The sequence below is a fragment of the Copadichromis virginalis genome, linkage group LG4 (assembly GCF_057382275.1).
Source record: "Copadichromis virginalis isolate Kocher_CV1m ecotype Utaka linkage group LG4, C_Virginalis_male_GT1.1, whole genome shotgun sequence".
Taxonomy (NCBI): Eukaryota; Metazoa; Chordata; class Actinopteri; order Cichliformes; family Cichlidae; genus Copadichromis; species Copadichromis virginalis.
In genome coordinates, this window is record NC_140621.1 from 866,656 (window position 1) to 938,744 (window position 72,089).

Sequence of the window (72,089 nt, forward strand, 5' to 3'; positions counted from 1 at the left end):
ATTCCGGAATGTACCAAGGTTCCGGAATGTTCGGAATTCCGGAATGTACCAAGGTTCCGGAATGTTCAGAGTTCCGGAATGCACCAAGGTTCCGGAATGTTCGGAATTCCGGAATGTTCAGAGTTCCGGAATGCACCAAGGTTCCGGAATGCACAAAGGTTCCGGAATGTTCGGAATTCCGGATTGTTCGGAATTCCGGAATGTTCGGAATTCCGGAATGTACCAAGGTTCCGGAATGTTCAGAGTTCCGGAATGCACCAAGGTTCCGGAATGTTCGGAATTCCGGAATTTTCAGAGTTCTGGAATGTTCAGAGTTCCGGAATGCACAAATGTTCCGGAATGTTCAGAGTTCCGGAATGTTGAGAGTTCCGGAATGCACCAAGGTTCCGGAATGTTCGGAATTCCGGAATGTACCAAGGTTCCGGAATGTTCAGAGTTCCGGAATGCACCAAGGTTCCGGAATGTTCGGAATTCCGGAATTTTCCAAGGTTCCGGAATGTTCAGAGTTTCGGAATGCACCAAGGTTCCGGAATGTTCGGAATTCCGGAATGTTCAGAGTTCCGGAATGCACCAAGGTTCCGGAATGCACAAAGGTTCCGGAATGTTCGGAATTCCGGATTGTTCGGAATTCCGGAATGTTCGGAATTCCGAAATGTACCAAGGTTCCGGAATGCTCGGAATTCCGGAATGTTCATAGTTCCGGAATGCACCAAGGTTCCGGAATGCACAAAGGTTCTTGAATGTTCAGAGTTCCGGAATGTTCAGAGTTCCGGAATGTTCGGAATTCCGGAATGTTCAGAGTTCCGGAATGTTCAGAGTTCCGGAATGTTGAGAGTTCCGGAATGCACCAAGGTTCCGGAATGTTCGGAATTCCGGAATGTACCAAGGTTCTGGAATGTTCAGAGTTCCGGAATGCACCAAGGTTCCGGAATGTTCGGAATTCCGGAATTTTCAGAGTTCCGGAATGTTCAGAGTTTCGGAATACACAAAGGTTCCGGAATGTTCAGAGTTCCGGAATGTTCAGAGTTCCGGAATCTTCAGAGTTCCGGAATGCACCAAGGTTCCGGAATGTTCGGAATTCCGGAATGTTCAGAGTTCCGGAATGTTCAGAGTTCCGGAATGCACAAATGTTCCGGAATGTTCAGAGTTCCGGAATGTTCAGAGTTCCGGAATGCACCAAGGTTCCGGAATGCACAAAGGTTCCGGAATGTTTAGAGTTCCGGAATGTTCAGTTCCGGAATGCACCAAGGTTCCGGAATGTTCGGAATTCCGGAATGTTCAGAGTTCCGGAATGCACCAAGGTTCCGGAATGTTCGGAATTCCGGAATGTTCAGAGTTCCGGAATGCACCAAGGTTCCGGAATGTTCGGAATTCCGGAATGCACCAAGGTTCCGGAATGCACCAAGGTTCCGGAATGTTCGGATTTCCGGAATGTTCAGAGTTCTGGAATGCACCAAGGTTCCGGAATGTTCGGAATTCCGGAATGTTCAGAGTTCCGGAATGTTCAGAAATCCGGAATGTTCGGAATTCCGGAATGTTCAGAGTTCCGGACTGCACCAAGGTTCCGGAATGCACAAAGGTTCCGGAATGTTCAGAGTTCCGGAATGTTCAGTTCCGGAATGCACCAAGGTTCCGGAATGTTCGGAATTCCGGAATGTTCAGAGTTCCGGAATGCACCAAGGTTCCGGAATGTTCGGAATTCCGGAATGTTCGGAATTCCGGAATGCACCAAGGTTCCGGAATGTTCGGAATTCCGGAATGTTCAGAGTTCCGGAATGCACCAAGGTTCCGGAATGCACAAAGGTTCCGGACTGTTCAGAGTTCCGGAATGTTCAGTTCCGGAATGCACCAAGGTTCCGGAATGTTCGGAATTCCGGAATGTTCAGAGTTCCGGAATGCACCAAGGTTCCGGAATGTTCGGAATTCCGGAATGTTCAGAGTTCCGGAATGCACCAAGGTTCCGGAATGCACAAAGGTTCCGGAATGTTCGGAATTCCGGATTGTTCGGAATTCCGGAATGTTCGGAATTCCGGAATGTACCAAGGTTCCGGAATGTTCAGAGTTCCGGAATGCACCAAGGTTCCGGAATGTTCGGAATTCCGGAATTTTCAGAGTTCCGGAATGTTCAGAGTTCCGGAATGCACAAATGTTCCGGAATGTTCAGAGTTCCGGAATGTTGAGAGTTCCGGAATGCACCAAGGTTCCGGAATGTTCGGAATTCCGGAATGTACCAAGGTTCCGGAATGTTCAGAGTTCCGGAATGCACCAAGGTTCCGGAATGTTCGGAATTCCGGAATTTTCCAAGGTTCCGGAATGTTCAGAGTTTCGGAATGCACAAAGGTTCCGGAATGTTCAGAGTTCCGGAATCTTCAGAGTTCCGGAATCTTCAGAGTTCCGGAATGCACCAAGGTTCCGGAATGTTCGGAATTCCGGAATGTTCAGAGTTCCGGAATGCACCAAGGTTCCGGAATGTTCGGAATTCCGGAATGCACCAAGGTTCCGGAATGCACAAAGGTTCCGGAATGTTCAGAGTTCCGGAATGTTCAGTTCCGGAATGCACCAAGGTTCCGGAATGTTCGGAATTCCGGAATGTTCAGAGTTCCGGAATGCACCAAGGTTCCGGAATGCACAAAGGTTCCGGAATGTTCAGAGTTCCGGAATGTTCAGTTCCGGAATGCACCAAGGTTCCGGAATGTTCGGAATTCCGGAATGTTCAGAGTTCCGGAATGCACCAAGGTTCCGGAATGTTCGGAATTCCGGAATGTTCAGAGTTCCGGAATGCACCAAGGTTCCGGAATGTTCGGAATTCCGGAATGTTCAGAGTTCCGGAATGCACCAAGGTTCCGGAATGTTCGGAATTCCGGAATGTTCAGAGTTCCGGAATGCACCAAGGTTCCGGAATGTTCGGAATTCCGGAATGTACCAAGGTTCCGGAATGTTCAGAGTTCCGGAATGCACCAAGGTTCCGGAATGTTCGGAATTCCGGAATGTTCAGAGTTCCGGAATGCACCAAGGTTCCGGAATGCACAAAGGTTCCGGAATGTTCAGAGTTCCGGAATGTTCAGAGTTCCGGAATGTTCGGAATTCCGGAATGTTCAGAGTTCCGGAATGTTCAGAGTTCTGGAATGCACCAAGGTTCCGGAATGTTCGGAATTCCGGAATGTTCAGAGTTCCGGAATGTTCAGAAATCCGGAATGTTCGGAATTCCGGAATGTACCAAGGTTCCGGAATGTTCGGAATTCCGGAATGCACAAAGGTTCCGGAATGTTCGGAATTCCGGAATGTTCAGAGTTCCGGAATGCACCAAGGTTCCGGAATGTTCGGAATTCCGGAATGTACCAAGGTTCCGGAATGTTCAGAGTTCCGGAATGCACCAAGGTTCCGGAATGTTCGGAATTCCGGAATTTTCAGAGTTCCGGAATGTTCAGAGTTCCGGAATGCACAAATGTTCCGGAATGTTCAGAGTTCCGGAATGTTCAGAGTTCCGGAATGCACCAAGGTTCCGGAATGCACAAAGGTTCCGGAATGTTTAGAGTTCCGGAATGTTCAGTTCCGGAATGCACCAAGGTTCCGGAATGTTCGGAATTCCGGAATGTTCAGAGTTCCGGAATGCACCAAGGTTCCGGAATGTTCGGAATTCCGGAATGTTCAGAGTTCCGGAATGCACCAAGGTTCCGGAATGTTCGGAATTCCGGAATGCACCAAGGTTCCGGAATGCACCAAGGTTCCGGAATGTTCGGATTTCCGGAATGTTCAGAGTTCTGGAATGCACCAAGGTTCCGGAATGTTCGGAATTCCGGAATGTTCAGAGTTCCGGAATGTTCAGAAATCCGGAATGTTCGGAATTCCGGAATGTACCAAGGTTCCGGAATGTTCGGAATTCCGGAATGCACAAAGGTTCCGGAATGTTCGGAATTCCGGAATGTTCAGAGTTCCGGAATGCACCAAGGTTCCGGAATGTTCGGAATTCCGGAATGTACCAAGGTTCCGGAATGTTCAGAGTTCCGGAATGCACCAAGGTTCCGGAATGTTCGGAATTCCGGAATTTTCAGAGTTCCGGAATGTTCAGAGTTCCGGAATGCACAAATGTTCCGGAATGTTCAGAGTTCCGGAATGTTCAGAGTTCCGGAATGCACCAAGGTTCCGGAATGTTCGGAATTCCGGAATGTTCAGAGTTCCGGAATGCACCAAGGTTCCGGAATGTTCGGAATTCCGGAATGCACCAAGGTTCCGGAATGCACCAAGGTTCCGGAATGTTCGGATTTCCGGAATGTTCGGAATTCCGGAATGTTCAGAGTTCCGGAATGCACCAAGGTTCCGGAATGCACAAAGGTTCCGGAATGTTCAGAGTTCCGGAATGTTCAGAGTTCCGGAATGCACCAAGGTTCCGGAATGTTCGGAATTCCGGAATGCACCAAGGTTCCGGAATGCACCAAGGTTCCGGAATGTTCGGATTTCCGGAATGTTCAGAGTTCCGGAATGCACCAAGGTTCCGGAATGCACAAAGGTTCCGGAATGTTCAGAGTTCCGGAATGTTCAGTTCCGGAATGCACCAAGGTTCCGGAATGTTCGGAATTCCGGAATGTTCAGAGTTCCGGAATGCACCAAGGTTCCGGAATGCACAAAGGTTCCGGAATGTTCAGAGTTCCGGAATGTTCAGTTCCGGAATGCACCAAGGTTCCGGAATGTTCGGAATTCCGGAATGTTCAGAGTTCCGGAATGCACCAAGGTTCCGGAATGTTCGGAATTCCGGAATGTTCAGAGTTCCGGAATGCACCAAGGTTCCGGAATGTTCGGAATTCCGGAATGTTCAGAGTTCCGGAATGCACCAAGGTTCCGGAATGTTCGGAATTCCGGAATGTTCAGAGTTCCGGACTGCACCAAGGTTCCGGAATGCACAAAGGTTCCGGAATGTTCAGAGTTCCGGAATGTTCAGTTCCGGAATGCACCAAGGTTCCGGAATGTTCGGAATTCCGGAATGTTCAGAGTTCCGGAATGCACCAAGGTTCCGGAATGTTCGGAATTCCGGAATGTTCGGAATTCCGGAATGCACCAAGGTTCCGGAATGTTCGGAATTCCGGAATGTTCAGAGTTCCGGAATGCACCAAGGTTCCGGAATGCACAAAGGTTCCGGAATGTTCAGAGTTCCGGAATGTTCAGTTCCGGAATGCACCAAGGTTCCGGAATGTTCGGAATTCCGGAATGTTCAGAGTTCCGGAATGCACCAAGGTTCCGGAATGTTCGGAATTCCGGAATGTTCAGAGTTCCGGAATGCACCAAGGTTCTGGAATGCACAAAGGTTCCGGAATGTTCGGAATTCCGGATTGTTCGGAATTCCGGAATGTTCGGAATTCCGGAATGTACCAAGGTTCAGAGTTCAGAGTTCCGGAATGTTGAGAGTTCCGGAATGCACCAAGGTTCCGGAATGTTCGGAATTCCGGAATGTACCAAGGTTCCGGAATGTTCAGAGTTCCGGAATGCACCAAGGTTCCGGAATGTTCGGAATTCCGGAATGTACCAAGGTTCCGGAATGTTCGGAATTCCGGAATGCACCAAGGTTCCGGAATGCACAAAGGTTCCGGAATGTTCAGAGTTCCGGAATGTTCAGTTCCGGAATGCACCAAGGTTCCGGAATGCACCAAGGTTCCGGAATGTTCGGAATTCCGGAATGTTCAGAGTTCCGGAATGCACCAAGGTTCCGGAATGCACAAAGGTTCCGGAATGTTCAGAGTTCCGGAATGTTCAGTTCCGGAATGCACCAAGGTTCCGGAATGTTCGGAATTCCGGAATGTTCAGAGTTCCGGAATGCACCAAGGTTCCGGAATGCACAAAGGTTCCGGAATGTTCAGAGTTCCGGAATGTTCAGTTCCGGAATGCACCAAGGTTCCGGAATGTTCGGAATTCCGGAATGTTCAGAGTTCCGGAATGCACCAAGGTTCCGGAATGTTCGGAATTCCGGAATGTTCAGAGTTCCGGAATGCACCAAGGTTCCGGAATGTTCGGAGTTCCGGAATGCACCAAGGTTCCGGAATGTTCGGAATTCCGGAATTTTCAGAGTTCCGGAATGTTCAGAGTTCCGGAATGCACCAAGGTTCCGGAATGTTCGGAATTCCGGAATGCACCAAGGTTCCGGAATGTTCAGAGTTCCGGAATGTTCAGTTCCGGAATGCACCAAGGTTCCGGAATGCACAAAGGTTCCGGAATGTTCGGAATTCCGGAATGTTCAGAGTTCCGGAATGTTCAGAAATCCGGAATGTTCGGAATTCCGGAATGTACCAAGGTTCCGGAATGTTCGGAATTCCGGAATGCACAAAGGTTCCGGAATGTTCGGAATTCCGGAATGTTCAGAGTTCCGGAATGCACCAAGGTTCCGGAATGTTCGGAATTCCGGAATGTACCAAGGTTCCGGAATGTTCAGAGTTCCGGAATGCACCAAGGTTCCGGAATGTTCGGAATTCCGGAATTTTCAGAGTTCCGGAATGTTCAGAGTTCCGGAATGTTCAGTTCCGGAATGCACCAAGGTTCCGGAATGCACAAAGGTTCCGGAATGTTCGGAATTCCGGAATGTTCAGAGTTCCGGAATGTTCAGAGTTCTGGAATGCACCAAGGTTCCGGAATGTTCGGAATTCCGGAATGTTCAGAGTTCCGGAATGTTCAGAAATCCGGAATGTTCGGAATTCCGGAATGTACCAAGGTTCCGGAATGTTCGGAATTCCGGAATGCACAAAGGTTCCGGAATGTTCGGAATTCCGGAATGTTCAGAGTTCCGGAATGCACCAAGGTTCCGGAATGTTCGGAATTCCGGAATGTACCAAGGTTCCGGAATGTTCAGAGTTCCGGAATGCACCAAGGTTCCGGAATGTTCGGAATTCCGGAATTTTCAGAGTTCCGGAATGTTCGGAATTCCGGAATGTACCAAGGTTCCGGAATGTTCGGAATTCCGGAATGTTCAGAGTTCCGGAATGCACCAAGGTTCCGGAATGTTCGGAATTCCGGAATGTACCAAGGTTCCGGAATGTTCAGAGTTCCGGAATGCACCAAGGTTCCGGAATGTTCGGAATTCCGGAATGTACCAAGGTTCCGGAATGTTCGGAATTCCGGAATGTACCAAGGTTCCGGAATGTTCAGAGTTCCGGAATGCACCAAGGTTCCGGAATGTTCGGAATTCCGGAATGTACCAAGGTTCCGGAATGTTCGGAATTCCGGAATGTACCAAGGTTCCGGAATGTTCAGAGTTCCGGAATGCACCAAGGTTCCGGAATGTTCGGAATTCCGGAATGCACCAAGGTTCCGGAATGTTCGGAATTCCGGAATGTTCAGAGTTCCGGAATGCACCAAGGTTCCGGAATGCACAAAGGTTCCGGAATGTTCAGAGTTCCGGAATGTTCAGTTCCGGAATGCACCAAGGTTCCGGAATGTTCGGAATTCCGGAATGTTCAGAGTTCCGGAATGCACCAAGGTTCCGGAATGTTCGGAATTCCGGAATGTTCAGAGTTCCGGAATGCACCAAGGTTCCGGAATGCACAAAGGTTCCGGAATGTTCGGAATTCCGGATTGTTCGGAATTCCGGAATGTTCGGAATTCCGGAATGTACCAAGGTTCCGGAATGTTCGGAATTCCGGAATGTACCAAGGTTCCGGAATGTTCAGAGTTCCGGAATGCACCAAGGTTCCGGAATGTTCGGAATTCCGGAATGTTCAGAGTTCCGGAATGCACCAAGGTTCCGGAATGCACAAAGGTTCCGGAATGTTCAGAGTTCCGGAATGTTCAGAGTTCCGGAATGTTCGGAATTCCGGAATGTTCAGAGTTCCGGAATGTTCAGAGTTCTGGAATGCACCAAGGTTCCGGAATGTTCGGAATTCCGGAATGTTCAGAGTTCCGGAATGTTCAGAAATCCGGAATGTTCGGAATTCCGGAATGTACCAAGGTTCCGGAATGTTCGGAATTCCGGAATGCACAAAGGTTCCGGAATGTTCGGAATTCCGGAATGTTCAGAGTTCCGGAATGCACCAAGGTTCCGGAATGTTCGGAATTCCGGAATGTACCAAGGTTCCGGAATGTTCAGAGTTTCGGAATGCACCAAGGTTCCGGAATGTTCGGAATTCCGGAATTTTCAGAGTTCCGGAATGTTCAGAGTTCCGGAATGCACAAATGTTCCGGAATGTTCAGAGTTCCGGAATGTTCAGAGTTCCGGAATGCACCAAGGTTCCGGAATGCACAAAGGTTCCGGAATGTTCAGAGTTCCGGAATGTTCAGTTCCGGAATGCACCAAGGTTCCGGAATGTTCGGAATTCCGGAATGTTCAGAGTTCCGGAATGCACCAAGGTTCCGGAATGTTCGGAATTCCGGAATGTTCAGAGTTCCGGAATGCACCAAGGTTCCGGAATGTTCGGAATTCCGGAATGTACCAAGGTTCCGGAATGTTCGGAATTCCGGAATTTTCAGAGTTCCGGAATGTTCAGAGTTCCGGAATGCACAAAGGTTCTTGAATGTTCAGAGTTCCGGAATGTTCAGAGTTCCGGAATGTTCAGAGTTCCGGAATGTTCAGAGTTCCGGAATGCACCAAGGTTCCGGAATGTTCGGAATTCCGGAATGTTCAGAGTTCCGGAATGCACCAAGGTTCCGGAATGTTCAGAGTTCCGGAATGTTCAGTTCCGGAATGCACCAAGGTTCCGGAATGTTCGGAATTCCGGAATGTTCAGAGTTCCGGAATGCACCAAGGTTCCGGAATGTTCGGAATTCCGGAATGTTCGGAATTCCGGAATGTACCAAGGTTCCGGAATGTTCGGAATTCCGGAATGTACCAAGGTTCCGGAATGTTCGGAATTCCGGAATGTACCAAGGTTCCGGAATGTTCAGAGTTCCGGAATGCACCAAGGTTCCGGAATGTTCGGAATTCCGGAATGTTCAGAGTTCCGGAATGTTCAGATTTGACAGAGAAACACTCATTTTTAACACTCGATTTTAACTACTATCATTTTACACCTCAGAGTTACATTAAAAGAATGTGACTCTGCTTAGAGTAAAATTAACTCTACTTTTGCAAGGAGACTATTAACACCAAAAGATTTAACACTTTTGAATTTGCTGTGTAGGATAAGATAAGATGACCTTTATTAGTCCCACAACTGGGAAATTTTTTTTGTCACAGCAGGAAGTGGACAGTGCAAAAGTTCTGATGCAAAAATTAGAATACAATAAGAATAAATATAGTACACAACTGTACAGAATAGAATAACATAAAATACTATATACAGTAGAATAAAATGGAATAAAATATACAATAGGATAAAAATAGAATACAAATGCTGTATACAACTGAGTTAAAATACAACTATGCCAGAAAGGACTATTGTTGTTATTGCACATGTGTGGGTGTGTGTTTTTGATCAGTTAAAGTCTTTGTTGTGGAGTCTGACAGCAGTGGGGAGGAAAGACCTGCGAAATCTCTCCGTCCCACACCGTGGGTGCTGCAGCCACTGAAGGAGCTGCTCAGTGCTGTAACAGTCTCCTGCATGGGGTGGGAGATGTTGTCCATCAGTGATGACAGCTTAGCCACCCTTCTCCTGTCACTCACCACCTCCACTGGGTCCAGAGGGCATCCTAGAACAGAGCTGGCCTTGCGGATCAGCCTGTTCAGTCTCTTCCTGTCCCCGGCAGAGATGTTGCCGCCCAGCAGACCACACCATAAAAGATGGCTGAGGCCACCACAGAGTCATAGAAGGTCTTCAGGAGTGGGCCCTCCACTCCAAACGACCTGAGTCTCCGCAGCAGGCACAGCCTGCTCTGCCCTTTCCTGTAGAGGGCGTCTGAGTTATGAGTCCAGTCCAGTTTATTGTTCAGATGAACACCAAGGTACCTGTAGCTGCCCACAGCCTCAATGTCCATGAATTGGATGTTCAGTGGTTGCAGTGGAGGATGTTTGTGCCTGCGGAAGTCTACCACCAGCTCCTTGGTTTTACTGGTGTTGATCTGGAGGTAATTCAGTGTCACGATCTGAGGAGACAGACCGTGTGGTGGTGTGTGTGGTGGACCCAGGTGCGAACACAAGAGAGTAGACCGGAGTAAACTTAACTGAAAGCGAGCCTTTATTATGGCTGATGACAGGTCTCAAACAAAGCAGAAACACCGTGACTAAACTGAACTTAAACTAAACTGGGAAACAGATACTGATAAACTAAGAAGACTCAGAGGACAATGACGATGACTGTAAAGACTGGCCGTGAGGACATGGAGCGTGGGAACACAGACGACGCGACACAGACTGAATGAAACACAGAGACTAAATACACATAAGGGATGATCAAGGGAAGTGGAAACACATGAGGGGGAACAGCTGATACACATGAACCTAATGACAGGACAGGGAGAGTGAAACTACATATACTGACATTAGACACAGACTTTCAAAGTAAAACAGGAAACATGGAGACTAGACATGACATGAACTAAACATAACCACACAGACATGACATGACAGGTAGACGCACGAACCAGGGAGACTGCGTACAGGAGGAGATAACATAAACACTAAGAAACAAAGGACTAAACAGTGATCTCAAAATAAAATAGATGAACTAAATTAGGGCACAAATGAATACAAAAGAGACATAAAACTCCCACACTGGGTCACTCGACGCAGGACCATGACAACCAGTCCACAAAGTCTTGGGTCAGTCCTCTGTACTCCCTGTCATCCCCATCAGTGATGAGGCCGACTATTGCAGAGTCATTAGAGAACTTCTTCTTTTTTCTTTTTTTTCTTCTTCTTTTGCCTGTCCCGTTTGGTTCTTTTGCCATCAGAATTATTGTCTAAAGGCGAAGAAAGATGCCCAACGGATTTACTTTACCAAACGGACCATCCCAGCCTTGCCGTTATGGTCTATTTGATTCACCTTTTATTGTTTATTTTATTTTAATTTTTTTAATTTTCACTTGCTAGATACGGGACAGACTTGAATGAGGAGAAGAAAGGGGAGAAAGAAGGGGGCGGGGGGGACAGCCGAGAAGAGGGACGGGGATAAAGGGCAAAAAACAAAAACCAACAAAATAAGCAGAAAAAAAATACATATATCAATCACCTGGATCACCTGTTGAGATAGAAAAAAGAAAACAAGCAGAAGAAAAAGAGAGCAATAGAATAAACAACATCACGATGATCTATGTGAATATAACAGTAAATACTAAATATTAAACATTATTGTGCAGCACGTAAGATCGACAGCGCACAGTGAGCTTTGAGGTAGGAGCCAAAAAGGGTGTAGTTTGTGTGTGTGAGCACCCGTGTGTACATCTGTGAGCATGGACGCGCTTGTTTTTTTAAAAGGTTCCTTCATGTAATGATCTGCTAGAGGGTGTGGGGGGGCCACAGCCCCGTCCTCCAGGAGATGAAGCTGGTATGGAGGAGATCAAAACTTCAGACATCCAGAGGCCCCCAGAACACAAGAGACCAAGGAAGACCAATAGAGGGGCAGAGAACTTCTGCAGGAAGCACTGGGTGGAGTTGTGGGAGAAGTCTGCAGTGTAGATGGTGAAGAGGAACGGAGCCAGAACGTTCCCTTTGGGGCCCCCGTACTGCAGACGACTCTGTCCGACACACAGCCCTGAGTTCTCACATACTGTGGTTGGTCGGTGAGGTAGTCCAGAATCCAGGTAGTGAGGTAATGGTCCACTCCTGAGTTCTCCAGCTTGTCCTTCAGGGCCGTGGGAAGAATGGTGTTGAAGGCACTGGAGAAATCAAAGAACATGATTCTCACAGTGCTTCCAGTGGTCTCCAGGTGAGCGAGGGAACGATGTAGGAGGTGAATGACGGCATCATCCGCTCCAATGCCAGGCTGGTAGCCAAACCGAAGTGGGTCCAATGATGAGCTCACCAGCTGCCGAAGCTGAGTCAGGACCAGCCGCTCCAGGGTCTTCATCAGGTGGGATGTCAGAGCCACCGGCCTGTAGCTGTTGAGGTCCTTGGGGCGTGAAGTCTTTGGCACTGGTACGACACAGGAGGTTTTCCAGAGCTGTGGGACTCTCCCCAGCCTCAGGCTCAGGTTGAAGAGGTGCTACATCACCCCACACAGTTGGTCTGCGCAGGACCTGAAGACCCTCGAGCTGATGCCATCTGGGCCCGCTGCCTTCTTGCCATTAATCCTCCTCCGTTCCCTCCTAACCTGGGTGGTTGAGAGAGACAGGCTGGAGCCTTGCCAGACTTCACCAACGTTGTTTTGCTGAAGCTGGTTCTCCATCTTCTGCCTGTAGCTCTCCTTCCCATTCCTTATCAGTCCCCTCAGCTCTCTCTGCACCCTTTTCTTTTCACCTCTTTGTCTTTGGATTTGAAGGCCCTCCTCTTCTTCTTGAGAACAGCTTTAATTTCTAGGGTAATCCAAGGTTTGTTGTTGGAGAAACACCGTACAGTTCTGGTAGGTACGGTGTTATCCACACAGAAATTAATATAGTCAGTAATGCATGTAGTAAGGCTGTCGATGTCCTCACCGTGGTCATCACAAATCACCTCCCACACAGTCGACTCAAAACAATCCTTAAGAGCCTCCTCGCTCTCCTCTGACCATCTCTGTACTGTGCGGGTGGCTGGTGGCTCCCTGCGCACTAAGGGCTCATACACAGGGACAAGGTGCACCAGGTTGTGGTCAGATCTGCCCAGGGGAGGGAGAGGTGATGAACTGTATGCCTCTTCTGCATTGGCATACAGTAAGTCCAGTGTTTTATTGTCTCTGGTTGGGCAGGTCACATACTGGGTGAAGCTGGGCAGTGTGGAGTCCAATGAGGCATGATTAAAGTCCCCTGATATTACGAGAAGGGCTCTCGGAGATTGTGTTTGCAGTCTGCTGACCACAGAGTGGAGAGTGTCACAGGCTGCATCCGCGTTGGCTGAGGGGGGGGGGGGACATACGCTGTTATCGCGATAACATGCAAGGATTCCCAGGGCAGGTAGTACGGACGCATGCTAACGGCTAACAGCTCAATGTCTCTGCAGAGTTGTTCTTTCACAGTGATGTGCCCGGGGTTACACCATCTGTCATTCACAAACACTGCCAGTCCCCCTCCTTTCGTCTTACCGCTGTCTCTCGTCCTGTCCGCTCGCAACATCTGGAATCCCGGTAGTGTCACGCTTGTGTCCGGAGTTAGGGGTGTTAGCCACGACTCCATTAGCATTAGCAACATGATGCTACATTGCCAGTACTCCCTCTGTGACCAGGTTAGCGACGTGAGCTCATCCATCTTATTGGGCAAAGATCTTACGTTTCCAATAATTACAGAAGGAAGAGATGGTCGATAACGTCTCCTTCTCGGGCGACAGCGCTCCTTCCCAGCACGACACCCCCGTCTTTTCTTCCTCAGCTCGCTGGGAATGTCGAGTCTGTCTGCCGGCAGCACCGCTGCGGGACGCAGCGCTGGCAGCTGATCCCTACTGTAAACAAAGGATCCCTGCTCTGGTTCACCAGACACGGGTGAATAAAGTAGAAAAAAACTAAGAAAAATGACCAGAACTAGCACAAAACGGTAGAACATGGTTGCAGAGTCTAATTACTAATACGTTAGTTATGAAAATTACGGGAAGGAAAAAGATGAGAAAGAAAGAAACTCAGAATGAGCAGAGCTGCTGTAACAGGCTGCTGCACACGGGGGCGCCGGAAGTAGTTCAATCAGCCTCCGCTCAGCGTAGTTTAAATCTCATCTGTCGTTTTTCCCTTCCAGACGTCTTCATGCAATCCACAGAGTCTAAACTCGGAGGAGGTCCTGCCCTAACTCTAACTTAGACACTGCTGTGTGCAGGTGGAGCTAAAAGCTAACTAAGCTAACCTAGCTCAGGCTCACCGCTGTATTTCCCTCTATAGAAGGTCACTGGGAATCCAGAAGCAAAGTCGGTCATCATCACGTCCGTATTTTATGGTAGGTGCCTCCGTTTGGTCTGGTGCAGTCCACAGTGTTGAGGATCATGTGATCTGCAATCAAAACAACATTTTATATTATAATCAGACTTATTTTCACAGCATCAGTAATGATATGATTCAAAATGACATCTTTGTAATCAACAATGATGCAGTGAGACAGTAAGACTTTGACTTCATTATGGTAATCATATGTTTTTAATATGTTTGAATATGTTTGTTGTAATTCCTCTTAAACAAATGACAGAGGCGCTGACTTACATTTTGCCAAACACCAAAGGGAAGGACTTTAATGTTTGCTTTCCTTCAGATACCCGTCACAGCAGAGATAACCAGATGTGAATGACATTGGATCTCATTTATTTCCTCTGTAATTTAAGGGGAACATTCAGCTCCACTTCATTACTAACCAAAACACTGGTGTCAGCCACATATATGGAGACTTTGAGTGTGGGATAGCTATAAAGGAAACAGAACAAGGCAGTGCCCTGCACCAGGGACGTGCAGAGAGGTTTAAAGGGGCGGGTGCTCAAAGTTAAAAAGGGGCACATTGAACCATGCTGAATAACAACAACACACATTCATCAAGAATCTAATATGGGAAGGGCAGGGCTGTGTTGATCTGAGACTGTAGACATTAAAAAGTCCACAGGAGAGATGGTAGCTGATTAAACAAGTGTCATGAGATAATAACAAAATGCAAAGATTGGTGACAGCGCTTGGAACCATAAGGCAACGAAAAACTGTGAGAAATAATTTAGGCTCTGCCTGTGAATCACTCTTTGCTTCTCTTCTTCCTTCCTTCCCATCATTTCATATAGCACTCTCCACTTGCTGTCTATCTGAGAACAAGGCACAACTTGCTATTGCAATAAACTATATAATTATCCACACCTAACAACTCTTGCACTTAATCTATAATAAAATGATGACAGCAAAATGTTATAGCACTGCCTTTAGTAGCCTCATACAGCTCCTACTGTTTCCTCCTCATGTCCTTACCAGCCATGTCTGCACAATGTTATATCATGAGTAATATTTTTTTAAATCCAGCTAAATAAAACACACACATGCACACACAGTGACATTTTAGACCTTCTTCAGAATACTGTATATACTATGGGCATCCTTACATTATTATTTATTACTAGAGCTACAATAATAAAGCAATGAGGAGGGGGAAGTAATAAATATGAAATAATGTATTTATGATGATTCCATTTGTTTCACTATCCACTCTGTGCAGGGGCAAAGCTTATTACATTTTTAAACTGTAGAGATACAATCATTTTACTGCTGTAAAATCCAAATTTTGTCTTATTTAAAATATAAATCTAATATAATCTGCTTCTTAATGTATGTTCTTTAAAATACAGCGTGTGTTTTTTAATATATTATAATTATAATTATTATTATGTGGACATGCATATTAGATCGTTTTTTAGTGAAATATAATCCCTCCAGAAAGGCAGGAAATGCCCAGAAACTTACTTTAAAACTAAATATGTTCCCTAAAACGGTGACAGAGCTACAGACCCATGACAGCCTTACACAGGTAGCCAGCAGCTATGACCAGCACTACTTGTGCAGTTAATAAAAGGACAGGTAATGTGTGTCACGCTGTTGCACACACAGCACGCTTGTTTGTTTCAGTTCGTCAGTTGCAACAAGACAGCTTACCAACGTGTACGTAATAAGCTAATACTCCTGTGTGCTACACACTACAGTGTGCGCTGTACACCTACTTACTGGGTTTGTCGCATCAGTCTGTGTCTCTGAGTTAATGTGTGTTTCTCCTACAGCTCCGGACTGCAAAAAATGCGCGTGCTCTTTGTGAGCTCGTTCCCGGCTCGTAACCAGCGCGTTCTGCCGTCAAGGGCGATCATTGGTTAAATGTGATCATGTGACTGATGCAAGCCAAATCCTTTTATTTAGCAAAACTATGATTAATAGTTAAATATTATTGTTGAGGGGCACAGACAGGACTCCGCACGCACACACACATAAAAAATAAATAAATAAATAAAAAAATTTTAAAAGTTGCCTCAACAAAAGGGCACTTTGGGCACTCATCAGGAAAGGGGCGGGTGCTCAAGCCCCTCTAGCCCCCCCCCCCCCCCCTCTGCACGTCCCTGCCCTGCACTGTAAATAGAAACAGCCTTCATTACTGGAAACTGTTCTTTTCGTAGATTTTGGATTTGTAGTTTCAAACCAGTGAGAATAAAACGATTTAAAGTTCCAAAACATGTTTTTGTTTCTCCCAAGAGCCAATTAGCTAATAATATTCTTTGACATGTACAGTCATCAAGCCAAAGTATACACTATGAATTCTAAGATTTTACATATGAGGACATCATATAGAAAGTAACCTGGACTTATGACATCTTGAACTCAAACATATGGCACTGTGTTATTATTTATTTAACAACAAAGAAACAAAAATACAGTGTAGAAAAAAACTAAATACACACCATTAGTCAATAGCTTCTAGAAACACTTTATAATATGGTTTGTGGTTAAATTTGGCTCCAATAGAATAAGGGAATACCAAGTTAAATATTTATATGAAACTAAAAATAATTATTCTTTAAGTCAATTTCACTCGTGTGTAAATAGTTTGAAGTACAGTGTCAGTAATTTTTGGTGGAAAAACTTTTTGTCCATCTTATATGGTAAGTAGACTGTAAGTATTGACTGGGGCACAAATGCAGAGTGCTCTACATGACTTTGTAGTGATTTATAATTAATTACAATCGATTCATAATGAAAGGATGTAAAAGTTGTTTTCCAGCCTTTAATTTAAGAATGTTATAGCTTGTCTTTACTGTGACTGTGTGCAGCATGGGCTATTTTCCTTTGTTGATGTTGATTGCAGCTGGTCATGGTTTAAATATTGGAATGTATGTGAGCCATAAGAAATCAATCAAATGCTGTGTGATCCAGATGAACAGCTGAAGCAAGAACAGTCTGTAGATACTGTGCTGTGTTTGCTCTCAGTCACTGAGCTGCTTCAAATAAAATCAGCAGTAATATGTAATGTATATTTTTATGTATACAGTGGTCCCTCACTTTAACGCACTTACCTTTCGTGGATTTCTTTTCTCCTGTCCAGTACAGAATGTGTTCAGCTTGTCAAATGTACATAAATCTTCGATCCCCAGCAGGGTGACTCTGAGGTTGGTTTTATTCTATAATATTGGACTTATTTTTCTACCAAGGTTTGAACTTTGTGTTTAAACAAGAGAGAAAAGTGTGAAAACGTTCATGTCTGTCTGAGAAAAGTGTATAAAGTGTGTAGTGAGGGATTTTACAGCCTTCAAACATCTATAATAATTGTAAAAAATAAAGCTGGCTACTTCGCAGATTTCACCTATCGCGGGTTATTTTTAGAACGTAACTCCTGCGATTAACGAGGAACTGCTGTATTTAACAACATCAGCAGAGCTTGCCTGAGGTGGTTTGAGTGCATATGGCTGATGTAGATGAGATCTGCAGCACAAAGTGTGTCTGCTGGAGGCTCATGGAGAAGCCACCAGCCCCTGGCAAACGCGGGACCCTTCAACCAGGGGTCGAACATGAACCTTCTCTCACCAAGTTGTAGCTCCATGCAGGCGTGGCTGAAGCATGTCACCTGACAGGAAGCTCAAAGAACATTTACATTTGGGGGACCACTGATGGACTCTTAGTTCATTCAGTATGGAGAAAATGTGAGATTATTATTATTATTAGTTAGATAATTGAAGTTTGAGATCATTGTGATAAACAGTTCTTTAAGAGTAACACAATCCACAGTATTGTCTGAAAACTGTGCTTAAATATTTGTTATTTAAAGTGTAAAATCAAAACAGGTCCTTTCACTTCTCCTTCCTGGAGCTCCAGAGGCTCTCGAGGATCAGCCATCCAGGGGTCAACAGGGCTCAGCTCCACCAACTGAAGCCCCCCATCATCCAACATTTCTACCTCTGCAAGTGCCATAAGAAGCTTGGGTGTAGGATTTAAGTGGCATTAATATTATTCTCATGATCGTATCCTCCACACATTAAATATGCTCATTCACACTGCTTGACATAGTTTTATACTGTAGTGGGTTTTTGGCACAGGGAGAACACACAACATAGACTGGACTACAGCACCTTGTCATGTTCCATGTTTCTTATAACCTTGTTATATCCATCCATCCAGTCACTTCTGCTTATCCTTATCAGGGTCGTGGGGGGTGGAGCCTATCCAGGCTGTGTTAGGGCGAGAGGCGGGGTCCACCCTGGACAGGTGGCCAGTCTGTGGCAGGGCTGACACGTAGACACAGACAACCATTCACACTCACTCCCACATTCACAGCTGTGTGCAAGTTTCCAATGAAGCTAACAACACTAAAGTATTATATTATTGATCTAAATCACTGTTTAATATGACTTATTCAATCAAACAACACATTTAAAGGGATTCAAATAATGACTGCTGCTGATGTGCTTGTGACCCATACAAATGTAGGATTTTTAGATTGAACAGTTCCAGTCATGGAAATTGTCTGTTGGAAGGATCTGTTTGACATTGCTTTCTTGTTTTGGTTTGCTCTCTTGGTTAGAGTTCTTCACACATGTCCAAATTATTCTTCTAATTGTGTGGACATAAACGGATGTGACATCACTTTCTCTTTGTTTTTGATGCAGTGTTTTATCAAATTAGAGCTGCATGAAAAACAATGAATCTGTCACGGACCTGGTTCCGGGGACTCGGGGTCCGTGAACAGTGTGGACCATTATTATTATTGTTATTGTTATTATTATTGTTATTATTGTATTGGATGTATGTTTGCTGCACTGTGCTCTTGTGTTCCATGCTGGTGTGTGTGTAGGTGTGGGTGTCTGCGGGTGTGGCTGAAGGACGAAGGACAGCCACCTGCAGGCCTGATGGGCGTGGCCCTGCCGGCTGCCGGTCACACCTAGGTTCTCACACACCTGCTTCTGATCAGGCTCGTCGAGGGAGCTACTTAACAGAGCGATGGAGCTTCCTCCGGCGCAGGATCGTTGAGTTAGACTCAGGAGGACAGCGGAACACAGGACTGCAAGACACACGGGGTGTGCGAAGGCACAGGGGCAGAGAGCACGAAATACCAGCACTTAGGAGAAGACACGTCACGGGAGTCGAGGGAGCACTTTGGAGATTTATTGTGTGGTGTACATTTACCTCACTGTAAATAAACCCACTGCTCATTCCACTAAGTCCAGCGTTTGGGTCCTTTTCTCCAACATCCCCCACGGTCTGCCACCCAGACCGTGACAGAATCAGCTTGGTCTAAGGAGCTTGTGTAGCGCTGGAACCCAGTCACGGTGTGTTTCATCCATTCCATAGGCTGGTTTGCTGCAATAATGCCAAATAATTAGCAACTCTATAAATAGAAGGTAGTTCTGCAAAATCACTCATTAGGATGTTTGTTCTAATTTGCTATGACCTCAGAGCGCATCGAAAATAAAACTATTAGGCTATAAAGAGTGATATGAACATATTTAGAACTTACCGGAATGAAAATGTCTGGAGCACCAACAGATATCTGGAGATGGAAGAGAACTGGATATCAGCTCATTTCACAGCTGATATCCAGGCTAGACGCCTTCGTTTGGTAACATTGATACACGAGCTGCCTCATGTTGCTTCCAGGTTAGGAAAGAATGAAAAGATAAACCATTTTCAACCTTGTCTAAGGAGCTTGGAAAGAAAAGCGTCTGGACCTCTCTAAGTTGCTTGAAGACGTTTCACCTCTTCTTCAGTTCTAAGGTCAAATGGTGGAGTATACCCCCAAAGAGGGACAAAACGACCCCCTGATGACCCCCTACCTAATCATGTTACACCCTGAAAAGGGGATAAGTCAATGATGACACTCAGACATGATACTTCTCTTTCAGCAGCTTCATTGCGAATGACTCAGAAATATAAACATACATACAAAAGTATTAAAATCTTAACAACGATGTACAGTCTCTGTTAGTTGTAAGACAATATATCTCAAGACCGTCTTCTTTCCTTTCCTTTAAGTTACAGAATAAATTGAATGTAAGAATTTACAAAAACAGCTTATGAATCAATAAGCAAACTTAGATCATTAAACTTAAATGTATAGAAAATAAACCAAGTATTCATATAAAAATACTAATATGCATTTTATACTACCCCTGTGTATTAGTGGCAATGACCTCTGAGTATATTTGATACTTTGCTGAGGCCTTATAATACTCATATTACTTTTCTGTCTTTTATGTTAAGCACTTTGGTATACCGCTGGTTTTTAAATGTGCTCTATAAATAAAGTTTGATGTTGTGTTGAGTTTGATGTTGATTTGTCCCTTCACACAAAATAAACATGTTCTTTGTCCAGATCAAATGCAAAATGCACACAATGCTGTATGTTTCATACACAGTCTGGCACAATAGTGCTCCATACTAGCCACCAACAGAGGGCTTAGCTTAGCTTGCTGCTTATAGCTTATCCTGACAACACAGTTAACACAAATCATCTAAATATTCCTAGTACCCTCTTGGTACATTTGGAAACACGGTCAGTACAGCTCAACATACATATTTGTAAAGTTCAAAAGCAGAATTGCTCAATTCTGACCTGAAAAGGGGATAAGTCAATGATGACGCTCAGACATGATGCTTCTCTTTCAGCAGCTTCATTGCAAATGAGGCATCGTGGCCAGAGCTCCCCCTCCCGCAACGTCAGGCATAACGAATCAATCATGATCACTGAATCACAAGGATTATTCCCCAGGCTCGACAAGTAGATCACAGATTGAATTTTACACAGGTTGTAGTCACATTAAGGATTGTTATCCGGTTGAACATAGTCATGAACTCTTTTAACTGTTTTAGCCTGTGTTACATTACATCTCTTAATGCAGGGGTGTCAAACTCAAATACACAGTGAGCCAAAATTCACAACTGGAACAAAGTCGCGGTCTAACATTAATATTTATTGGAAAAAAAATCTTACTCCAAATATAAGAATGAATCTTTTCTTATGGACTCAAACAAGTTTTGCTAAAAAACTGAATATGGAACAAGCAAAGCTTAATACTAAACGATATATATATTTGCTGTATAATACCAGTAGGCCAGCTCTAATAGTAATTTGGTATGGCTTCGCGGGCCAAATGTAATTAAGCTGCGGGCCAAATTTGGCCCGTGGGCCAGAGTTTGACACCTGTGTCTTAATGGGACTTCTTTTACCCTTGTTTATACATTTACATATTTGAAAGAAATTAAATAATACATTGAGTAACTTTTAACTGCAACTTTTTACTCCATTATGAACTTCAACTAATAATCAATCAATCACAATCACACGAGCCAAGGCGTGAAAATGGGTGTGGGTCACAATCAGCCAAGGTTTCGGGTGAGCTCATTGTGAAACCTGGCCCCACCCTATCATGTGATTTGCTGAGGTCAGATCGCCCAGGGTGTGAGTGGGCGTTAAGGCATCTAGGAAGGGATCACAGAACTGGATTATAGATGGCAGACAGTTGTTGTCGTAACCCACCACCTCTGTTCAAAGATGGTGGCTCACAGTGGACATATCCACTGTGAGCAACCTGTTTTCACACCTTGGCTCATGTGATTAGTGTGATTAATGTCTATTGTCCCTCTTGGGGGGGACACTCCCACAGGGTTTAAATCTGGGACTCTCCACCATTTAACCTCGAACTGAAGAAGCTTCTCGGATGAGAGGTGAAACGCCTTCAAGCAACTTAAATAGTCCAGACTCTTTTCTTTCCACGCATCCTAGACTACGATGACCTGGATGACTGAGAACCTTCACAGAGACAATGAATCAGCTTCTAATAGTTTCATACAAACTAAAGTGATACCCAACATATGCAGTGCTATACACACATATTTACATGTTTCTAAGAGATTGAGAACCAAGCTCTTACCAACATCCTGCACCATGTTCTTGATCAACATGGGAAAAACACAAGACTACTTTCAAATGAGGATTGAAGCCTTTGCTGTTTATTAGATAAGCTACATGCATTCCCTCAATACAATCAGATTCTGCTTAGAACTGCATTCAAAACTATTGAGCCAATATTTTCAGAAAAACAACATGTGGATCCTGGAATAATGGGAGCTTCCATCTTTAAAGGACTGAAGAGGAAGAAGTTTACAAGGAATCATTTAGAACAGTTTCAAACATCAACTGATTGAATCCATGAATCTGAAAATGTGTTTGTGAGTGAAAGAGACAGACATGTACAGACTGAACTATCTGTTCAACAGTCAGTGTTTCTCTAACAGGAGGACACTCTTTACACTCCACTCAGCACAGAGTCACTGAGGAACCAGGATAGAACCAAAACCCAGGATAAAGAGTTTGAGTGAATGTGGTGTTGAAGGTGTGGAGGTGGATCAGAGTGTCAGAGGAGACTCTGTAGAAGGACAGAGTGCCAGCAGGACAGTCCACATACACTGCTGCTCTGTTAGAGACAGAGGAGGAGGAGATGGAGGAGATGCGTCCTTTCATACTATTATGCCTGGCAAATTGTGGACCATCCCCAGAGCAGTTTAGACACCAGGACTGATTATTGTATCCAAACACACAGTCATAACTGCCTCCTTTCCTTCTGATTGTTCTGTAACTCACTGATATATCAACCCTTCCTCTCCACTCGACCTCCCAGTAACAGCGACCAGTCAGACCATTTCTACACAGTAGCTGTTCCCAACTATCAAATCTGTCTGGATGATCAGGATATGACTGAACCTCCTCCACACATGTCACATTCCTGTTGTTGTCAGACAGTTGGAGCTTTGTGTTCACTGTGTTTGTGTCGATTGTGAGTTGACAGGAATCTGATGGAGAGAGCAAACACAATCCAGCTGCAGTTATTGATCCATCATCTGTTCATTGATTGACACTTTGATGATGGCTCCTGACATCAGAATGATGAAGATGGTTGAATGTGTGCTGCTTTGTTTTCATGAATCACGTTAAAAGCACACTTACACTTCCTCAGACCTGGTCTCAACCATCGGACTCCAGCAGGCTCCACCCTGAAAGGAGGAGCAGTTTAGACACCAGGACTGATCATTGTATCCAAGCCAACAGTCATAACTGCCTCCTTTCTTTCTGATTCTTCTGTAACTCAGTGATATATAACATATCAGGATTTTTTTATCTGAGTTTTTTTTTTTTTTTTTGGACTTTCTTGCTCACTGTGCATCACGGTATGACCATCTCCTTTTACTTTGTGATTTTAATATTCACGTCGTTTGCCCAGAGAAGCCCCTGGTAAGGACTTCATGGACTTAGTGAACTCTTTTAATCTTGTTCAGTCTGTTAAGGGCACCACTCAAGAACAAGGTCACACATTGGACTTGGTGATATCATATGGATTCTCTTTCTGTAACTTGCATGTCGAGGATGCTGTTTACTGTCATTTTATTCGATTGGACTCCTGCTTGATTGTCTGATGTTAAATCATGGATTTATTCAGTCCCAATTTACACTGCTCTATGATTTGATGGCCACGGGGTGGTGATATCTTCATTCTATCACCTCAGACATCTGTCGAAGGTTGAGTCTTTTCTTTACAGGCGTGACTTCGAAACTGTCAACAATGCTTTGATAACCTTACGCTTGGATTACTGCAACTCCTTTTAATGGGGGTTGGCCAGGGCACTCGGTCACACCTGCAACTGTTGCGGCACGGTTTTTAAAAGAAAATTGGTAAAAGTGGTAAACTGGTAAAGAAAATTTGAGCTTAATACTCCACTTCTGGCCTCCTTACACTGGCTTCCAATTGAATTTAGGATCTATTTTAAAATTCTTTTCCTGTTTTTTAAATCCGTAAATTGTCTGGCACCTGTATATTTGTGCGATCTGCTGACGCCCTATATCCCACCTCGCTCACTCCGGTCAGCTTAGAACAGGGGTGTCAAACTCAAATACACAGTGGGCCAAAATTCAAAACTGGAACAAAGTCGCGGGCTAACGTTAATATTTATTGAAATATATTCCTCTAGATATAAGAATGAATCTCTTCTTATGGACTCTGATGCTGAAAAACTGAATATGGAACAAGCAAAGCTTAATACTAAACAATATATATATTAGCTGTAAAATACCAGTAGGCCAGCTCTAATAGTAATTAGGTATGGCTTCGCGGGCCAAATGTAATTAGGCTGCGGGCCAAACTTGGCCCGCGGGCCAGAGTTTGACACCTATGGCTTAGAAGCTGTTGCTCTCATGGCTAAACCTTAGAGGAGACCAAGCTTTCTCTATTGTGGACCCCGAATCTTTGGAACGATCCTCCTCTTCACATTAGGCAGTCTACATCAGTGGTGGTTTTTAAATCCAGATTAAAAACTCAACTTTATTGCCTGGCCTTTGATTTAGTGGGTCACTGACACTGTTATTTTATTGTTATTTATTTATTGTATTTATTATTCTTATTGTATTTATTATATTTCTGCTGTACCCCTGCCTGGTGGTTTGGATCTCCGACTACCTCACCGACAGACCACAGTACGTCAGGCTGAAGGACATCACGTCTGACACAGTGGTCAGCAGCACAGGAGCACCACAGGGAACTGTGCTGTCCCCTCTTCTCTTCACCCTGTACACCTCTGACTTCTGCTACAACTCTGAATTATGCCATATTCAGAAGTTTGCAGACGACACAGCCATCATGGGGTGTATCTGGGATGATCAGGAAGAGGAGTACAGAAGTCTGGTGAGGAACTTTGTCGCATGGAGTCATACAAACCACCTGCAACTCAACACCTCAAAGACTAAGGAACTGGTTGTGGACTTCGGGAGGTCCAGAGAAGGTCCACTGCCAGTTCAGATAGAGGGGGAGGAGGTGGAGGTGGTCAACAAGTACAAGTACCTCGGGCTGTGGGTGGACAATAAACTGGACTGGTCATGCAACACAGAGCACCTGTATAAAAAAGCCCAAAGCCGACTGTACTTCCTCAGGAGGCTGAGGTCTTTTAACATCTGCAGGAAGCTCCTGAGGATGTTTTACCAGTCAGTGGTTGCTGGAGTACTTTTCTATGCTGTGGTGTGCTGGGGGAGCAGCACAGCAAAGAGGGACTCATCCAGGCTGGAGAAACTGATCAGGAGGGCTAGCTCTGTGGTCGGCATGAAGCTGGACACTCTGGTGACAGTGGCAGAGAAAAGGACATTAAAGAAACTGATGGACATTATGGACAATGCTGGGCATCCTCTGCACACGGCCATAAACAACCAGAAGAGTCTGTTCAGTGACAGGTTGCTTCTCCCCAAGACAAGAACTAACAGACTTAAAAACTCCTTTGTCCCACACGCCATCAGACTGTTTAACTCCTCTCTGGAGGGGAGAGGGAGAGGAAACAGGAGGACAAAGGAGGGGGGAACAACTAAGCTGTAGTGCCTCTGCACCTCACTGTACAATACCTTGTGCAATACTTTTTGTAAATAGTCAACAGTGCAATAGACTCAATACTTGAAATGTGCAATTCACTTGTATTTTTATTTTTTATTCCTATTTATTCTATTTATCCCCTTTGTATATTTTATTTATATTTGTCTCTGTATTTATATATGTGTGTGTGTGTGTGTGTATATATATATATATATATATATATATATATATATATATATATATATATATATATATATATACAGTTCTGTAACTGTAACTTCGGTCGTTGCTGTGCTTTTTTTGGAAGTCGAATTTCCCAGAGGAACCCACCCGAGGGATTAATAAAGTTCTATCTTATCTTATCTTATCTTATCTTACAGCACTTTGGTCAGCCATGTGCTATATAAATAAATTATGGTATGGTATGGTTTAAGTGCAGAGAAGCATCTCCCTCTATTTGTCAGCTTCTTCCACAGCTCTGATTGTAAAATAATGATTTTTTCTTTATTTTTATTTTGATTAAGCTAAGCTGACAGTTTTCACTGTTTATTTTTATTCAGTGCTTATTTTAATACCCTTTCTATAGAAAGATGAATACTAAATGTACTGAGATATCTACAAGTTGTTCCCGGAGAAGTGCTCCCTGGACATCTCCTACAGGAATATCTCTTATTGATCAGTTCATGTGTTATGAACAAACAAGAAGTGAGTGAAGGACACAGGAAATGTTTCCAGCTTTTCCTCCTCTATCAGACACTCTCTCCATACCTGAGAGTGTCCAGTCTCCAGCCTGGTTCCTTCAGTCCAGCCGACAGCAGCTTCAATCCTGAGTCTCCTGGATGATTGTAGCGTAGGTCCAGCTCTCTCAGATGGGAGGGGTTGGAGCTCAGAGCTGAGGCCAGAGAAGTACAGCCTTCCTCTGTGATCAGACAGCCTGACAGACTGCAGACACACAAAACAACAATCCATCTGTCAACAATCATTTTCTCTTTGTCATATACAATAACACCTATCCATTTACATCAATTCAGTTTAATCTAACTTTACAACTGACAATACTGTACACACAACTAAAGTCATCTCATGTTGTTTAACAATGTATGGTAACAGCCAACAATATTAGAGAGAAAGCCCCAAGCCTGGGTTAACAGATCATTTATCTGTTAACTCAGGCTTTCTGCTTCATGATCTGTGCACGCTCACATAACAAGGAGACCTTTCAATTCAATTCAATTCAATTTTATTTATATAGCGCCAAATCACAACAAAAGTCACCTCAAGGCGCTTCATAGATACAGAGAAAAACCCAACAATTATATGACCCCCTATGAGCAAGCACTTTGGTGACAGTGGGAAGGAAAAACTCCCTTTTAACAGGAAGAAACCTCCAGCAGAACCAGGCTCAGGGAGGGGCGGCCATCTGCTGCGACCGGTTGGGGTGAGAGAAGGAAGACAGGATAAAAGACATGCTGTGGAAGAGAGACAGAGGTTAATAACAGATATGATTCAATGCAGAGAGGTCTATTAATAGATATTGAGTGAGAAAGGTGACTGGAAAGGAAAAACTCAATGCATCATGGGAATCCCCCGGCAGCCTACGTCTATTGCAACATAAGCAAGGGAGGATTCAGGATCACCTGGTCCAGCCCTAACTATATGCTTTAGCAAAAAGGAAAGTTTTAAGCCTAATCTTGAAAGTAGAGATAGTGTCTGTCTCCCGAATCCAAACTGGAAGCTGGTTCCACAGAAGAGGGGCCTGAAAACTGAAGGCTCTGCCTCCCATTCTACTTTTAAATACTCTAGGAACAACAAGAAGGCCTGCAGAGCGAGAGCGAAGTGCTCTAATAGGGTGATATGGTACTACAAGGTCATTAAGATAAGATGGGGCCTGATTATTTAAGACCTTGTATGTGAGGAGCAGGATTTTGAATTCAATTCTGGATTTAACAGGAAGCCAATGAAGGGAATACAAAACAGGAGAAATATGCTCTCTTTCTAGTCCCTGTCAGGACTCTTGCTGCAGCATTTTGGATTAGCTGAAGGCTTTTCAGGGAGTTTTTTGGACATCCTGATAATAATGAATTACAGTCGTCCAGCCTGGAAGTAATAAATGCATGAACTAGTTTTTTAGCGTCACTCTGAGACAGGATATTTCTAATTTTAGAGATGTTGCGCAAATGGAAGAAAGCAGTCTTACATATTTGTTTAATATGTGCATTGAAGGACATGTCCTGGTCAAAAATGACTCCAAGGTTCCTCACAGCGTTACTGGAGGCCAAGGTAATGCCATCCAGAGTAAGAATCTGCTTAGATACCATATTTCTAAGATTTTCAGGGCCGAGTACAATAACCTCAGTTTTATCTGAATTAAGAAGCAGAAAGTTAGCGGCCATCCAGGTCTTTATGTCTTTAAGACATTCCTGCAGTTTAACTCATTGGTGTGTGTTATCTGGCTTCATGGACAGATAGAGCTGGGTGTCATCGGCATAGCAGTGAAAATTTATGCTATGTCTTCTAATGATGCTGCCTAAGGGAAGCATGTATAATGTAAACAGAATTGGTCCTAGCACTGAACCCTGTGGAACTCCATAATTAACCTCAGTGTGTGAAGAGGACTCTCCATTTACATGCACAAATTGGAGTCTATTAGATAGATATGACACAAACCACTGCAGTGCAGTACCTGTAATACCTACAGCATGTTCTAATCGCTCTAATAGGATATTATGGTCAACAGTATCGAATGCTGCACTAAGGTCTAGCAGGACAAGCACAGAGATGAGTCCACTGTCAGAGGCCATAAGAAGATCATTTGTAACCTTCACTAAAGCTGTTTCTGTGCTGTGATGAGCTCTGAAACCTGAAACCTTTAAACATCATTCACTCATTTCACTAAATGGATGGACTGAGCATGGCCTACAGATGAACTGGTGCTAGAGATCATAAAGAACATCAAATAAAACAGTCAAATTCAACACATTAGATGGAAATATGAGATTAATGCTGCAGACAGTCATTAACCTGCTGAATTCATGAATATCAAGAATGCAGCGAGTGGTAAAAAATAAAGATTTGAACTGCGTGCTCAGTGTTACTGTCAATTCCTAACATGTTCCTAACATGATAGCTGCACTTTAGAGCTCTAAAACTTGAACCTACACATATGTTAAGATTCAGGATTTAAGAATTTTATTGTTATATACACCGCAAAACACAAGTGGTTATGCAGAGCAATAAAATTCTTACTAATCAAGTTCCCTTCACGACTAGATATTCAACTAACTAATATACAGAATAAACTTAACTCTGAGCATAGAAAATAATAAACAAACTTATGTAGCATTTGCAGTGCAAGTAGTTAGGCAACACTGTCCCATTAGTAGATATTCAGGATATGTGATATTAAATTTTTTTTTATTGTATGAAGTTGTATTATATTGTATATAAATGTTCAAAATCGCAAATTTAAAGGTCTAAGATCTTCACAGTTCAGCAATGAGTCAGTGATTCACTACCCTGATGGCCTTTGGATGGAAATTGTTTTTTCATCTGGTTGTCCTTGCTTTCACATTCCTCTAGGAGTGTGAACAGTATGTGCTGTGAGTGGGTGCGGTCTTTGATGATGTTGTGTCCACATTTTCTGACTGAGGTGCTGTAATCGTCTTGACTTCTTTAAGTTGCTCGAAGACGTTTCACCTCTCATCCGAGAAGCTTCTTCAGTTCTAGGGTCCAATGGAGGAGAGTCCCAGATTTAAACCCTGTGGGAGTGTCCCCCCAAGAGGGACAATAGACCCCCTAATGATCCTCTACCTAATCACGAGAGCCAATGTGTGAAAACGGGTTGCTCACAGTGGATATGTCCACTGTGAGCAACCATCTTTGAACAGAGGTGGTGGGTTACGACAACAACTGTCTGCCATCTATAATCCAGTTCTGTGATCCCTTCCCAGACGCCTTAACGCCCAATCACACGCTGGGCGATCTGACCTCAGCAAATCACATGATAGGGTGGGGCTAGGTTTCACAATGAGCTCATCCGAAACCTTGGCTGATTGTGACCCACACCCATTTTCACACCTTTGCTCATGTGATTAGGTAGAGGATCATCAGGGGGTCCTTTGTCCCTCCTTGTGGGGATACTTCCACGAGGTTTAAATCTGGGACTCTCCACTATTTTACCCTGGAACTGAAGAAGCTTCTCGGATGAGAGGTGAAACGTCTTTAAGCAACCTAAAGAAGTCCAGACACTTTTCTTTTCAAGCTCCTTGGACTACGATGACCTGGATGACTGAGAACCTTCACAGACATAATCCACTCAGATGTAAATTAAAGTTCACTTCAAAAAGATAACCTGTTAATGCAGTAATATAATTAATATTTTAAATGATAATCTGTGGAAAAGTTTGAATCCTAACCTGAGAGTTTCCACTATACACTGTGAACGCTTTAGTCCAGTAGACAGAAGCTTCACTCCTGAATCCAGCAGGTCAGAGTTACTCAGGTCCAACTCTCTCAGACTAGAGGACTGGGAGCTGAGAACTGAGGACAGAACTTCAAAGCTTCTATCTGAGAGGTTACAGCCACTCAGTCTGAGAAATAAAAGACAATCAATGAAACAATACTGTAAGGTGTGTTAATAGATTGTGTAATATTAAATCCCGTCTTGATAATTTTTCTTAAGGGAAAACTTAAGATACTAATCAACAACATTTTATGGATGAACTTGTATAAAATGCATTTAATTGGTTAATTCTGAAAAAACAAATTATCTTTTGATCTGACCTCAAAGTATTGAGTTCACAGTTTAAACTTTGTAGTCCAGTAAACAGAATCTTCAATCCTGAAACCTGTAGGTTTTTTATACTCAGGTCCAGCTCTCTCATACTAGAGGACTGAGAGCTGAGAACTAAGGACAGAGCTTCACAGTTTTCCTCTGAGAGTTGACAGACATTGAGTCTGAAAATAAAAACATGAACAAAGACTGTTGTTAAAGTGTAATCAGCGTGCAATAACTAATCCTGTATTTTAAAGAATCCTTATTGTCTTCTTCTGATCAGGTTAGTAAAACTCCACTTTAACACAGAAATGACTAAAAATGCTAAGAAAGAACAATGAATAAAAGTTGTTTAATTTTGTCAGTTGATAAAAACAAACAAACCAAATACAGAATACAAATTGATCTGACCTCAGAACATTCAGTTTGGCGTGTGGACTCTTCACTGAAGCAGACAGAAACTTTACTGCTGAATCATTCAGGCTGTTGGTACTCAGGTCCAGCTCTCTCAGATTACAGGACTGGGAGCTGACGACTGACAACAAATCTTTACAGCCGCTCTCTGACAGGTTACAGCTGCTCAGCCTAAAAAAAACAAAACAAAAAACAAACAAAGTGTGCTACAGTTAGTAAAGTGCTGTTGGTCTCTTTCTTAAATCTAACTTACTGTAAATTCTTTAACCAGTCTCTTCCCCTTAGTTCACAGAGACACAGACAACCATTCAAACTCACACCTGCATAAAGTTTAGATCACCAGGAAACCTAATGCAATATATACACAGGCTGGTGATGGCAGCCTTACAGTTAGATATGGTTACTGACAAGAAACAGGACCTTAGAGGCAATTTCATTTATGAAGTCCACGTTTTTCCATCCATACTGGATACAATCAGGACAGTTGTATCAGAGATTTGTGTTAAAAAGAAAAACAATAGAGAGAGAGAGAGGGATTGCACTGAAGGTGAGACACAAACCAAAACTTTAATGAAATCTCTTTCTATAACCAGATTTTAAAAATTTTAAAATATTTTTAAATCTGTGGTAGCCTATTCTTCTATTCAAAACAATATTTAAAAACTAAAGGGATCACCACATATTTCCTTACAGAGCTTTGTTGGAGGCTTTGACCACTGGCAGCAGCCTCAGAAGGGCCTCCTCTGAAGAAGAGTATTTCTTCAGGTCAAACTCATCCAGATCTTCTTCTGATGACAGTAAGATGAAGACCAGAGCTGACCACTGAGCAGGAGACAGTTTATCTGTGGAGAGACTTCCTGATCTCAAGGACTGTTGGATCTCCTCCACTAGAGAACGATCATTCAGTTCATTTAGACAGTGGAACAGATTGATGCTTTTCTCTGCAGACAGATTCACACTGAGCCTCTCCTTGATATAGTGAACAGTTTTCTGATAGGTCTGTGAGCTAATTCCTGTCTGTGTCAGCAGACCTCGTAGGAGAGTCTGATTGGTCTCCAGTGAAAGACCCAGGAGGAAGCGGAGGAACAAGTCCAGGTGTCCATTTGGACTCTGTAAGGCCATTTTCACAGCACTTTGGTGGAGAGATTGTAGTTTTGGTGTGTTAAATAATTTCAACAACCAGACGGTTGGTTGTTTCACTTCCAGCAGATTGAGTCCAGAGTTGATGAAGGTCAGATGGACATGAAGAGCAGCCAGAAACTCCTGAACACTCAGATGGATGAAGCAGAACACCTTGTCCTGGTACAGTCCTCTCTCCTCTTTAAAGATCTGTGTGAACACTCCTGAGTACACTGAGGCTGCTCTGATATCGATGCCACATTCTGTCAGGTCTGATTCATAGAAGATCAGGTTTCCTTTGTGCAGCTGATCAAAAGCCAGTTTTCCCAGAGACTCAATCATCTTCCTGCTCTCTGGACTCCAATGTTGAGCTGTCTCAGCTCCTCCATCATACTTGACCTTCTTCACTTTGGCCTGAACCACCAGGAAGTGGATGTACATCTCAGTCAGGGTCTTGGGCAGCTCTCCTCCCTCTCTGGTTTTCAGCACATCCTCCAGAACTGTAGCAGTGATCCAGCAGAAGACTGGGATGTGGCACATGATGTGGAGGCTTCGTGATGTCTTGATGTGGGAGATGATCCTGCTGGCCTGCTCCTCATCTCTGAATCTCTTCCTGAAGTACTTCTCCTTCTGTGGGTCAGTGAATCCTCTGACCTCTGTCACCATGGAAACACAGTCAGGAGGGATCTGATTGGCTGCTGCAGGTCGTGTGGTTATCCAGAGGCGAGCAGAGGGAAGCAGTTTCCCCCTGATGAGGTTTATCAGCAGCACATCCACTGAGGTGGACTTTCTAGGGTCAGTTAGGATTGTAGTTTTGTGGAAGTCCAGAGGAAGTCGACATTCATCCAGACCATCAAAGATGAACACAACCTGGAAGTCTTCAAAGCTGCAGATTCCTGCTTCTTTGGTTTCAGTAAAGAAGTGATGAACAAGTTCCACCAAGCTGAACTTTTCCTCTTTCAGCACATTCAGCTCTCTGAAAGTGAATGGAAATATGAACTGGATGTCCTGGTTGGCTTTGTCTTCAGCCCAGTCCAGGGTATATTTCTGTGTTAAGACAGTTTTCCCAATGCCAGCCACTCCCTTTGTCAGCACTGTTCTGATTGGTTCATCTCTTCCAGGTGAGACTTTAAAGATCTCTTCTTGTCTGATTGTTGTTTCTCGTCTGTCTGGTTTTCTGGATGCTGTTTCAATCTGTCTGACCTCATGTTCATCAGTGACCTCTGAAGTCCCTCTCTCTGTGATGTAGAGCTCTGTGTACATTTGATTCAGAAGGGTTGGGTTTCCTGCTTTAGTGATCCCCTCAAAAACACACTGGAACTTCTTTTTCAAGACAGATTTATGTTTGCAGTAACAATCTCCAGCTGGATGTTCTAAAGAACAATCGCAAAAACACAACATTAACAATCACTTCATGTTTTCATGACAGTTTCTGCCCCACTGAGAAATGACTATAACCATGTTGTCCCATCTCTTGAAAGCAACATTTATTTCTTATATAAACATTTTATTCAGCCAGCAGCTCATCTTTAGCAAAATCTTCTTACTGCTCTGCAGACAGTCAGCCAGCTCCTCCTGCTTCATTCTCCTCATGAAGTCAAGTGTGATCTTCACAAATGCCTCTCTGCTGCTCCTCTGCTCATCATCCTCCCTCTGACTCTCTAAGCATTCTGGGTAATCTGGACTCAGAGTCTTCTGGATCTTCTTCAGCTCGTTCTTCACAAAAGTGATGATGTTGTCCTCCAGCAGCTGGAACGGAATACTTTATGAATGAGCCAATCAGACTGAAATCAAGGAGCCAAACATCAGATCCATGTTGGACACACTGACGATCCACTGGTCTACAAAGAGCAGCATGGAGATGTCTTTGAACAGAATAGATGTAAAAGTAGCTGTTGTACATGTACAGACCATAAATACGGAGTCGAGGTGTGTTTGATGCTGCTGGGCAGACTGACCACTGGGAACCTCTGAGCTCTCCTGGTCATCCAATCTGATCCCGCTGACTTTTCTGTAAAAAAAAATGAGCATATTTAGTGAACGTCTGAAAATATATTTTGTGACAAATTAGCATTTTTTTCCAGCAACATAAATTCATAAGTTCAGTAAATTATTTTTTCCCCAAACATCACAGCACAAAGGCTCTATTGAGCAAACCATCCCTTTAACGTTAACTAGTAATGACTTCGTGAACTTCTCCACAAATAAAATTTTTATCATTATATAAAAAATTACCAATAATCATCCCACAGATGTAATATTATCTACAGCTACTTTTAGTACCATTGACGTTAAGTTAGACTCTTTTTCTCCAATTGATCTTTCTGAGTTAACTTCCATAATTACTTCCTCCAAACCATCAACATGTCTTTTAGACAGTGTTGGGGAGTAACGGAATACATCTACCGCCGTTACGTATTTAAAATACAAAATATGAGTAACTGTATTCCGTTACAGTTACCGTTTAAAAAGGTGGAATTTAGAATACTGTTACTTTGCTGAAATAAATGGATTACACGGTGGTCTTTTCCTGTTTCATATTGTGGCAGGTCAGGTCTGGTTTTGTTTGACTGCTATGTTCTGTTGTTCCAGGCGGCAGTGTTACGGTTGCCATGGTTACAAGGCGACGCGCTCTGTCTGCGACTGTGTATTTCCTGGGTGAGAGAGCGCCTTTTTGTTGTTGTTGTTGTTGTGCTAAGCTATGCCGAGCAGTTGGGTTAGCGGCGGTGTGTTTCTGTTGGAAAATAAATGGCTGTGCTCCCTGGAAACTCGGGGAAGCAAGACCAAACGACACCTCTGTCTCATCCTTGTCTGAGCTCACCACAATATGTTTGGCTATACCCTCTATTTTTGGTAATTCCACGCCGGTGGAAACCCAAAGAAAACACGCATTAAGAAACCCTAATACCCGTGTCTCAATCTCACGTCTCATAATGACATGAAGAAATATTTTTTAAAATGATTTAATATGAAGGCAATAGGCAGAGTGTTACAGGCACAGCCCTAAAGAATGTAGCCTTATGGGCAGTGTAGTCCGTGCTGCAGGGAGAATGGACTGTCATACCCTTTATGTGTCTGCACGAGGAGAGAGAAAAAGGAGAGTGGAAAAGTACGAGTTGTCATCGGGCAGAAACGGGAGATGGAAGCATGTAAATATAATAATAACCACTGCAGCCAAGAAGAGTGCCTGACGAGCCCAGCTGTAAGTAAGCTATTAAGACTCGACTGTACCCTGTGTTCGTGTTTTCCTCCGAAACAATAAGTTCCGTTGGAGCAGCCTTTCAACGCCTCTCTCTGTCTCTTGAAAGCAAAGTTGACCCAGACAACAAAGTAAAGCTAGTTTTCGGCTATGAGCCCGACACGAACCCGACGTATTAGCCAGAGGTCCCTTTACTACGGTTCGGAGCCGCGGACCTTCAGTAATAGTAATAAATATCAAAGCAATAGTACATTCATGTGGTTGTAAAAAGCATGATAATATATTAAGTAATTCAAAGTATTCAGAATACTTTACTCTCATTGAGTAACGTAATGAAATACATTACAAAATACATTTTGGGGCATGTATTCTGTAATCTGTAGTGGAATACATTTTAAAAGTAACCCTAACCCTAACCCTAACCTTCCCAACACTGCTTTTAGACCCCATTCCTACAAAACTGCTCAAAGAAGTCCTGCCATTAATTAATTCTTCAATCTTCAATCCTTTCAACATGTAAATTAAATTAATCAGAACGGGTTTTTTTGTATGTAATTTGTATAGTATGTAAATGTACTTGTATATTGTATATTTTTAACATGTTGAAATAAATTACCAATCAATCAATCAATCTTAAATATGATCAACCTATCTCTAATAATCAGCTATGTACCACAGGCCTTCAAGCTGGCTGTACTTAAGCCTTTACTCAAAAAGCATCTCTAGACCCAGCAGTCTTAGCTAATTATAGGCCAATCTCCAACCTTCCTTTCATATCAAACATCCTTGAAAGAGTAGTTGTCAAACAGCTAACAGATCATCTGCAGAGGAATGGCTTATTTGAAGAGCTTCAGTCAGGTTTCAGAGCTCATCACAGCACAGAAACAGCTTTAGTGAAGGTTACAAATGATCTTCTTATGGCCTCTGACAGTGGACTCATCTCTGTGCTTGTCCTGCTAGACCTCAGTGCAGCGTTCGATACTGTCGACCATAATATCCTATTAGAGCGATTAGAACATGCTGTAGGTATTACAGGTACTGCACTGCAGTGGTTTGTATCATATCTATCTAATAGACTCCAGTTTGTTCATGTAAATGGAGAGTCCTCTTCACACACTGAGGTTAATTATGGAGTTCCACAGGGTTCAGTGCTAGGACCAATTCTGTTTACATTATACATGCTTCCCTTAGGCAGCATCATTAGAAGACATAGCATAAATTTTCACTGCTATGCCGATGACACCCAGCTCTATCTGTCCATGAAGCCAGATAACACACACCAATGAGTTAAACTGCAGGAATGTCTTAAAGACATAAAGACCTGGATGGCCGCTAACTTTCTGCTTCTTAATTCAGATAAAACTGAGGTTATTGTACTCGGCCCTGAAAATCTTAGAAATATGGTATCTAACCAGATTCTTACTTTGGATGGCATTACCTTGGCCTCCAGTAACACTGTGAGGAACCTTGGAGTCATTTTTGACCAGGACATGTCCTTCAACGCACATATTAAACAAATATGTAAGACTGCTTTCTTCCATTTGCGCAACATCTCTAAAGTTAGAAATATCCTGTCTCAGAGTGACGCTGAAAAACTAGTTCATGCATTTATTACTTCCAGGCTGGACGACTGTAATTCATTATTATCAGGAAGTCCAAAAAACTCGCAGATGACCGCCCATCCCTGAGCCTGGTTTTGCCAGAGGTTTCTTCCTGTTAAAAGGGAGTTTTTCCTTCCCACTGTTGCCAAAGTGCTTGCTCATAGGAGGTCATATGACTGTTGGGATTTTCTCTGTATCTACTGTACAATATAAAGCACCTTGAGGCAACTTTTGTTGTGATTTGGCGCTATATAAATAAAATTGAATCGAATTGAAAGGCAATATCTCTTTCTTTTCAGTTTTCTCTGTGATCAAATCTTAGCATCACTATCATGAAACATACATTCATTCAAAATGTATGTTTCAAAATGCATGAATATTGTATGACCAGAAAAACTAATCATTGTAATGAATGGCACTCTTGTTGAGCTTACATGATAATCATTTATTCTAGGGTATGAATTGTATGGGCTCAAAATGTGGTCATAAATATTTTGTAAATCAGATTGCGTAGTTTTGAGTTTTTTGACCATGTAAACCAAAATATCTGAAAGTGTTATGTTTTTGCATAGATGAGAAATTGTGCGTGTAAAAAAAATTATACAAGTTACACATTTTTTTTGTTAAGGTCTAGTTACGGATACAAAGCAAAAAACTACGTAAACTCTCAGCTCAACTTCCCTGGCTGTGTGTGAGTTTCAACTTATCAACTTTATAATGCCGATTGCCAGTCTTGGTAGCCGGGGATCAGTCTGCCAGGGCCTCCGCTCCTGGCCGCTGCCCGGCACACAATGCACCCGACCCCTATGGTACCTCCTGCGGGTGGTGGGCCTGCGGGAGGATGGGCCCATGTCCCCTTTTCAGGCTGTGCCCGGCAGGGCCCCATGGACTAAGGCCTGGCCACCACACGCTCGCCCTTGGGCACCCTCCCTGGGCCTGGCTCCAGGGTGGGGTCCCAGTAACCCTACCCCGGGCAGGGTAAACTGTTCCCTCGATGTTTTCTTCATAAGGGTCTTCTGAATCGCTCTTTATCTGGTTCCTCACCCAGGACCAATTTGCCATGGGAGACCCTACCAGGGGGCAAAAGCCCCTGGACAACATAGCCTCTGGGATCCCAGGGACACACAAACCCCTCCACCACGATAAGGTAGCGATTCGCGGACGTTTCAACTTTCCAGTACGAATTTTGACCAAATTTTTCTTCCTTTCATCCGATTGGTCAATGTCATGTCAATCACATATTTAACAATCCAATCAGAGAACATATGGGTTTGGCTGTCAGAGTGGCGCTGTACTGAGCTTCAGGTCCTAAAAGGGTAATACAGTTTGAAGCTGGAGGATCTCTATGTGAATATCCCATAAGACTCTTACAAGCTAGGTCCCCTAACTTTCAGTAGCTGTTGAAAGGATAAAGTTGTGGTGTATCAGTGTAAGTAAGTAAGTAAGTAAAATTTATTTATTAAGCACTTTTCACAGACAGTCACAAAGCGCTGTGCACAAATATTAAAATAAACAATACAATCAATAGACATTATACACAATGTAAAAGATCAAATGTAAATAATGTAAAAAATATAAAATATGTAGATCAACAAAAGGCTTGTTTGAACAGAAAAGTTTTTAACTGCTTTGAAAAAGAATCCACAGAGTCAAGCAAACGTAATTGTAGTGGTAAACTGTTCCACAGCCTTGGTGCCACAGACTACAAGGCTCTGTCCCCTTTTGTCTTCAGTCGTGTACAGGGCTTTATTTTTATGTTACGTACGTACAACAGTATTACAACAGACTCTGAGTCTGTGAGCGGAGATGACGAGCAGCAGTGTATTTTATAAGAAGCTTGGATAAATAATCTGGAGCCTGGCCATTTAGTGCTCTGTATGTTAAAACAAGAATTTTAAAGCGAATTCTAAACTCTATTGGGAGCCAATGTAAAGAATATAAGATGGGAGTAATGTGAACACATTTGGTAGAACAAGTTAGTAGTCTGGCTGCTGCGTTTTGTATTGCCAAGATTTCAAATATTTGACTTGACAGATGGACAGAAAGAGGCAAGAACCTGACTAATTTTAGAATGTAGCTCAGGAGGAGCTATGATCATGGTGAGATGATGAGATGAGATAGTCTTTATTTGTCACTTGCAGGTCTTTTGCCCACAACCGAGATGACAGACCTTGCCGACCATACATACAATACACAAACATCACATTGTGGAGACAGGTCAGGCTAGGTAGCGAGGAAAAAAACATCGAAATGTGTAACACAGAAGTAATTAAGGAAAGTATTACAATCTTCATCAGAAAGCAACAGAGCATGCTGGGTTGGAGGAGAAACAATACTGTTGATGGTATCAAATAGAACTCTGGAATTATTTTTATGACGATTTATAATATTATTGAAGTAAGAGGATCTGGCCTCTTTGACTGACTCATTATATAGGTAAAGTAGTTCTTTAAAGTCCTCACGATGGACAATCAGACCAGTGGACTTCCACAGACGCTCTGCTTATCGATAGGAGCGTCGAAGACCACGAGTCTGATTATTTAACCGTGGTTTGCGGGAACTAACAGAGCAATAACTGGTTTTAAAAGGAGTAACCTGATTTAGAATGGCAAGACAGTGTTCATTAAAAGAATTAGTTAAAAGCTCAACCTCGTTAGAAGAACTTTTAAAATTAAAAAGAGGAAAACTCAGAAATTATAGAGTCGTCAATAAAGCACCTGCGCCTAATAGAACCTTGAGGATGGTACTCTGAATTAACAGATACAGTAAAAGAGACAACTTCATTTAAATTCAAGTGGTCAAGGAAAACACCATAGGTGAAGACCAGAGTGTGCCCAGTCGTATGAGTAGCCCCTGCTACATGCTGAACAAAGTTGAAAGAGTCCATAATGCTCAGGAACCCCTTAGTGGTACTGTTTGTTGAGTCATCCACATGAATGTTGAAATCTCCAACAATGATAACCATGCCCATTTTAATAGTGGAAGTTAAAAATTCTTGTAGGTCTGACAAAAAAGACGCAGCAGACCCAGGTGGACGATAAATTAAAGTGCCGTATATGGGCTTTTCTCTTCCAATTTTTATTTTTATTTTATTTATTTTATTTTTATTATTTAAGCATCTCAAAAGAGTTGTAGCAGCTTGAAGAAACCATCTGGCATAAAAATGTCTTTTTAAAAATTACAGCTGTTCCACCTCCTCGTCCAGATAGCCGAGGTGCACAGATAAATGAACAGTCAGCAGGACAAAGCTCACAGATGTGAGACTTCATTCTTAAAATATAAGACTTATTGGCGATTGAGCAGGCATTAATTAACATCCATTTAAGGCTGCGACTCACTGGGACAAGGGTAGACAGAGTCCGCGCTATGCGGTAAGCCGCGCAGCAAAACAGGGTTCCTGCCGCGATCAGGCTTGGCTTTCCATGCTTTCAGATGGCAGCCTGGGTGGTAAACATAGTGGGTTGTGGGGATTAATCAAGTTCCGACAAGTCTCAGGCGAATCTCACCGGTAGCAACCCAGGAATAGAGTCCCCGAAGGTCCATCTCTTTCCGAAGACGACGGAGTAGGACATGAAGGCCAGCTCGCTTACTCTGCTTTCTCCAACAAGGCCTCTAAAGCAAAAATGAGCTAACCGGCAAGAGTGGAGGTAAACCGGGTGCTGCGTTGCACTCTAACGGCGGTAGGAAAACAGCCTCATTTCGTTGACTCTGAAAGCTATCCATTGCAGATTTGATCGCTAGCAACGCATGACGATCATAAATCCGAAGGGAGGTGACACCAGAAAAAACTGCAACAAAAACACTTGCATAGCATATAAAATAAACAAACACACGGACGAAGGCAGCAGCACAGCCAAACACAGGCGCCATCTTGACCCTGTGGTCAGAAATACCATTACTTTAGTATTACCTTCACACAAAGTCAGGGCTGACCCAGGACCATTACTGTGAGTCACACTTTGCAGTATATAGGTCTTTTCACAATGGAGGTGGCATCCACTGTGCTGACCGCTAACTAAGAGCAAAGGATCCAAAAATTTGTGGTGTTAGTCGCTGAGCTCTCTCGTTTTTTGCACCAGCTCTACGTTTACTAGATGCACCTGCTCCTTGTCATTATAAAGCATGTATCTCTCTGACTTTATATCCTCTACAAAAGTTTGTGTTGTATTATATTCAAATCTTCAATAAAAACATGTATCACTCATTCACAACGAAGAAAGCTTTATAACTATCCCGACTAGTAAAGCGCTTGTCATTTCCACAACACTGCTTTCCCCCCGAGATCCACAGAGTTGTTGAAAAGGCTCTGGAGGTCCATGTATAAGCACGTAAACCTGTGACAAAAAAAATTCACCAAACTTGGACACGAACAGGTTTTCCTTTGTGGTGATGAAGAAAAACAGTGGCACGTGAAATGGCATTTACCCAACCAGGATCTGAAGCTCAGTAAAGCACCCCTCCGACAGCCAAACCCATCTGTTCTCTGGTTGGATTGTTAAATTTGTGTTTTCATAACATAATCAGGTTACGACCCGGCTCGAAATGACCATAACAAGAGCAGGGTGTCCCGTGACTTCCCACGCCCAAACAGACACAGCCACAGCATCGGACTTTTAACAATGGTTTATTCACAACAATGGCACTTAAGGTAGTGGGAGTGTATAATTTCGGGGTGAGCTAAGTTCAAGGTTCAAGGTTCAAGGTTCTTTATTTGTCACATGCATAGTTATACAAGTATAACACACAGTGAAATGTAGCCTGACACGCTACATTATATATATATATATAGTATATGCATTGGGTGAATGTGCAGTAGTAGCAGCAAGCAGGTGAATTCTGTACATTAATATGAATAGACATCTGACTATTTTACAGGATAGACAATATAAACATATTTAAAATTAAAGGAATTTGGAATGTACATTGTGCCTTGGTTTAGAGTGTCTGGAAGAGTCCTGTCTCAGTCAATTATAGATGATGTGAGAGGGCGGGTGTGTGTGTTTAGGGCACGGATGGCTTGGGGATAGAAGCTCCTCTTGAGTCTCTCTGTCCTTGCCCGGATGATGCGGAACCTTCTACCAGATTGCAGAAGTTGGAACAGTTTGTTGCCAGGATGGGACGGGTCCTTCAGTATCTGCGCTGCTCTAGTCCGGCATCTCCTGGTGTAGGTGTCCTGAAGCGGGGGGAGAGCAATCCTGCAGCAGCGTTCTGCTGTACGGATCACTCTCTGGAGAGCTTTTTGGTCCTTCACACAGCTGTTCCCAAACCACGATGTCATGTTCTGTGTGAGGATGCTCTCCACAGCGCCTGTATAGAAAATCCTGAGGATCTTTGGAGAGACCCTGAACTTCCTCAGTTGTCGTAGGTGATACAGGCGCTGCCTAGCCTTTTTGGTCTGGACCTGAATGTGGGCAGCCCATGTCAGGTCAAGTATCTTGGTGTTCTGTGAACACCAAGATACTTGAAGGACTGCACCCTCTCCACTGGAGCTCCATTGATGATGATGGGCTTGTAGTCTCTGTGCTGACTCCTTCTGATGTCCACCACCAGCTCCTTGGTCTTGCTGACGTTCAGCTGGAGGTGGTTGTCCTGGCACCACGATGCCAGATTCTTCACTTCATCCATGTAGGCCGCCTCATCGTTGTTGGAGATGGCACCCAACACCACTGTGTCGTCAGCAAACTTCACAATGGTGTTGGAGCCATGGGTGGCCACACAGTCTGAAGTGTAGAGGGAGTAGAGCAGTGGCGAGAGGACACATCCCTGAGGTGCTCCTGTGTTGATGGTGATGCTGTTGGAGAAGCACCTGCCCACCCTCACCACCTGAGTTCTGCCAGTGAGGAAGTCCAACACCCATGCACACAGACGGCTGTTAAGTCCCAGGTCCCTCAGCTTTGTGAACAGTCTGCAGGGCACTATTGTGTTAAACGGTGAACTGTAATCAACAAACAGTATTCGCACATAGTTACCCTGTTTCTTGTCCACATGGCTGAGAGTGGTGTGTAGGACGTGGGCGATGGCATCCTCTGTGGATCTGTTGGATCTGTAGGCGAACTGCAGCGGATCTATGGTGTCTGGGATGGAGGGGAGATGATGTTCTTCAGCAGCCTCTCAAACACCTTCATTACTACCGAGGTCAGTGCAACTGGCCGGTAATCGTTCAGGGATGAGGGTTTGCTGTTCTTGGGCACAGGGATGATGGTGGATCTTTTGAAGCATGTGGGGACCACAGACTTCGCCAGGGACTCGTTGAAAATGTAAGTGAACACACCTGCTAGCTGGTCAGCACAGCAGCGCAGCAGACGGCCGGTGATGCCGTCTGGCCCCGCCGCTTTCCTTGTGTTCACTCTCCTCAATGCCGCACGGACGTCATGCTCCGCGATGCTGGTCACCGGTCTCTCGCTGATGACGTCACTGTCCTCGGTAGTCAGGGGGTAGATAGCATTAGCCGCCCGGCTAACCTCGAAACGGGCGTAGAACTGCTTCAGCTCATTGGTGAATGCAGAGTCGGCGTTGATCGGCGCAGTGTCCCTGGCTTTGTAGTCCGTAATGGTGCGTAGTCCGTGCCACATACTCCGTGTGTCGCCCTGGTGGAAGCGGGACTCCACACATTCCCGGTACCGGCGTACCGGCCAACACAACAAACAAAACTCAACCTAGGCTTCGGTTCCCCTCTGACCTGTTCAAGGAAAAGAAAAGAAAAGAAAGACCTCCCTGGTCTAAAAACACAGGAGAAAAGAAGGCTTCCCAAAATAATTGGCAGCTCACCCCTACTTGCTCCGCACTTCACACACATGTCCGACCTTTTAACTAAATACTATGGCTACGGCCGCTCCGTCTGGACCTGAGGCAAGTGCATGAGAAGTCTGCCACACCCCCCGCACCGCAGCTCTTCAGTCGCCCTTTTATAGTTCACGTCCACAGCAGGAACCAGTTACATCAGGCCGTTCCTTAGGTCCACCAATCACAGCGACTGCACAGGTGAATTTGCATACATACATTAAGAAACAAATAACCCACCAACACACGCACGTAACACCCCCCACCATAAGAATTAAACAACCACTGCATGTTTAATTCCCACCTGTTTACACTGCTCTAGATAGGGCATCAGCGAGGACATTATCGAGGCCCTTTTTATGGCTAATTTGTAAGTTGAAGTCTTGTAAAAGGAGGGACCAGCACACGAGTCGCTGGTTGGAGTTTTGCATTCGGAAAAGAAACACAAGCAGATTATGGTCTGTGAACACTTGAACTGGCACGGAGCTAGACCCGACGTAGACCTCAAAGTGTTGTAAGGCTAGCAATAATGCAAGCGCTTCCTTTTTGATGGTGCTATAGTTCACTTGGTGTTTATTGAACTTCTTCGAGAAATAGCAGATCGGACGGTCCACTCCGTGATGAGCTGCCTGCAGCAGAACCGCACCCGCTGCAGTTGCGCTGGCATCCACCACCAACTTAAAAGGAGATTAAAAGTTAGGTGCTGCTAAAACTGAGGCACTGCACAGTAAAGTTTTCACTGACTCAAAAGCAGTTTGGCACGCCGCAGTCCATGTGAAGGGTTTGGTTGGGCTGACTAGGTCAGTCAGGGGAGCGACTACGGAGGCAAAGTTTTTACAGAAACCGTGATAGTAACCACACATTCCCAAGAAGCGGCATAACGCCCTCCTTGTTTGTGGAATCGGAAACTCAATAATAGCCTCCACCTTAGCGGTTACAGGGCACACTCGCCCGTGACCCACCTGCTTTCCGAGGTAGGTGATGGTGGCTTTTCCAAACTCACATTTGGTCAGATTTACAGTTAGCGATGCTTCCTCGAAACGCTTAAAAACAGTTAAGAGGGTTTGGAGATGACTGCTCCAGGAAGCAGAATAAATGACCACATCATCTAAGTAGGCATCACAGTTAGGGACCCCAGCCAAAACCTTAGCCATCAGGCGCTGAAATGTCGCTGGAGCATTACGCAAGCCAAAGGGCATCACGGTATACTGAAGGAAGTGATCGGGGGTAACGAATGCAGAGATCTCAGACGCTCTTGCAGTTAAAGGAACCTGCCAATATCCCTTTAATAAATCCAATTTGGTCACATAAGTAACGGATCCCACCCGATCAACACAGTCATCCATCCTAGGTAATGGGAAAGAGTCTGCTTTAGTGGCCACATTCACCTTTCGATAATCTGTGCAGAATCGAGGAGTATTGTCAGATTTGGGCACTAACACACATGGGGAGCTCCATGCGCTAGCACTTGGAACGGCTAAGCCATGCTCAAGGAGGTAATTGACTTCTCTCTGCATTATTTCCCTTTTTACTGGATTCACCCGGTACACATGTTGTTTAATTGGCTTTTGGCCCTCCACATCAACGTCATGACTTAAGACAGTCGTTTGGCGCGGGTGATCAGAGAAAAGCGACACGTTATTTTTTATCAGAGTAATGGTGTCAGTTTGAGCAGTTTCAGGTAAATCGGCAACAAATGATTCAAGATCATTTAAAATTACTGAATTTTTCAGCCCACTACCTAATGCATCATCCCTCCCAGATAATCCGTCATCCGACAGTTTATAGGCGGGGAGGATGGCAACAGCGCACACGGGGATAGAACAGTTTCAACGTATTCACATGACAAACCCTGGTTTTTTGCCGCCGATCTGGAGTGCGAATCACATAATGGTTATTGTCGAGTTTACATTCAACACTGTAAGGACCAGCAAACTGCGTTAGTAAACTGGACCCTACTACAGGCAATAACATCAACACCTTCTCCCCTGGTTGAAAACTTCTATCCACAGCTTTTTTGTCAAAACGAGCCTTCATTTTAGTTTGCACTTGCTTTAGGTTTTCCCCGGCTATTTTCCACGCTAGGCGAAGCCTGTCTCGAAGCTGACTCACATAGTCAGGTACACTACATGGCTCCTCCGGGGCCTCCGACAGCCATTTTTCCCTCAAAAGTCGGAGAGGGCCTCGGACCACATGTCCGAAAACCAACTCCGCAGGGCTAAATCCCAGCGACTCCTGTTTAGTCTCTCTAATGGCAAACAACAATAGGGGCAACCCCTCATCCCACTCTTTACCAGACTCCAAACAGAACTTACGTAACATAACTTTGAGAGTTTGGTGGAACCTTTCCAAAGCACCTTGACTTTCGGGGTGATATGGACTGGATGTAACATGCTTAGCATGTAGTTCTTTAACAACCTGTGCAAAGACTCTGGACATGAAGTTGGCGCCTTGGTCCGTTTGAATGATTTTCGGCAACCCAAACACAGAAAAGAATTTGATCAAAGCTTTAATTACTGCTTTGGCTTTCACCGTACACAGCGGAATGGCTTCCGGAAATCTCATTGCTGAGCACATTACAGTAAGAATATACTGATGACCGGCTTTTGTTCTCGGCAACGGTCCCACACAGTCTAGTATTACCTTTTCGAAAGGTTCACTCATTAATGGAATAGGAGATAACTGCGCAGGTGGATTGGGCTTATTGGGTTTGCCCACCAACTGGCAGGTGGCACAAGACCGACAGTAATCAGCTACGTGTTTTTTTAAGCCAGGCCAAAAGAAATTGCCCAGCACTCTGTAATAAGTTTTATTTATTCCGAGGTGCCCAGCCATGCCGGCATCATGTGCTAAGCTTAGCACCAGATCACGATGCTGAGATGGTACCACCACCTGTGCAACACTTGATGTTCCACTCTGATCAGAAGACCACCGCTTCATTAACACGCCATCCTGCAGGAAAAAACAGGGAAGGGTGCTTTCCCCAGCCGTGACAACGGCTGCAAAACAGGAACTCAAAGACTTGTCATTTTCCTGAGTGCTTACCAAAGCTTCTTTATTCACATCGCCGCTCAATGCCAGTATTAATTTTAGCACACTGCATTTATCCCCCACACTGTCTTTCTCCCGTACAGAAGATTTTTGCTCCCCAGCCGCAAACGTATCTGCGATACTAACCACATCAGCAAATTTGTGCGCTTGCGCCCGCGTAACAGCGCAAACGGGAAAAACTGTCGCTTTTGGATCAGCAGCAACAGGTGTATCCATCACTTCAGGCGGTGGAAGCACTTTCCCCCTGGCCAAATCGTTGCCCAAGATAAACGACACACCTTTAAACGGCAACTGTCGTCTTATGGCAACCTTCACAGGTCCAGTTGTGATAGGTAGTGTAGATATACTCTGTGAAGGGGCACCCGAAGAACACTCATTTCAATTCCCCACACCAACACATCCGTGTGGCAGGCGGTTTTATCTGACAGTGGCAACACATCATCTAACATAAAAGATTGATGTGCCCCGGTGTCTCGGAGAATGGTGATAGTAACCCTGTCCTTCTCTTCTCCTGCCACCGAAACGAAGCCTTGGGAAAGAAAGGGATTAAAATGTGACTCTACCTCCATTTCTGGGTCACACCCCTGCATCTGGTCAGGACAGATAGGTGGGGAAACTACTTTAATGAGCCCCACGGGTCCCTTAGACCCTCTGCGCCTCTTTCTTCCACAGCGCAGGACAACTGGCAATCAGGTGACCAGACTCCCGGCAATAAAAACATTCCCGCCTTTCAGTTTCCTCCTGTCTCGCCCTTCGGGTCTGTTCTCGTGCTGCCCCGGTTGGAAAAATGACTTTATGTGTGAGGGTGAATTCATCTGCTAAAACTGCTGCTTTTGCCAGGGACATCACCTTCTGCTCATTTAAATAAACTACCAACTGATCCGGGAGACACTTTTTAAATTCTTCTAAAAGAACCAACTCCTTCAATCCCTCAATATCCTTCACTTTGCTGGCTTGCATCCAGCGTTCAAACAAGCGATGTTTCTCAAGGGCAAACTCCACAAAGGTTTGTTCAGCGGTCTTTTCACTTTTACGAAATTTCTGACAGTAAGCCTCAGGAACTAATTCATACGCGTGCAGAATTGATTTTTTTACAATATCATATTGGAGGCTGTCATTAACGGAAAGGCTAGTACATACTTCCTGAGCCTTGCCAATTAACTTACACTGGAGTAGCAGTGCCCAAAACTCCTTAGGCCAACTCAATGCAGCTGCTATACGCTCAAAAGCATCAAAATAGGAATCAACCTCAGCCTCCCGAAACGGAGGTACTAGTTTAACATGTTTGGTGATGTCAAAACTTGGTGAAGTAACTGTGGATGTGTCAGGGCGACTCGAGACAGGTGTGGAGGCAGCGGAAACAGGTGTCGAGACAGCGGCGGGCTTACGCTCCAACTCCAACGCTGTGACCCGGAGGTGCATAGCTTGCACCTCAAGCTCTTTAGCGCAAACCTCTATCTCCCTAATACGGAGGGTCAAACGGAGGTCCTCCGTAGACCCTACTGCCTGAGGCTCCTCAGCCGCCCCAGACCCCACCTCGGCCACATCCGACCCCGCCTCATCCGCATCGGGCTCCACCTCAGCTGGAGACACGCTAACGGGTCCTTTGGCATCTGGCTCCGGCTCAGCCTCCAGAGCCACCTCCACGCCGCCCCTACCAGGCCGCTTTACAGCTGCCTGCGGGGAAGGGAGAATGCCCCGCTCCACCAAACCTGCACACAAAGCAACCTTCACCTCCGCTTTACGGGCATTGTAGGACACTTTAATATCAAAAAACTTGCTATAATAAGCAAATCCGCCTTTCTACACAACTCTATCTTATCCAAGGAAGGCGAGGTAACAAAGTCATCTAAAGAAAACCCCATCCTCCCCCACACACCTCACTCCTCCCCACACACAAAAGAAAAGCCGACCGAACAAACCACAGATCACAAAAACGAGACAAAACGGATGAGCCCCCAAATCATGTTACAACCCGGCTCAAAATGACCGTAACAAGAGCGGGGTGTCCCGTGACTTCCCACGCCCAAACAGACACAGCCACAGCATCGGACTTTTAACAATGGTTTATTCACAACAATGGCACTCAAGGTAGTGGGAGTGTATAATTTCGGGGTCAGCTAAGGCCAACACAACAAACAAAACTCAACCTAGGCTTTGGTTACCCTCTGACCTGTTCAAGGAAAAGAAAAGAAAGAAATAACACAGTCTGACCTCCCTGGTCTAAAAACACAGGAGAAAAGAAGGCTTCCCAAAATAATTGGCAGCTCACCCCTACTTGCTCCGCACTTCACACACATGCCCGACCTTTTAACTAAATACTATGGCTACGGCCGCTCCGTCTGGACCTGAGGCAAGTGCACGGGAAGTCTGCCACACCCCCTGCACCGCAGCTCTTCAGTCGCCCTTTTATAGTTCACGTCCACAGCAGGAACCAGTTACATCAGGCCGTTCTTTAGGGCCACCAATCACAGCGACTGCACAGGTGAATTTGCATACACGCATTAAGAAACAAATAACCCACCAACACACGCACATAACACATGACATTGACAAAGGAAGAAAAATTGGATCAAAATTCATACTTGCAATTTGAAACGCACACACAGCCAGGAAACTTGAGCGCAGAGTTTTACGCTGTTACGTTTCGCAGTTTTTTTTCTTTGTATCTGTAACCAGACCTTAACAAAAAAATGTGTAACTTGTATAAATATTTTTTTACAAAAACACACACACACAAATTCTCAATTATAGATGCACTTGTTAATGTTTGTACAGTAATCTTTATGTTAGTTTACCTGCTGGAAACTTCTCAGAATGATGCTTGCTAAACAAACACCATTTCAGTTTGTTAGCTAATGATATAATGCAATAGGAAATCATTACAACCATTCTTGTTTCCTTGACAACATTTATATTTTAAATACTATTAGCACTTATATGAACTAATATTTTTGATTGATTTCAGTTTTATTCTGACAGTTCTACTGAGTAATATTAAAAATAGATTTGGTTTTGACTTGAGCAGGTGAGGTACTGGAGCCTGAAGAGGAGATTTGCCCACAGGAAGCACAGATAAGAGTTGTTGAAATAATTGTTAACTAATCAGAGAAAAGTTGGTAAATCAGTTAACAACCAAAGTAACCCTTAGTTGCAGCCCTAATGACATAAAGTGTAGACAGCCATCACATGCAGACTGCTTCTTCAAACAGCTGTGAATGAGTGGCTTGCTCTCAAGCCGCTCATTCAGTGAACTCCAGTGTGGTGCCGTGACAGGATGTTACCTGCGCATTGAGTTCAGGTGTGACATGTCCACATTGCTAACTATTGCACAGTCAGGGTTAGTGGGATTATAATAGAGTGCGCATGCGCCAACCAGCGTGCAGCCTGTTATAGTCGCTCCTGCTTTTTCTCTTAGTTTAGCTCTTTTTTCCTAGGTATTCTTTTTTTTCTGACTTGTATTTTCATCCGTTTATTATCTTTTACTCAATCATGTGGATTGAGAGAGTTTTTGTTCTTCTGGTGGCCGTGGAACTGTTACTTTTATCAAGGAACGGGACCGCGGCACATCTCCTACACTCACGGACTGTTTACTCCAGAGATCAGCTGATCGCCCTGATGCCGGCCGGCTCGCTGGCCAGGCCCGCAGAAGTACCAGCTGAAATTTGGAGGAAAACACATCGGGGATGCAGAGGTCAAGGACAGAAGAGAAGAAAGAAGGAGACAGTGAGACAGCGGAGGCTCGAAGCGAGGAGGAGGAGGAGGTATAAACCGTGTCTGCCGTCTATCGTGATGGGAAATGTGCGATCGTTATCGAATAAAATCGACGAGCTCTCAGCACTGGTACGGAGTCAGAGGGAATACCGAGAGTGTAGCCTGATGTGTTTCACCGAATCATGGATGCACCAGGACATTCCCGATGAGAATGCTTCTGTGGAAGGCTTCCACACTTTTCGGGCAACAGGGACAGCATCGCTAGCGGTAAGCGGAAAGGAGGTGGGCTTGCTGTTTTAGTTAACAACCGGTGGTGTAACCCTGCCAACATAACAATAAAAGAAAGGATTTGTTGCCCGGACACTGAACTGTGTGCTGTTGGACTCAGGCCATATTATTTACCCAGGGAATTCTCTCACGTCATCTTGGTGGCTGTTTATGTTCCTCCCTCTGCTAACCCCACAGCTGCATGTGACACTATCCACTCTGCCATAGCTCGGCTACAGACTCAGCACCCGAGTGCCTTTATTGTGATCTCGGGTGACTTCAACCATGTATCACTGGACAATACACTAACAACATTCAGACAATATGTGGACTGTCCCACCAGGGGAGAGAAAATTTTAGACTTATGGGGCGATCGTGGCTCAAGAGTTGGGAGGTCGCCTTGTAATCGGAAGGTTGCCGGTTCGAGCCCCGGCTTGGACAGTCTCGGTCGTTGTGTCCTTGGGCAAGACACTTCACCCGTTGCCTACTGGTGGTGGTCAGAGGGCCCGGTGGCGCCAGTGTCCGGCAGCCTCGCCTCTGTCAGTGCGCCCCAGGGTGGCTGTGGCTACAATGTAGCTTGCCATCACCAGTGCGTGAATGGGTGGATGACTGGATATGTAAAGCGCTTTGGGGTCCTTAGGGACTAGTAAAGCGCTATATAAATACAGGCCATTTACCATTTACCATTTACTTACTGTATGCTAACGTCAAGGATGCATACAGCTCCTCCTCCCTCCCCCCACTTGGTAGGTCAGATCATAACCTGATTCACCTCATCCCCCGCTATGTGCCCATTGTGAGGAGGGAACCTGTGACCACCAGGACTGTTAGGAGGTGGTCAGAGGAGGCAATAGCGGAACTACAGGGCTGTTTCGAGGTGACCAACTGGGAAACACTCTGTGAGCCTCACGCCGAGGACATCAATGGGCTTACTGAGTGTATCACAGACTACATAACTTTCTGCACCGACTCCATTGTTCCAGCTCAGACTTTTCATTGTTACCCCAATAACAAGCCGTGGGTGACTAAGGACATCAAAGCCCTCCTCAACAACAAGAAGAGGGCTTTCAGAGGGGGCAACAAAGAGGAGGTGAGGAAGATCCAGGTGTTACTAAAGGACAAGATCAGAGAGGCTAAGGACAATTACAGGAGGAAGCTGGAGTGGAAACTCCAGCAGAACAGCGTGAGAGAGGTGTGGAGGGGCATGAAGACCATCACTGGATTCAGGCCAACCAACAGCAGGGGAGCTGAGGGAGGTGAGAATAGAGCCAACGAGTTGAATCTGTTTTTCAATAGATTCGACACCACAGTGTCTGCTCCCACCCCCACAACCTCACCTGTAGTCAGCCTGGAATCCAGAGCCACACCACTGTGCCAGCCTCTCTCTTCACATGGCGCTGTTGCCTCCTGTGAGATTCCTGACACCCCTCCCCCACCCATCACCTTCACTCAATACCAGGTTGAGATGCAAATGAGGAGACTTCACTCAGGCAAGTCTGCTGGACCAGACGGAGTGAGTCCCCTCGTCCTCAAGACCTGTGCCCCCCAGCTGTGTGGAGTCTTTCATAAACTGTTTATGCTGAGTCTGAGTCTGCAGAGGGTCCCGGTGATGTGGAAGACATCATGCCTCGTCCCTGTACCAAAGACGCCACGTCCCAGTGGCCCCCAGGATTACAGGCCCGTGGCACTGACCTCCCACATCATGAAGACCCTGGAAAGGCTCATCCTGGACCAGCTGCGACCCATAGTAAGACCACATCTGGATCCCCTTCAGTTCGCTTATCAGCCTCGTCTCGGAACTGAGAACGCCATCATCTACCTGCTCAATCATGTCTACACCCATCTGGACCAGCCGGCGAGCACTGTGAGAGTCATGTTTTTTGACTTTTCCAGTGCTTTCAACACCATCAGGCCGACGCTCCTGGGTGATAAGTTAGCAGCGATGCAGGTGGATGCTTCTCTGGTGTCCTGGATTGTTGATTACCTGACAGGAAGACCACAATATGTACGTCTCCCACAGTGTGTGTCTGACAAGGTAATCAGCAACATAGGGGCACCACAGGGGACTGTCCTCTCCCCCTTCCTCTTCACCCTCTACACCACAGACTTCAGCCACTGCACAGAGACCTCCATCTTCAGAAGTTTTCTGATGACTCTGCGGTGGTTGGATGTATCAGCAGGGATGATGAGACAGAGTACCGGGCTGTGGTCGACTCCTTTGTCACGTGGTGTGAGCAGAATCATCTGCAGCTCAACGTGGCAAAGACCAAGGAACTGATCGTGGACTTCAGGAAGACCAGGAAACACTTGACCCCTTTTTCAATCCAGGGGGTCAGTGTTGACATTGTGGAGGACTATAAATACCTTGGAGTACACATTGACAATAAACTGGACTGGGCTAAAAACACCACAGCACTTTACAGGAAGGGCCAGAGTGGTCTCTATTTTTTGAGGCGACTGAGGTCCTTCAACATCTGCCAGAAAATGCTGAGGATTTTCTACGAGTCTGTTGTGGCCAGTGCGATCCTCTATGCTGTTGCATGCTGGGGGAGCAGGCTGAGGGTCGCAGATGCCAACAGACTTAATAAACGAATCGGTAAGGCCAGTAATGTTGTGGGGATGGAGCTGGACTCCCTCAAGGTGGTGTCGGAGAGGCAGATGCTGTCCAAGATAAAGACAATGTTGGATAACACCTCCCACCCACTCCATGACATGCTGGTCAGTCACAGGAGCACGTTCAGTGAAAGACTGAGATTACCGAAAAGCACCACTGAACGACACAGGAAATCTTTCCTGCCTGTGGCTCCCTGTACAACGCATCCACTTAACACACTGTTTGCTGCTACAGCTACACATGTTTCTTTTCCAGCTATTTATTTATGAGTGACTTATGTATGTATGTATGTATGTATGTATATATATGTATATATTGTACTATTCTTAGTTAGTGTATTGTCTGTCTTGTTAATGTTGGTTTATGTTGGTTTATAATGGAGCACTGTAACAAAAAAATTATTTCCCCCAGGGATCAATAAAGTATTCTGATTCTGATTCTGAAGTGATTGTGAAAGACAACAGCTTAGCCGTGAAGTGGTCTGTGGATGCTGATGTGCAACTTTCTGTAGAGCCAATCACTACAGACCTCCGAATGTCAAGTGGCCTTCAGATTAACTCAAGAACAGAGCGTGGAGAGTTTGATGGAATGTGTTTCCATGGCAACTAGCTGACTCCAAGACTTGCATCCTGACAGGTGGTGCTTACCTTTAAATTCTATTAGACTGGTCCTCTGTTTGCCTTATTTCATGATTCCACCTTGGGCCAAATTTGTCCTCTCAGCCATAAAAGAATCCGGGTTCACGGCACCAAGTATTAAATTCTGTTCTTTTATCTTTTATTCTTTTACTTGACAGAGAAAACACGACTCAGTGTGGTCAATTATTTATAATTATTTTATTCAATCATTACTTTCTGGAAAGGGATGTGCACAAGGCTAAACCCTCTGCAGATCTGAAGCCTTACAGGCCGGATATATATAATATAGTCTGCTGTTTTTGGTACTGAAACGTCACACATAGTTTGTGAACAAAACAACTTCTTCTGGCCTGACTTGATTTGTGTGTGTGTTACTTAGTTATGTTTTTCTCTCTGCACAGTTTCCTATTTTTGCCCAGTATTTCAGTCTTGCTCACCACTTGTGACCTTTCACACACTTTTTAACTGAAAAGTAGCATCTTTAATCTGCTGGCCTACCTAAAACAATATAAAGACAAAATAAGCACTAAGAATATTTATTTATTCCGTAACAGCACAATGCAAAAGGAGGGCTGACATCATATTAAACACTGTAAATTAAGAATGGGAACAACCACCAGTTCATATTGTTTAGAAGCCAAAGGCTTGTTTTTAAGAGACATGGGATTGAGGGAATGACGTGTTTGCACTGCAGTTTAAATCCAACAACATCGAGCAGTTAAATCAGCTCTGAAAGAGTTCATGAAGGAGTTTAACAGCTCACCTCTCTGCAGCAGACGCCTGTTTGACTTTAAAATGAAGGTCTGCATCTTTAGACTCATCACTCTTTAAGGACACACAGCTGGGTTCAGGTCCAGGTTCAGCACGTCTCCCAAAGATCCTGTTAGACAGAGAAGAGAAGAATAAAGGTCTTCCTCTGATACTGAGGCTCTGTCAGGGTAGGTTAAGCGTACTGCCTCAATGATCAAGAGCTGGGCCAGAACTGCAAATATTCATTTTCCTGCTCTCAGAGATACTGTATGAGTTACTCTGAGGAATCATCTGTACTGTAGACATGTCAGTGAGTTACCTCTCCCTTCCAGCTGCAGGTGAAAACAGATGGGATTTTGGAGGACTCATCTTCAGATGCAATAGTTACTTTTCAAGTAATTAATTACTTTTAGAATGTTGTAACTCAGTTACTAACTCAGATACTTTTTAAAGAAGTAACTAGTAACTATAATTAATTACTTTTTCAAAGTTACTTGCCCAACACTGCTTATTAATAACTGAAAACTGGTATTTAACTCAGTACCAGGATCAGCACCAACACAAAGCTGGATGATGTTGTCCCAAATTATAAATAAAAGATGTTTTTTTTTACACTCTGATGATGACGAATTCATACAAAATAAACAGAGCTGTAGTAAGGCTTTCCTCTAACGGCGGTTGTGTTCAAATGTTTGAACAGATACTTCTGTGTCCATTAAACTCTGATTAAGTCCCTCAAAATGTTTCCTTAGCAGTACAACAGGGCTGAAACCAAGAAAGTGTCCTTCATATTAAAATTGTAAATTTAAAATGTTAATTTCATGAATTTTAATCTTAAATTGTTCCGTTTTTTTTTTTGTTTTTTTTTACCTCGCACAGAAACAAAGCTATAGACCACTCTGACAGAGACTCTCTGTCTTTAAGATCCCCGTCACTATGGCAGGAAACAGCTGAACCTGAGACGTGCTTTTCTCCTCTGAAGAGGATTCAGATTTTCCTCAGCAACACCGCTCATCTTAAAGCTCTGGTTTTGTTCTCCATGGAGAAGAAAGGAAGGAGAGAACTGTACCAACTTCTCATTACAGCATGAAGCTTAAACTTATTCAATCCTTCCCAATTTAATGATATTTATTAACTTACAAATCAGTGTTCATCGATGTAACACATAAGCAGACAGGATACATTGAAGGACACCATCGTACAATACACCCTGTGATCTAAACTCCTCTAAATCCTGTAAAAATGTTATATTTGTTTGTAAACTGAGTTTCATTTGGAACTTGTTTTAATTCAACAATTCCACATTTTACTAAAAACATGGATACAGAATAAATTCAGCTGCTGTAAAGTCCGATCTTTACAGTTAATATAACTAATATAACTTTCTATTACAGAAAATACATTTTTTTTTAAACTGGTTAGTTTCTGGCTGCACATTTTTCCTTTCATTTTACTAGTGCTGATGTGAGTTACATTTTGCATCACTGATATGCTTGTTAATAATACAAGACAGTTCAGCTTCATGCTCATCCTTCTTCACTAACTGTTGTCTATTAGAACAACGAATTTCTTATTGTTCATGAAATTTGTAGTTTCTTCTACTCCCTCTCTGTTAATCAGTTTTTTCTAAGTCCATACATGTCAGAGAGAAGTTTCTATTTGTCTATGAATGTTTCTGGTCTGATGATAAAAAGTATTTTGGGTTTTTTTTCTGGCAGAATGGAAAAAGGTCTGTCATTTGTGAAGTGGTGTTATTGCTACTTTTCCACACAGTGCCTGGTAGGTTTGGACCTGAATAAATGACATAATCATTTAGGTGTGATGAATAAGCAAAAAAAAGAAGAAGAAAAAAGAATTTGCAGACCAGGAAACAACATCAAACAGTTAATTTAAATCAGACGCCAAACTGACATCAAAGAGTTCATGTTACTAACAGCTCACCTCTCTGCAGCAGACAGTGGCTGGACTTTAAAATCAATGAACTCATCTTTAGACGCATCACTCTGTAAGGACACAGAGCTGGGTGGAGGTCCAGGTGGGTTTCTGATAATTAAGATGGAGCAGTGATGTGAGTGCTGAGCTGTGACATGGAGAAGAGTCATGGACAGTTAGAGATGACAGTTAGAGATGGTCATCTCACCTCTGAGCTTTGGTCTGGCTCTCATGTTCCCCACACAGAGTGGTTTTAGAGGGAGGGGCTCCCTCCTCTCTGTCCTCACACTGATCCATGCTGCTGAATTCACATCAGCTCACACACACTTTCTACCTTCACCTGCAGAGGAAACACAAATCATTCATGTGCACATCAACTGAGAGCTGCAGAGGTCGTGTCTGATGTGTTGGACTAACATCCATCTGAGACACAGCTTTCATCAGTTCACTACAAAAAGTGTCACAGAGCCGCGTTCAGCCTCCAAATCCTCCATTACTGTAGTCCTACAAAGCAGCAGGTCAAACATGGCTGCAGAGAGCAGCTTTATTTATGTAACAATCTCTTCAGGATCATCAGCAGGGGAGGAGTTAGAGTGGGATGAAAAAAAGCTTCCAGCTGGTCAGACATCATGTCAGGAAGTGATACACACTTTCAGTTTAATCATACTTCATAAAAAATGCCCAAATAAGCACCCAAAGGAGTTCTACAATGTCTGCCATGCTACTGGACATCCGTTTAGAAGGATTTGAGCCAATGAGGTTCCAGATTTCAGCAGCTTTTTGACTAACACAACACATCAATGACAACTTCCTACTGTTGTTATTTGCACTTTTTATTTGTTATCACTGCACACCGTCAGGACTCAGTGAGAGGCTTATTTAAGGGAACAGGAAGTTATTTTAATGTAAACCATTATGTGTTCCACCACATAACATTGCCACCCATTCTATTTGTGTTCAATATTTACTGCTGATGTCTTCCATTTGAAAAGATCTGAAACTAGAAGATCAAATAGATCTGATGAAGAAATGTTGCTGCAGACAACACTTGAAGCCGGAAGTGAAAAACCAAGCAAAAACAGGACTGCATAAATCCATCCTACAGGATTATTGGAGACTGACAGCAGCACTCAGAGGGAACCAGCAGGGGGCGCTGAGTCCTGTTAAATATTCTCCATGAATTCGGGAGAATATTTAACAGACAAACATGAACTCTGATCCTTCATAAAAAAAAAACTTCAGAGTCAAACTGGAGTCCAGCATTTGAAGCAGGTTCTCATATCAGGACTCCAGTTTGATGGTTTTACTGCGAGCCTGTTCAGAGTCCACATGAACACTGAGTGTGACTAAACATCACAGCACAGTCACACTTCCTCTGTTAAAGAGGATCAAACAGTGGCAGATGTGTGAGGAACATTTTCTTCAGCACAGTCTGATGAAGACGCCCACACAGACTGATAGTCTGATGTGATGATGTGAGGAGAACAAACCTGCACACTCTGTTTGAAAGGCTCTGAGCTGGATGTTGGAGACTTTGTTGTTGCTTTGGAGTCTTTATCAAACACCAGACGTCAGAGAAAAAACAAGTCTTTGTGTGTTCTCTGCAGAAACACGCTAACAAACAAAGAGCAGCTGCTCTGTGACAAAGAGGAAACCTCAGAGATGATGAGCTCACCCGAAACCCTGGCTGATTTTGACCCACACATTTTCACACCTTGGCTCATGTGATTAGGTAGAGGATCATCAGGGGTCCTTTGTCCCTCTTTGGGGGGAAACTCCCACGGGGTTTAAATCTGGGACTCTCCACCATTTTACCCTAGAACTGAAGAAGCTTCTCGGATGAGAGGTGAAACGTCTTCAAGCAACCTAAAGAAGTCCAGACGCTTTTCTTTCCAATCTCCTTAAAAAACCTCAGAGACTGGAATGAATCAAAGTTGCACTTACTCAGCTTTTTCCCATGAACTTCTTCAATCTGCAACTTTCAGCTGTTTGGACCAGGTCTGTGTAGAAACAGAGAAATTCCTCTGCTTCTTCTCCGTCACCAGTCCTCTGTGTCTGCAGGCTGCATCACATTAAACACTTCACACCATCAAAGAGTCTTATGATCTGGCTCACAGGTCAAAGATCAGCTACCACACTCTGATATATAACCTACACTGTTTATAGCAATTCGCTAATAATTTTCAAAAGTGTACAGCCTGAATGTGGGTGTGTCTGCAAGCTTAAACAATTTAAACATTAAACACTTCAAACAAACTATAAAAGAGTCTGAATCTGCAGCTCACAGGTCAAAGATCAGCTGCTACTCTCTCATGTGACTTTAGATCATCGTACCTTCAACAAATGTGCATCATCATCTTGATCTTTTCACTCTATACACATTTCACTTGTACTTGTGCTCATGATTGAATATATTATCCAGCAGTTACATAAACTTGACTCTATTCATCATATTCCTTCATTTCTGCTGCGTATCAGTGCTCAACAGTTTTTCCACTGCATTCCATAGCTTTATTTTCCAGTCAGCATATGTGACCACTGTATTTCAGATGTTGTAAATAACAGAAGTCATCAATTGGGAATGGTTGGTTATCTCCTGTAGTTGTGTATTAGCTAGCTTTAAGCTCCAGCTAATACACTGTTAGCTAAAATTGAATGTTTTAATTCCTTCCATTTCTCAAATATTCCCTCAGTTCATGGGGATGAGGTAAGTTCAGAGTTTGAAATAATGTACCTAAGATACATGAAATGTTTGACACTCTTTAACTTGTTTTCTCTGAAATGAATGAGATTCTCAGAATCAGAATCAGAATCAGAATCAGAAACTTTATTGTCATTGTCATGAGAACAACGAAATTAAGAATGGTCCCCGATCATTGCATCATCCCTAGCAATATCAAAATATAAATAAAACAATAAAATTCAATAAATAAAATAGATAGAATACTTAAAATACTAATAAGATATAACAGTAAAACATTCACATACATTCCCACACACATGCTTCAGACCGTGCATAGATTAACACAAGAGTGGCGTGATGGACATTTTTTTGTAGTATTCAGATGTGTTATTGCAGTTGGATTACAGCTGTGTTTGAGTCTATTAGTCCTTGCTCTGATTGCCCTGTACCGTCTGCCTGAGGGCAACAGTTCGAACAGGGAGTGGCCAGGATGTGAGGTGTCTTTTATGATGTTTTGGGCCTTTTTAAAACAGTGGGCGTTGTGTAGAACTTCCAGTGTGGGGAGAGGGCAGCCAGTGATCTTTTGGGCGGTGTTAATGATCCCTTGGAGTGCTTTCCTCTGAGCCCCTGTGCAGCTAGTGTACCAGATGCATATGCAGTAAGTTAGAACACTCTCAATGGTGGCTCTGTAGAAGGACACCAGCAGTCTCTGTGTGATGTTATTCCTCCTGAGAATTCTCAGGAAGTACAGTCTCTGTTGGGCCTTTTTCAGCAGCTCGGAGGTGTTCACACTCCAGGAAAGGTTCTCCTCTATATTGACTCCCAGGAAGCGGAAGCTTGCCACCCTTTCTACACAGTCCCCATTTATGAATAGTGGTTGGATCTCTGCCTTTTTCCTTCTGAAGTCTATTATGAGTTCTTTGGTTTTTGAAGTGTTGAGGAGGAGGTTATTGGCCTTACACCATGACGTCAGCTGCTCCACCTCGTCTCTGTACGTAGACTCGTCTCCCTTGGAAATGAGCCCCGCCACTGTGGTGTCATCTGCAAATTTCACAAAGATGTTGCTGTGGTGGCGAGGAGTGCAGTCGTGTGTGTAGAGAGAGTAGAGCAGTGGACTGAGCACACAGCCCTGGGGTGAGCCAGTGCTGAGACTCAGGGCTGAGGATGTGTGATGGCCAACTCTGACTCTCTGTCTACGGCCCGAGAGGAAGCTATTGATCCACATGCAGGTGCTGTATGGAAGCCCCAGGTCTTGTAGCTTGGCCACCAGTTTGTGTGGAAGGATGGTGTTAAAAGCTGAGCAGTAATCCACGAAGAGCATCCGCACATAGCTACCATGCTCTTCCAGGTGAGTTAATGCAGCATGGAGTGCATCAGTTACAACACTTACAACGACACATGTTTACCCACACTGAGGAGAGACCTTATCAATGTGACCTGTGTGAGAAGACTTTTAAAGCTAGTTATAGATGAGCTGCCTGTTGATGAAGCAGTTGATGCCGTGTTTCAGGATCCTGTTGCATCAGTTCTATCCCCATCTAATCAACAAGTGGGGCAGACTTCTCTTTGCCCCCATTTCTTTGACTTCCTGCATACATGTAATATTGTGTCCCAGTCACTTCCATTGTGTAACACAATTGACAAATTTGGTTTAGCATTTTCAGGTTCTAACGTCGATGGTCCCTTAGTCAGAACTTGTGACATTTTGTCTCCATTGGTATGTATCTCACTAATAAACTGTAGACCAGCAATAAATGTCAATATAGAGTATCAGATCTGTCATTTTGTCACAGTCTGCCGTGGCAGAACGTGGGGTTGCGGGGAAAGTATGACCCAAATACAGGACTCTGATGAATGCAGTGTGTTTAATTACAGTGAGGTAAATAGTACACAACAATTGATCCCCATGCGTCCCCGACTCCCGTGCTCTTCATCTCTGCTTCCTAGTGTTCATGTACCCGGTGCTCGCTGCCCCCTCATTTCCGCAATCCTTTTGGAAAATACAGAGGCAGCCATTGGTACATCCACCACAGCAATAAACTCACACTTCTAGCCACAGTTGTGCTGGGAAACTGAAGTCCCACACGACAATCCAGTGTTGATGGGAGCTCAGCAACTCTGCTAAGTAGCTCCCCTGGTGAGGTTGATCAGTTGCAGGATACCAATACACCCACCAACTCACACAAACATGGAAACGAGGGACACATAAACAAGCCCAAGGCAAAACCGCCAAATAAAAACCAGTACCCAAACACACGTAGGGCATCATCTTTCACTCGTGTGTTTTTTATTGAATTCTCGCATATACTCCACAACATAACAGGAAATTTCCTTTCAGAATCAGAATCGTGTTTATTGGCCAAGTATATGTGCAGACACATACAAGGAATTTGGTACCGGTAGATAGTGGCTCTCAAGCACAGCAATGTAAATCTCACACACACACACACGTGTCTATATATACACATTACACATACGTACACATACATACATACACAAAGCTGTGTAAACCAACTATAAATAACTAATCTAAACTTATATACATAAAATACAGAAATGAAATGAGGTGGAATGAATACTACAGAATGTACATAAGGTGCAGCTGCAGTCTGGCAGTGGGAGCAGTGTGACAGGTCAACTGTTTAGAAGGGAGATGGCGAGGGGAAAGAAACTGTTCCTGTGTCAGGGGGTCCTGGTCTGCAGGCTTCTGTACCGTCTGCCAGAGGGCAGCAGATCAAAAAGTCTGTGTCCAGGGTGTGAGGGGTCTGTGATGATTTTCCCTGCCCGTTTCCTGGTTCTTGAGAGGTACAGGTCCTGGATGGAGGGCAGGGGGGCGCCGATGATCCTTTCTGCTGCCCGTACAGTCCACTGCAGTCTGCGCGTCCTGTTTAGTGGCTGCACCATACCAGACTGTGATGGAGGAGCACAGGACAGACTCAATGACTGCAGTGTAGAACTGGATCAGCAGCTCCTGTGGAAGACTGTACTTCCCCAGTTGTCTCAGGAAGTACATCCTCTGCTGGGTCTTTGTGAGGATGGAGTTGATGTTGGTCTCCCACTTCAGGTCCTGGGAGATGGTGGTACCCAGGAACTTGAAGATCTTCACAGTCGACACAGGGCTGTCTGATATGGTGAGGGGGAGCAGAGTTGAGGGATGTCTCCTGAAGTCCACTGTCATCTCTACAGTTTTAAGAGTGTTCAGCTCCAGATTGTGCTGACTGCACCAGAGTACCAGCCGCTCAACTTCCTGCCGGTATGCAGACTCATCACCATCCTGAATGAGGCCAATGACAGTGGTGTCATCTGCAAACTTTAGGAGTTTAACAGCCGAGTTCTTGGAGGTGCAGTCGTTAGTGTAGAGGGAGAACAGTAGTGGTGAGAGGACACATCCTTGAGGGGCACCAATACTGAGGGACCGAGTTTCAAAGGTGATCTCCCTCAGCCTCACTTGTTCAATTCAATTCAATTCAATTTTATTTATATAGCGCCAAATCACAACAAAAGTCGCCTCAAGGCGCTTCATAGATACAGAGAAAAACCCAACAATCATATGACCCCCTATGAGCAGCACTTTGGCGACAGTGGGAAGTAAAAACTCCCTTTTAACAGGAAGAAACCTCCAGCAGAACCAGGCTCAGGGAGGGGCGGGGCCATCTGCTGCGACTGGTTGGGGTGAGAGAAGGACGACAGGATAAAGACATGCTGTGGAAGAGAGACAGAGGTTAATAACAGATATGATTCAATGCAGAGAGGTCTATTAATAGATATTGAGTGAGAAAGGTGACTGGAAAGGAAAAACTCAATGCATCATGGGAATCCCCCGGCAGCCTACGTCTATTGCAGCATAACTAAGGGAGGATTCAGGATCACCTGGTCCAGCCCTAACTATATGCTTTAGCAAAAAGGAAAGTTTGAAGCCTAATCTTGAAAGTAGAGATAGTGTCTGTCTCCTGAATCCAAACTGGAAGCTGGTTCCACAGAAGAGGGGCCTGAAAACTGAAGGCTCTGCCTCCCATTCTACTTTTAAATACTCTAAGAACAACAAGTAGGCCTGCAGAGCGAGAGCAAAGAGCTCTAATAGGGTGATATGGTACTACAAGGTCATTAAGATAAGATGGGGCCTGATTATTTAAGACCTTGTATGTGAGGAGCAGGATTTTGAATTCTGGATTTAACAGGAAGCCAAAACAGGAGAAATCTGCTCTCTCTTTCTAGTCCCTGTCAGGACTCTTGCTGCAGCATTTTGGATTAGCTGAAGGCTTTTCAGGGAGTTTTTAGGACTTCCTGATAATAATGAATTACAGTCGTCCAGCCTGGAAGTAATAAATGCATGAACTAGTTTTTCAGCGTCACTCTGAGACAGGATATTTCTAACTTTAGAGATGTTGCACAAATGGAAGAAAGGAGTCTTACATATTTGTTTAATATGTGCATTGAAGGACATGTCCTGGTCAAAAATGACTCCAAGGTTCCTCACAGTGTTACTGGAGGCCAAGGTAATGCCATCCAGAGTAAGAATCTGCTTAGATACCATATTTCTAAGATTTTCAGGGCCGAGTACAATAACCTCAGTTTTATCTGAATTAAGAAGCAGAAAGTTAGCGGCCATCCAGGTCTTTATGTCTTTAAGACATTCCTGCAGTTTAACTCATTGGTGTGTGTTATCTGGCTTCATGGACAGATAGAGCTGGGTGTCATCAGCATAGCAGTGTAAATGTATGCTATGTCTTCTAATGATGCTGCCTAAGGGAAGCATGTATAATGTAAACAGAATTGGTCCTAGCACTGAACCCTGTGGAACTCCATAATTAACCTCAGTGTGTGAAGAGGACTCTCCATTTCCATGAACAAACTGGAGTCTGTTAGATAGATATGATAGAAACCACTGCAGTGCAGTACCTGTAATACCTACAGCATGTTCTAATTGCTCTAATAGGATATTATGGTCAACAGTATCGAATGCTGCACTGAGGTCTAGCAGGACAAGCACAGAGATGAGTCCACTGTCAGAGGCCATAAGAAGATCATTTGTAACTGTCAGGGACCAAGCAGTAAAGCATAAAGGACACAGGTGGTTTTAATTCAAAAAAGGAGTTTTATTGACCCAAAAATATATTTAACAAAGCCAAAACTTAAACAGGCAGACCAATAAAAGAGGTCAACTCAATAGACTAAACTCAAGATAATAATTAACAAAACCTCAAACAAACATATAACAAACTGACCTGCTGAAATGACACACGGGGGAAACTTAAATACTGGTTTAGCTAAACCAAATGACACACACGGGGGAAAACAAGATGGCTGCCATATAACCAACTAATACAAAACAATGAAACAAACATGAAACACCTCCCAGGCAATGAAGCATGTGGTGCAATCCAATTAGGCTGTCAGTGGTACTTCAGGTCTCGCAGCCCTTTGCCACACCTTTTGCCAGACAGGAGAAGCCAACCCCCAGGTAACTCAAACAAAGATAGATGTATTAATATAACATAAAACAGAACTTTGACCTTGCAAGGTTAATATGTGTGCACGCCATATAAACATTGGAAGGTGTGATGGAAAAATAAATACATTTAATAAAGAAACGATATTGAACAATAAATAGAATATTTTAAAGTAGTGACTGTAAATTAAACTAAGGTGAATCAACTGGTGGTGAGGTGTGGAGCTTACCATGTGTGGCATGCCATCACACACCTCCCCTCTTCAGAGCTCTCGCTGGAACAGCGAGAGAGATAGTCAGCAGTAAGGTTCTCCTTGCCTGATACGTGGTGGACAGTGAATCGGAATGGCTGTAAGGCCAGGTACCAGCGGGTAATTCGCCCATTTGTGTCCTTCATCTGCTCAAGCCACTGGAGTGCTTTGTGATCAGTTTCCAAGGTGAAGTCTCTTCCCAGTAGATAGTAGCGGAAGGAGTCCAGGGCCCACTTGATCGCTAAGGTCTCCTTCTCTACTGTGGAATACCGAACTTCCCGTGGAAACAGTTTCCGGCTGATGTAAGCCACTGGATGGCGGCCTTCCATGGTTTCCTGAAGGAGGACAGCTCCGAGGCCCCGATCTGAAGCATCAGTCTGTAATATGAACGGTTCATCAAAGTTGGGACTGTACAAAACCGGTTGCTTACTTAGTGACTGTTGGATGTCATGAAATGCTGCCACTGCCTCCTCTGTCCACTGGATGTAATTGGGAGAGCGTGATCCCGTCAGGTCTGTGAGCAGAGCTGCCCTGTTGGAGAACTGAGGGATGAAACGACGATAGAAACCTGCCATGCCCAAAAAGGATCTCAGCTGCTTCCTTGTTTGGGGCAGGGGGGATGATTCCATGGCCTCGATTTTGCTGACCTGTGGCCTGATAACCCCCTTGCCGATGACATGGCCCAGGTATTCTGTCTCAGCAGCGGCGAAAACACACTTTGACGGATTCAAACTAATACAAAACAAATTAAATTAAACTAAGGTGAATCAACTGGTGGTGAGGTGTGGAGCTTACCATGTGTGGCATGCCATCACAGTAACCTTCACTAAAGCTGTTTCTGTGCTGTGATGAGCTCTGAAACCTGACTGAAACTCTTCAAATAAACCATTCCTCTGCAGATGATCTGTTAGCTGTTTGACAACTACTCTTTCAAGGATGTTTGATATAAAGGAAGGTTGGAGATTGGCCTATAATTAGCTAAGACTGCTGGGTCTAGAGATGCTTTTTGAGTAAAGGTTTAACTACAGCCAGCTTGAAGGCCTGTGGTACATAGCTGATTATTAGAGATAGGTTGATCATATTTAAGATCGAAGAATTAATTAATGGCAGGACTTCTTTGAGCAGCTTTGTAGGAATGGGGTCTAAAAGACACGTTGATGGTTTGGAGGAAGTAATTATTGAAGTTAACTCAGAAAGATCAATTAGAGAAAAAGAGTCTAACTTAACATCAATGGTACTAAGAGTAGCTGTAGATAATATTACATCTGTGGGATGATTACTGGTAATTTTTTCTCTAATGATAAAAATTTTATTTGTGAAGAAGTTCATGAAGTCATTACTAGTTAACGTTAAAGGGATGGTTGGCTCAACAGAGCTCTGACTGTTTGCCTGGCTACAGAGCTGAAGAGAAACCTGGGGTTGTTCTTATTTTCTTCAATCAGTGATGAATAGTAAGATGTTCTGGCTTTGCGGAGGGCTTTCTTATAAAGCAGCAAACTATTTCTCCAGGCTAAATGATGATCCTCTAAATTTGTGACACGCCATTTCCTCTCCAGCTTACGAGTCATCTGCTTTAGGCTACGTGTTTGAGAATTATACCATGGAGTCAGGTACTTCTGATTAGAGACCTTAGTTTTCAAGGAGCTACAGTATCCAAAGTCGTACGTAGTGAGGAGGTGAAATTATTAACAAGATAATCGACCTCTGTTGGAGTAGCGTTCAGATAGCTGCTCTGCTCTATGTTGGTACAGGGCATTGAAGATGATAACAGTGGGTGGATTATATTCTTAAACTTAGTTACAGCGCTTTCAGAAAGACATCTACTGTGATAAAGTCTACTCTCCACTGCTGTGTAATCAATTATTGTAAATGTAAATGTTATCAGGAAATGATCAGACAGGAGAGGGTTTTCAGGAAACACTGTTAAATGTTCAGTTTCTATGCCATATGTTAAAACAAGATCTAGAGTGTGATTAAAGTGGGGTGGCTGTAGCTCAGGTGGCAGAGCAGGTCAGCCACTAATCAGAAGGTCGGTGGTTCAATCCCAGGCTGTCTCCTGGCTGCATGCCAAATATCCTTGGGCAAGATACTAACCCCGTGTTGGCCTGCTGGTGGTGGTCAGAGGGCCCGGTGGCGCCAGTGTCCGGCAGCCTCGCCTCTGTCAGTGCGCCCCAGGGTAACTGTGGCTACAATGTAGCTTGCCATTACCAATGTGTGTGTGAATGGCTGAATGTAGTGTAAAGTGCTTTGGGGTCCTTAGGGACTGAGTAAAGCGCTATACAAATGCAGGCCATTTACCATTAAAGTGGTGGGTGGGTTCTTTTACATTTTGAGAGAAGCCAATTGAGTCTAATAACAGATTCAATGCCATGTTGAGGCTGTCATTTTTAGCATCTACATGGATGTTAAAATCACCCACAATAATTATCTTATCTGAGCTCAGAACTAAATCAGATAAAAAGTCCGAGAAATCAGACAGAAACTCTGTGTAAGGCCCAGGTGGACGATAGATGATAACAAGTAAGACTGGTTTCTGAGTTTTACAGCTGGGGTGGACGAGGCTAAGCATCAGGCTTTCAAATGAATTAAAAGTCTGTCTGGGTCTTTGGTTGATTAATAGGCTGGTGTGAAAAAATTTCCTTTATAAATCCTTTGTAAGGTATACCTGGTCGTTGCTTTAGTTAAGGTCACACAAAGTACGTAACAATTAGTGGATGGTATGTACATAGCCCTGGTGTATGAAGATAGGAACACAGACTGTAAGCTGTGTTCAAGGTCATGAACCACTTTGTGTCCCTTCATTATCAGACTGGTGTCTATGTGACCGAGTAACTGTGGGAATGTTTTTCTTGGAAGTAAAGATGAGCAGGGATTTATCAGTCTGCAAGAAAACTGCATCTAGAAATTGTGAAACAATTTCAGTAACATATTCCTCAATCTAAAATTGCCAAGACAATATCTTATCGGGTACATCACATAATATCATTTCTGAGAATCTGGTGAAATATCTGTGTGCAAGGACCAAGAACTGCACTGCACAGCCTCAGGAACACTTTTGGAAATAAAATGTCTGGGAACACAGTTCACCGTGACATCCACCAATCCAAGCTGAAGCTCTATCATGCAAAGCTCCTTATATGTAAACATGATGCAGACACACCACAGTCTTCCCTGAAAAAGACATCATCTGTATTAAAGCATTTTACACTGTGTCCAAACCCTTTTCGGACTAGGACTGTTTGTTTTTTGTTAGTTTTTTTATTTGGGGCCTGATTTTGACCTTGTATTTTGTGATGGCCAAACCCATGGCTACACTCTAAAGTCGCTAGCTCTTGTGTATTTTCATTCCTTTATTTGAACACAATAACACACTTTACTTTCCAATAAGTTTTATGACTGGTTTGGATACATTTGTTCTATTTGTAAGCGTGCACATTTAGTTTACTTATGTATTCATACTATTTCATTAACTTGATTTTTGACTAACCTTTGTTTCTTTTACTTCTTACCTGCCATGATCCCTGGAAGTTGCCAGACAAAAGGTGGTCGACAGGTTTTGAAGCTGTTAAATACAAAAAGGGATAACTGGACCGCACTACCACTTCCTGTTGAATGGGAGAATGTGTGTTTTCTTTAATTAACAACAAAGTATTTGTACTTAATTAAATATTTGAGATTAGGGTTCAGTAGTTTTGATTTTTTTTCTTTGGTGTTTAGTTTATTAACAAACCAGACTATACTGCATTGTTTGTTGTTTACAATTGTGTTTTGTTTAGTTACCCCTCGTGTGTCATAGTGGTCTGATCAGCCTTGTGTGTCATTTCATGTTTAATAATAATAATAATAATAATAATAATACATTTTATTTGAGGGCGCCTTTCAGAAACCCAAGGTCACCTTACAAAAAACACAATTAATAAAAGGAACAGTAGTCATAAAATACATAAAATAAGTTAAAATTACAAAACAGAGCGTGACAACAGATAAAATCAGCATTAAAGCGAATAAGGCAGTTTAAACAGATGTGTTTTGAGCTGTGTCTTAAATACGGAGAGGGAGTCAATATTTCTGAGTGCAGGAGGAAGAGAGTTCCAGAGCCAAGGAGCAGAGCGACTGAAAGCTCTGTTCCTCACAGTGATGAGGTGTGAGGACGGAACAGTAAGATGAATAGCAGATGATGATCTGAGAGGGCGGGAAACAGTGGTGATATGGAGCAGGTCACACAAATATGAAGGAGCAGATTTATGGATACACTTGTATGTAAGAAGTAAGATTTTAAAATTTATCCTGGCTTCTACGGGCAACCAGTGAAGCTGCTGAAGAACTGGGGTAATATGAGCACTTAACGGAGTGCAAGTTATGACCCGAGCTGCAGAATTTTGAAGAAGTTGGAGTTTATGAAGGGACCTTTTAGGGAGACCAAATAGGAGGGAATTACAGTAATCAATACGGGACGTAATAAGACTATGGACAAGGATGGCAGCAGCATGGGGGGTAAGGAAGGGGCGGAGTTGGTGAATATTACGTAAATGGAAGTAAGCAGACCGTGTTATGTAATTAATGTGAGACTGGAATGAAAGAGTATTATCAAGTATGACACCCAAACTCTTAACCTGAGGGGAGGGAAGGGTGGGAGAACTTTCAATGTTAATGGAAAAGCTGTGGGATTTGGTTAAGATAGATGGTGAACCAACAAGTAAAACTTCAGTTTTATTACTGTTTAGTTTGAGGAAATTGGAGGAGAACCAGGATCTAATCTCCATAAGACAGTCCGAGAGGGAGGAAGGTGGGAGGGATGAATTGGGTTTAGAAAGAATGTAGAGCTGGGTGTCATCGGCATAACAGTGAAAATTTATATTATATTTTCGGAATATATGACCAAGAGGAAGCATATAAATAATGAATAAAAGAGGCCCCAATACTGAACCCTGGGGCACACCAGCAGAAACAGGAAAGAGAGCTGAAGAATGGGATTTAAGTTGGATAAACTGAGTGCGGTCTGAGAGATAGGAGGTAAACCAGGCAAGGGGGGTATGACTAATGCCAATGGAAGCTCACCGGTTCAGGAGAATATTGTGAGAAATGGTATCAAACGCCGCACTAAGATCAAGAAGGATGAGGATGGATAGGAGACCAGAATCAGCTGCCATCAGAAGGTCATTGGTAATCCTTAACAGAGCAGTTTCTGTGCTATGATTGGGGCAGAAACCAGATTGAAATTGTTCATAGAGATTATGGTCATTGAGATGTAAATGAAGCTGGGCGGCGACAACTTTTTCAAGAATTTTTGAAATAAAGGGGAGATTTGATATAGGGCGAAGATGATCAAAGTTATTGGGGTCTGCACCAGGCTTTTTGAGATTTGGGAAAACAGAAGCCTTTTTCGGTGCTTCAGGAACAATCCCAGTGTTCAGGGAGGAATGAATAATATTGGTTATGAGAGGAGCTTGTCACGGCCGGGCGGATCGCACACAGTAATTCGGCGTGCCCGTGTGGTGTGCTGGCTAGACCCAAGCGCGGCGAAGGCTAGCGGTGGGTTTGGAGCAGACACGCAGTTATTCTAGTAATGACCTGAGCACGAAGCGTGGCTTCGGAACGGTCGTTACAGACAGAGAGTGAGCGGAGCCGGGAAGAGAAAAAGGATTGAAAGGGATTGTAACTCACAGTTGCTGAATCAGGCGGAGACTGACGTCGGCAGAGTTTCGGAGCTCCTGACACGAGGATACTGATGTCTGAGCGGCGAACAGGTGGGTGGCGTCTCTCTTTTAACCCCGGCCCCGTGATCAGCTGATCACAGCCGATCACCGGCTGACAGGACCCCCCCCCCGAGGACCGGCACCCGACGGGCCAGGACGGCGGCGACGGAAATCCGAGATGAGGGAAGGATCCAAGATGAAGCGGGACGGCACCCAGGAGCGCTCATCAGGGCCGTAGCCAGCCCAGTCCACCAAATACTGGACCCCCCGGCCCCGGGGACGGGAGTCCAAGATCCGACGGACAGTATAGACAGGACCCCCATCGACGATCCTGGGCGGGGGCGGGGCCCGGGAGGGGGGCGCCAGTGGGGAAGCGACGTGCCGCTTAAGCTGCGAGACGTGGAAAACCGGATGGACCTTCATGGCGGGCGGAAGCCGGAGACGGTAAGCCACGGGGTTGAGCCGGGCGGTGATTTCGTACGGGCCGACGAACCGGGGAGCGAGCTTCTTGGACTCGCCGCGCAGCCGTAGGTGCTTAGTGGAGAGCCAGACGCGGTCCCCCGGCCGGAAGGGGTGACCCGGGCGGTGGCGGCGACGATGCTGCCGGGTGTACAGAGCGTTGGCCCGGGAAATGGCAGCCCGCGCCTTGATCCAGGCCTGGCGACAGCGGCGGACCATCCGTTCAGCAGCCGGCACGTCGACCTCCGCTTCCTGATGGCTGAAGATAGGAGGTTGAAATCCATGACAGACCTCAAAGGGCGAGAGACCGGTGGCGGAAGAGACGTGAAGGTTATGAGACAACTCAGCCCACACCAGGTAACGAGGCCATAGCGACGGTTGGGCGGAGACGAAGCACCGCAAGAAGCGCCCCAACTGTTGATTGGTCCGTTCAACCTGCCCATTGGTCTGAGGGTGATAGCCGGACGAGAGGCTGGGAGACGCTCCAATCAGGCGGCAGAAGGCCTTCCAGAACCTGGCGGTGAACTGTGGCCCCCGATCGGAGACTATGTCCTTGGGGAATCCGTGAAGCCGGACGACATGGTCCAGGAGGAGCTCGGCCGTCCGTTTGGCGGAGGGGAGGCCGGCCAGGGCGACCAGGTGCACCGCCTTAGAAAACCGGTCCACAAAGGTGAGGATGGTGTCAAGACCGTCCACAGATGGAAGGCCGGTAACAAAGTCAAGGCCGACATGGGACCAGGGACGTCTCGGCACCGGGAGAGGGTGAAGGTCGCCAGCGGGCGGCTGGGTGGAGGACTTGGCCCGAGCACAGGTGTCACAGGCGGAAACGAAGTCACGGACGTCCCGAGTCATGGAGGGCCACCAGAAGGCACGACGGAGGAGCTGGAGGGTTCTGTCGGGCCCTGGGTGACCAGAGAGCGGGGAGGAGTGAGCCCAGAGCAAGGCCTCCTGACGGCACCGGGATGGCACATAGAGCCGCCCAGCTGGGGTCTCCGGCGGAGGCGGTTCGGCGGTCAGGGCGTCCCGGATAGAGTCCTCCAAGGGCCACCGAAGGGGGGCAGCGAAACAATGAGACGGTAGGATAGGTCCAGGGTCTGACGTGAAGTCGTCCTGGGTGAACTGCCTGGAGAGGGCGTCTGCCTTTGTGTTCTTGGAGCCAGGGCGGTAGGCGAGGTGGAAGTTGTACGGTTCGAAGAATAAGGCCCAACGGGCCTGCCTTGGGTTGAGCTGCTTGGCCGAACGAATATGGATCAGGTTCTGGTGATCAGTCCAGATCAGAAATGGTTCTTTCGCTCCCAGGAGCCAATGCCGCCATTCTTCCAAGGCCCACTTGATGGCCAGGAGTTCCCGGTCGCCGACACCATACCGTCGCTGTGTGTCAGAGAACTTCCT

General features: G+C 44.5%; 1 protein-coding gene across 5 annotated transcripts; it reads right to left on the minus strand.

Moving 5' to 3' along the window:
• Positions 1 to 21,999: 21,999 nt before the first annotated feature.
• On the minus strand, positions 22,000 to 56,511 carry LOC146710475 (NLR family CARD domain-containing protein 3-like). Of its 5 annotated transcripts, none has more exons than XM_085453017.1 (12): positions 56,368 to 56,511; positions 56,169 to 56,270; positions 54,241 to 54,345; positions 33,525 to 33,606; positions 33,161 to 33,362; positions 31,186 to 32,986; positions 30,492 to 30,665; positions 30,089 to 30,262; positions 29,722 to 29,895; positions 26,075 to 26,248; positions 22,906 to 22,952; positions 22,000 to 22,751 (listed from the first exon to the last, which is right to left on the minus strand). In XM_085453017.1, exons 1-12 carry the CDS (start codon positions 56,454 to 56,456, stop codon positions 22,219 to 22,221), a joined length of 3,657 nt encoding a protein of 1,218 aa, XP_085309143.1. In that variant the 5' UTR covers positions 56,457 to 56,511; the 3' UTR covers positions 22,000 to 22,218. The 5 variants fall into 5 exon arrangements, with proteins under 5 accessions (XP_085309143.1, XP_085309142.1, XP_085309144.1 ...); XM_085453016.1 differs by having other exon boundaries at positions 54,241 to 54,357; XM_085453018.1 differs by lacking the exon at positions 54,241 to 54,345.
• Positions 56,512 to 72,089: the final 15,578 nt, after the last annotated feature.

What these genes read in the sequence shown, in the direction of transcription:
- LOC146710475 (XM_085453016.1), bottom strand. Translation starts at nt 56,456, where the DNA reads ATGGATCAGTGTGAGGACAGAGAGGAGGGAGCCCCTCCCTCTAAAACC. An exon ending in CAGGCGTCTGCTGCAGAGAG is followed by an intron (nt 33,607 to 54,240) that starts GTGAGCTGTTAA and finishes CAGCGGGATCAG; the next exon opens with ATTGGATGACCAGGAGAGCT. An exon ending in TGTGAACTCAATACTTTGAG is followed by an intron (nt 29,896 to 30,088) that starts GTCAGATCAAAA and finishes TTTATTTCTCAG; the next exon opens with ACTGAGTGGCTGTAACCTCT.